Below are 72,089 nucleotides of genomic sequence, written 5' to 3'. Positions count from 1 at the left end.
TGAAGGCAGACACAGTAGAGCTCCTGTCTGTAATCCTAGTGCTCTGTGGAGAGGAGAGACAGAGACACAGACAATCCCCTGAACCTCTTGGCCAACCAATCTACCACGTGCAGCAGAGAAACAACCGAAGTCCTGCTTCAAACAAGGTAGAAGATCAGGGCTGATATCTGACGTTCACTCCAGCTTCACTCACATGCTGTGGCACATACACACACACAAACACACACACACACACACACACACACACACACACACACAAATATGCACATGCACATTGTACACATATACACAAAGATATTTTTTTTTTTTTTTTTTTTTTTTTTTTTTGGTTTTTCGAGACAGGGTTTCTCTGTGTAGCTTTGCGCCTTTCCTGGAGCTCACTTGGTAGCCCAGGCTGGCCTCGAACTCACAGAGATCCGCCTGGCTCTGCCTCCCGAGTGCTGGGATTAAAGGCGTGCGCCACCAACGCCCGGCCAAAGATATTTTTTTAAGCTCAACCACTTTAGGAAACATCTCTCTCTTACTTTTTTTAACCACTACTACTACCCTTTCTGTTATCCCATCTCTAGCAAACCTCACTGTATACCATAAGCACTCAATAAGTGCTTATTAAATTGCATTGGCAGGCAGGGTTCTCATAGAAGATGCATTTCAGAAGGCAGCACTTTTGCCACTATGGAAAAGTAAAAGAGCCTGCTTATAGGAGATGGGATTTTGCCATTGTGCTATGTGGAGTTATAACTTCTTACCCTCTAAAAACTTTAGATGCTGTGGAAATGCTGCATAATTACATCTGGTGTGGAATGTGGTATGATTACTTATAGCAGGGGATATCGAATGTACAGCATTTAGAAGACAATTTAGTCATGGTTCTGGGTCACCAAAGCAAGAATTTGTTTTCTAAATAATTTGTAAATGCTGCATGCCTTTTTAAGCTTTTGAAATACAAACCTTTGTCCTTGAATCACACTGTGGTAGTAATCTCTCTGCAGCTTCTAATAATGCCTGGCATCCATTGCTATGGGCCCTTGTATTTTTCAAAGGCCTTTCACTTTTTTTTATGATGTTTGGTCTTCACATCAACCCTGAGAAGTGCTAAGGTAAGATACTGCTCTCTGCATTTGACAGATAATGATAGGAGGGATGTGAAAGGACCAGGCCTCTTGGCCTCAGCCAAATGCAAAGAAGACACTAACTCCCAGGGACCTACAACTCAGGACATGCTTCTGATATCCATGAAGATTGTGGCATCACTATTTATCATCTTTGTGAGCAATGAGCATATGCAGATGTGTATCAGTTTATATTCACATATATACTTTTCACACCTTCATAATTATTATCTCTGGAGGTATGTATGTACAATAATCATTATTTATGACTCCAGTGATCTTCATCTATGCATGTCAGCTTCCTTCTAACATTAATTACATGTTTTTAAGTCTCTAGATTTACTGTTTGTCATTTTATTAATATTCTCTCTCTCTCTCTCTCTCACACACACACACACACACACACACACACACACACACACACACACAGTGCCTGTGGAGGCCAGAAGAATTCCTTAGAGCTGGTGTTACAGGCTTACCCTGATATTCTTTGCACTTTGTCAACTTCCCCAACCCCCAGTACAGAGCAATCTTGAGTAACCATACACTTCCAGAATGGATCACCAGCTGAGGATGGAGCACAATTCCATTCTGTCCTGTCCTTTGTTTATAGAGTTACTCATCTGTTCTCATGTAGCCATTTCACCTTACAAACATTGACTGAGTGACCTTATGTATATGTTGTATCACTATGAAGACTTCAAGTACAAACAAGATTTGTATCTGCTCTTGATATCCTTTCAAAAACATATCTGTTTGTTGCCTTGTTTTCTATACCAATGATCTCAGGCAACATAAATACCGAGAAAGTCCTGGACGAAGGATTAAAATGCTAAAGATCTAGTTCTGATACTGTGTGAAATGAAAATGTCTCTTCTCCAAATCTCAGATTTTTCTCATCTATAAAATTGGAAAGGATGAAAACATTGTTTGCCTATTGTGAAAATAAGATAATGAAAATGATGATTTATGGAGGCTTGTTTCTTATTTGTTAAAAGAGACTAGCTTGGAGTTGGGAAATTTGGTTTCTCTGCTAAAAATGGTGGTGGGTGGTGGTGGGTGGTGGTGGGTGGTGGTGGGTGGTGGTGGGTGGTGGTGGGTGGTGGTGTTAAGAAGTCATTTAACCTCTCAGGCCTCCATGTCCTTATCTCCAAAATTAAGAAGTAAGGCTACAAATACTTGTGACCTCTTATAGCTCAAAATCCCAGAGTTTGAGAATTTGTGGTTTTAAGGTGGCCTTTCCCTGAAGATCAGTATTTAAGTTCGCTGACATCATACTTATTGTAACAATGCTTTTGTCATGGGCTTTAGAGGATTTATATGTGTGAAACACTAAATACTTCCTGGAAATCACCCTTCCTTGTTTGCAGAAAAAACACTGCTTCAGGTGTTTGACTGTTTTGTCCTTTACATTTTTAAACTCCAACTCAAAGAGGAGAACTATTTTTTATTTGGAGGAGGAATGTTTCACTTTAAAATTTTTTATTGTGTATATTCATTATACACAATATATGGTGCTGTACTACTGTGGTGGTTTGGAAGAGAAGGCCCCCCAAAGGGAGTGGCACTACTGGGAGGTGTGGCCTTGTTGGGGTAGGCGTGGCCTTGTTGGAGAAATCGTGTCACTGTGAAGGCAGGCTTTGAGGTCTCATATATGCTGAAGCCACACCCGTTGAAGAGGGACTAGAGATCTTCAAACATGTTACACAATGTTATTCAACAATAGAATTAGAGTCTAAATCAAGTAGCTGATGTCAGTTTCAATCTTCTTCATTAATAACATCTGCAGTTTCCCAAGATAAGACATAGTATGTAGTCTTGAGACAAGATAAAAGTGCACTTTGGTCTTTAAAACTACAAATTATATTTACTTTTTCCCCTCTTTTACTCCTTATTTTATTATTGTTGGTCTTGTTTTATGTTTCCCTACTTTTCTTGTGGGCAATATCAGTACCACTAAACGTTTGTCACTGGGGTAAAACTAATTTGCAACAACAACAAAAAATGTCTGGAAGTGGCCAAAATTGTGGAGTTGTCTCTTTTGTTAAAGTGGTAGAGTTTTATAACTGCGACTTGAGTGAAGTGCCCAAAAGAAAATAGTGATGCCAGACTTTGAGGTTTTACTCCGGTCTGTGTCTTAGGGCACGGACTCACATAACACTCAGAAGTATTCAAGATATGGGCAAGTTCTACATAACCCCCAAGCCATCTACACGGTGGCTGCAGGATGCTGTGGTCAGCCGGGTGGAAGCTCCATCAGCCACATTCAGAGTAAACAAACAACTCTGGAACTTGCGAAGGAACCATGGGAAACCCTGAGGAGGCCCCTGACTTCGAATGAAAGGAAACCACATGCTGCTGTGCCGCTAACCAAGAACACATTTATATTGTCTAAGTGAGGGTGTGTGCAAACGGAGTCTCAGTGGCTGAGAGCTGACAGTCATGGCGTTCATAATGTAGCTTAAAAAAAACTAATAGTGTCATCGCTCCAGTGGCCTCTGAACAGGACATCCTGGGACCTCACTAACACAGGTGGACATCGTATGAATGGGATCAAAATGACACTCGGGTAGAGGCTCTGTGTGTAGGTCAAACTGGAGTGGGGGAGGGAAGAGGAAGGAAGCAGGGGTGAGGAGAGGAGAAGAGAGACCCAGTTAAAGTTGCAGATATCATTGAAAGTGACACATGGTCCAGAAAGGGCTGCCTAAAGTCTGCTTTCTGGTCATCTTTTTGAGAGAGGGTGACACTGGAAAGTGCCTCCCTGAGTACAGAGAACAGTTACAGAACTTTCCTGACACAATTAGTAGCTGTGGGCTGCAAAGGTTCACGCTGACTAACAACTCCAACGCCATTTGGTAGCTGGTGAGGACTGTCAATGGTGCATTTTCGCTATTTCTAAATCTTTCCGCTTAGGATAAAGCAGCAGATTTTCGGCCGTTCTCTTGTTTTTTGTTTGTTTGTTTGGTTTGGTTTTTTGGTTTTTGTTTTCAAGACAGGGTTTCTCTGTGTAACAGTTCTGACTGTCCTGGAACTCACTCTGTAGCCCAGACTGGCCTCGAACTCACAGAGATCCGCCTGCCTCTGCCTCCCGAGGGCTGGGATTAAAGGCGTGCACCACCACCGCCCGGCTCAGCCCTTCTCTTGTCTCCTGGAGAATTGATAGGAGTGAATGAGATGATGGGCCGTGAGCTCTCCACTTACTGGGAAGGAAGCAGGCACTTGGTGGAGTCTTAGGGTCAGGGCAACACAGCTGACATCTGTATCCATCCTAGGTGGTTCCTCAGGAATCTCCCCAAACTTCTGGTTACCCCAGAAGGGTGTCCAGCCTACAGCCCCGATGGCCACATGCAGCCAAGTATAGCTGTAAGTGAGCCTCAGCATAAAACATTATGAGGGAGGGTGTGTGTGTGTGTGGTGTGTGTGTGTGGTGTGTGTGTGTATGCATGATTACTTTTTGCAGTTCATTTCTTGAGTTGGTTCTTGAGTGTGGACGTTCTTATGGCAATATCATTCACAGTGTTGACAGGTGGGACACACCTACCCCAAACCTTGGTAGTTTTCAATCATTTTCTAAGCCGAAAGCACTATCTTCTAACACTATTTTACTTATACCCTCGGTATTTAAACTAGATACAAGCAAAGCTGTTCCTAACAGGGTGGAAGTTGAAGTCCAGAAGTTTTCTCTCCCACCCTCTACTCCCCAAAGCCCTCTGGAATCCACCACTTCCACTCTGCCCGGGATTCCATGACGCTGTTTGAAAAGTATGGCTTACATTGGTCCCATCTTTATACGAGTGAGGAAAAGGAGGCCCATGCAGACAATGTCTTCCAAGTCCTGGCACCAGCTTGTCTCACCCCTCAGCGGGACTTGTACTCTTCAGCTAACGCAGGCTTCTTCAGTCTTCAGAACAAGCCGTTGTATGTGTGGGTCTGTCTGCTTGGAGCTCTGCCCTGCATACCTCTTGATCTTTGCACACCCGTTCCCGACTGCCTGACTCTTCCACAGCTTCCCAGAGGCCTGCTTTGCTCACTACGTGCCACAGTGATAGGTAAGGAGTAAGTGGTGGGTACCCAGCTCTTTCTCATATGGGTGAATAATGCTTATAGGAGTTTGCCCCACAGCTGCCTTGCCAACCCCTGGGGCTCAGAAATGTTGATGCCCCTTCTTCAAATATGAGTCAGGTCTCTGTTGATTGCTCCTAAGAGAGTTCTGATGGAACCTCCTCATGTCAGGTTGAAGAATTCAGATAATGGGAAGAATGCTCTCAGGAAATACCAAGTGGCAGAAATGTTGGAGACTGCAGATAGCCACCTTCAATGTGGACATTGAGACTTATCTACAAATATCTATCCTTAGGATGACAGGTTTCAGGCATCATCTGACCTCCTACCAGCCTTTGGAAATAAGTAGGGGTTGAATCTGACCACTGTCTAAGTCCAGTAGCCATATTCGACATTCACAATAGATAATCTTTCAAACATTCCACAAGGAGTTATTCACCACATCCATGATAGGAAACCGCAGCCATGAAACAGTCTGTTGGGTACTTCTCTAGCAAGTTTGTGGTAGATAAATCTCTCTCAGAAGCCTCATCAGAGATGAAAAAAAAAACCCACATAAACATGTGTTAATGTTACACTACAAATTTCTGAATATGTAATTGGTTAAAAATGTTAAATGAACATATTCCAAAATTGGATCTCATTATTACTTTGTTGGCAGTAAATTGTTAAGAGAAACTAATTATCTCCTTCGAGAGAACTACCCAGGCACTTCTTTTACAAGCTGTTCAGAATGACTCAGCCAGCTAACTCACCTCTGCTTAATCATCATTTTATTTAACATGAGTCATCTTGGTAAACAGGCTTTTAATGAAGAAGGAAATATACATCCTCATGCCTCTAAGAGAGGGAGAAACCAGGAAGCATTTAACTATCTACATTCTTTCTCTCTACCTATCAATGGCACCACTGACAAAGGGATTCTACCTGGGAGGACAATTTCTCCCACAATAATCCCTTTCAGTTAAATAGGACTTGGTAATTTATAAAGTATGTTTGTCTATGGACTTTCATGTGGCCCTCTCAATGACCTCTGCAGATGAGTATGACAAGAATTAGAGTTGGGGCTGAAGAGGTGGCTTGGTGTTTAAGAGCACTGGCTGCTCTTCCGGAGAGGCTGGGTTTGATTCCCAGCACCCACATGGCAGCTCACAACTGTCTGCAACTCCAGTATGCCCTCTTCTGACCTCCATGGGCACCAGGCATGCACATGGTATACAGGCAAACACTCATAAAGTTAAAAAAAAATCTTTTTTTTAAAACCTTCAATGTTAAAAAAAAAAAAAAGAATTAGATTTAATGTAAGTTCATGAATGGTGATGCAGAGGCCATGGACACACGATGATATTTTCCACCCTCAGGTCAGCCTCAGGGTCATCATCATCAGGTAAGTCATGATGAAGTCTGTCTGATGTCTTAAATCATATCACAGAGGGATCCCGATCCTCTGCAATAGTATTTCTCAAACTAAACAGCTTAAAATTATGAAGAGCCACAGTGTGTACGGTAAGCTACAGTGGGCAAGGTAAAAGGATGGGGGGGTTAGCTACCATCTCCAGATAAGGACTTTGTGTTTCCCTGTGCTGGGTGTGCATTCACTAACACACAGAGTGTGTGTCTTTTAACATACTGAGTGTCCAGCATGTGTTTGTTTTTCTTTAAAGTGTTCTGTTGCTTTTATTTATTTATTTATCTTTAATTTTAAACATCACTATATTATTAGTTCAAGCCTCTCATTTTACAGATTAGAGATAAATAATTTGAAATGTTCATACCCAACTAGGACAGAGACTTGAACGTTCTCTCCATACCCAGTCTGTTTCTGCCCCTAAATTAGCATGAAAGTTATATTTCTCAGTATAATATTTTATGTATATCCACAGTGCTCAAACTTGAATTCATATCAGGATTATCAGGAGGGCTTGTCATGGATTTCTAAGTCCTACCCTCAGAGTGATGACTAGTGGGAGACCAAGAATTTGCTTTCCTAACTAGTTTCTGGTGATTGTGATTAAGAGAGTTAAAGACTATACTCTGAATATTGGTTGTCTATGGAATATCAAGCAATCAAACTGAATTGACCAGAGAGTTGTGCATTTCACTAATTTATTTCATTTGGAGTTAATAATAAAAGGACATCTTTCCTTCAGAATTTGTAACCCGTTACTTTACTGTATCACTACATCATCAATACCCAACTGTCTTGTCAAAGATCCTTCACACTCTATTGGTAGATGACGTTGATGCCCTAGACATATCACCTTGTCCAACTTTGAGTTGGTCTCTGTCTGCAGTGAGCAGTTCTCATGTAAGTGTCTCAATGACGGGAATCTCTTTGTGTGTCTGTGAGTGACTTTCTTCAGGCCACAAACTTTAGGGGAAGCCAAATTTCTCAGAAGCATTGTTCAAAACTATGAAGACAGGAATCTGAGGCTCCTCCAACTTCCTTATCCCACAATGGGGCAATCCTGAAGTTTGTCCAAACGACCCCTCGGAATGTCAGCAATGAGACGGAATTCTCATTTTCTGAAGCTGTCCACACTCACCAGCACACCTGTTCCTGGGATCACATCCCACATAAGCTACCTTTATACCAAGTCTTGGATCAGCGTTTAGGGGAAATAAGATGCAGATGGTCTTCCTCAGAGCTCTTCTCCAAACTCAGGGATGCGGGACCGGTTGCTCAGTTTTCAGTTCTGTGTCCCCGAGTCTCATTCACAAGTGACGAGCATCCATAAGTCACTAAACAGTACAGACTGTTGGTGCCTTCGCAGCACAGAGCTACAGACTGTTGAATCATGCATGAACACGTGGGCACTCACTCGAGACAAAGGCCTAAGCTCACCACTATAAGATCTATGAGGGATGTCACCTTAAAAAAAAAAGAAAGAAACAAAACGAAACCTTCCAGTATGTATGTATTCCGGGGCACTGCTATAGAAGACAGCTGTCAGTTTTGAGATGTAGATAAGCTCTGCAAATATTTGGATTGGAGGAGTGGAGTTTTCAGCAATGACAGCATCAACATTTGTCACACATTTGTCACACTACCGTACAAAACTCCAAGGGGGGAGGAAAAGGACTAAGAAACCAGTCCTCACGATGAAGCCAACTAAGGAAAATAAATGTTTAAAGAATAATCCATGTATCACACTAGACAGTTTTTGGTGGCTTAATCTTTTCAAGAACGTCATTTAAAAAGGGGAGGGGAGGAGGTGGCAGGTGACAGCCGGGCACAGGCTGATAGAATCTCCAGGGAATAAACAGGACAGCTGGGCAGCAACCACCCGCGGGATGGTATTAGCAGGAAAAACACTGGTTTCAGTTACAAAGAAAGAAAGGAAATTTGGGGAAACAGGACAGAAGGATGAGTGGAGACTCCATTCTGAGGATTCAGACCCGGCTGAGGAATGCTCACCTCCTTGTTCAAGTACATCTGTGGAGGGACAGATCCATGGTGAAGATAAGCACCTCAGAAAATTTGTACTGCAACAAATAATTTAAAGGAGAGAGAAAGAGAGATGGGGAGAGAGAAAACCTCATGGGTAGCTATCCTGCAGGGAGTGGGTGGAGATAGCCCCTCTTCTTGAAGGAGGCAAGAAACCATTTTCAGAAGACCCCTGCTGAGTCAGCACTTAGGTGGCTCTCTGACCAGCTACTGAGGCCCCTGGACCACTCTGAGAGCTGGCCCACAGAATACCTTTACATAGATGAGAAACTTTGACTCAGAACTGCACAGTGTTCTGTGAGTAGAAATCTGATCTGAGCCACCCTCTGGAGTAGACATCACAGAGACAGACCTGATACCCAGCCACCTGTGCAAGGGCAGGCACAGAACCCATGCCACTGAAAGGAACTGCAAAGGTAAGCTGGACATTGCAGCCATCCCCATGAGGGACCTACACAGGGAGACCAACACCCGTGCCCCCAAGTCTGCAAGGGACTATGCAGAGGCAGGACAACCTTGCTCCTGAGAATACACAGAAACTAATTTCCTCAGCGTGTCCAGGTAAGGGACCGCATCCAGACTCTATATTCCAAGCCAGTTCCTCACCCTTCCTGGTTGCATTGCCCTTATTTGACATCTAATTTCAACTTAATAGGCCAGCTTTGTCCTATTTACCCCCAATTTCACCCCAGGCCCCCTACAAGTAAGCTTCTAGGGTAGCTCTAGGAGGAGTTAGAGGGAGGAGATGGGGTGAATATGATCAAAATATATTGAATGCACAAAGGTTCTCAAAGAATTAATAAAAATATTGTATTTTTAAATGACAAATTAATCAAATAAGTCTCTAATGCATCAATTTTCCCTGGGTGCATGTGCATCATGACCTTCATACATATGCTCTAAAAAAATGCAGGGCTGTGTGAGCAATAAAAACACATATTAGCAGTTTCTTAAAAGGGAAAAGGAAAACATTGACAGGGGCTGGAGAGGGCTTAGTGATTCAGAGCACCCAATGCTCTTGCAGAGGACCAGGTTTGATTCCCTGGAGCCACATAGCAGCTCACAGCTGTCTAACTCCATCCCCAGGGTCTCCGACTCCCTCTTCTAGCATCCAAGGGCACCGCTCAAATGCACACACATACACACAGGTGAAACACATAAAATTTAAAAAATCTTCAGACCAAAAACACATAGCTAATAAATACAGTACACATTACATATTAGGTTTAAGGCAAACCCAGGTTTACAGTTTTTTGTTTTAATTTGTTTTGTTTTTGTCTTCAAAGTGATGGAGTGACTTTAGATCCCTTTGGAAGTGCATGTATAACATATTCTTAGATGGTGGATGTTTCTTGTAGTTTTTTTTAAAACTCTTTGGAGGCCCCCTATCTAGCTCCCAAATAAATTCACGGAGACTTATTCTTACTTATGAATGCCCAGCCTTAGCTTGGCTTGTTTCTAACAAGTTTTTCTAACTTAAATTATCCCGTTTCTCTTTAACTGTGTTTTGACTCTGTGCTTTTTATGTTTCTTTATTCTATATATCTTTCCTTCTTATTCTGTGGCTGGCTGGGTGACTGGGTGGCTGGGTGGCTGGGTGGCTGGGGTGCCTGGACCCTGGCATCCTTCTCTCCTTTCCTCTCTCTTCTTCTCTTCTGTAGTAGATTTCTCCTCCTATTTATTTTCTCTGCCCACCAGCTCTGCCTGTTTCTCTCTCCTGCCTAGCTATTGGCTGTTCAGCTCTTTATTAGACCAATCAGGTATTTTAGGCAGCAAAGTAATACAGCTTTACAGAGTTAAACAGACACAATATAAAAGAATGCAACACATATTTGCATCATTAAACAAATATTCCACAGCATAAACAAATGTAACACATCTTAAACTAATATTCCACAACAGTTCCTGGCACTTTAACTCCCAGAACTGACTTCCCTCCACCCATTCCACAGATTCACTATCGTAAAAAAAAAATTATGCTCTGGTTTTTCACATTTTTTCTTTGTTGTAATTATCAACAAAAATGACTGATGGTAAATGAGAAATGGTCTTCTCAAGTGCTCAATCAACAATTTTTCTATCTTTCCATTTATAGAAACAGGCACCAAAGTTAGTCATTATTATGTCCCATAATTATTTGCAATACTCCTGTGTGCCCACTCCTGCCCACACGGGATGTGTAGTAGGCCCTCTCTCTCTCTCTGTTTGCATAGAAGGAAGTCCCTGTGAGGACACAGGGTGAAGCCCGTCATCTTCTCTCCAGGGAGAGAGCCCTCAGCAAGCATGAGCCTGAGTGCACCCAAACCCCAGCCTCCAGCACTGTGAAACTTCACCTTTCTATTGTTTAAATGGTCCTGTCTGTGTCGTTTTGTCATGGTAATACTAACACACTAATACACTTCTCCCATTTTCCTTAGTGCAACCCTTTATGTAAAAAAAGATGGTGGAGCAGATAAATCATATGATGGAACTATTCCTGACCTTGCTGGCAATTACATTAAGCTCTGGTGATGCCAGGGCCTCTGGCTACCAAAATGGTTCCAAGCCAAGTTCCCACGTTGGTGGAACACACATTCCAATGGCCAACCCTCCCTCAGAGCAAAGCCCTGGTGATTTGCAGGACCAGGTGGGGGAAGGGTAAATGGTGTGGAGCATTTTTTTCTTCATTCTCTGCTAGCTCATCACAATTGAGGCATTTGTGTAACTGGTCTGTTCTTCCTCTCAGCACACTTTAAGTCTAGAGCAGCAGCTGTGGGAAACTGCCCTGTGCATTGTGGATTACTTAACAGAATCTCTGGTTTCTGTGCAGTACCTACCACTGCCAGTTTTCAATGTCTGCAGATATTGCCGAACAGGCACAAGGGGACAAAAGTCACCCTCGTTGAGAAGCATTGATTTAAGCCTTCAGAGATCGTGCCCCACATTTACACAAGCCAGTCAACCTCTAACAACCATCTGGAGCAGGAAAAAAAATAGATGATGAAAAGTGATGGTGCATTTCCTCTCAAGTGCAGACAGTGGACAGAATTTGTGAAGAAAGGCAGACCTGGAAGACCTGCTAGGAAGAAAGATACTGTTTGGGGGAGACATGAGCACCCAGATGCTATCGTGTACACAACTATTTCCTCCGGAAGATATATGATAAAGTTTTCTGTAGCAAGCTTTCTTGTCGGGCTATCTTTGGATCACCAGCCCCCAGATAACCAGGAAATGTCTTATTAATTATGAAAGCTTGGCCTTAGCTTAGGCTTTTTTCTAACTAGCTCTTATAACTTAACTAACCTGTTTCTATTCAGCTATGTTCTTCCATGTGGGCCAGTTACCTTTCTTCTGTCCTATATGTCCGACTTAGTCTGTGTCCTTTTGGTATCTCCCGAGTGCCTAGATTCATCCCTCTGACTTCCTCTCTCTGTGTGTTGAAAATCCTGCCTATCCTCTCCTGAACAGCTATTGGCCATTCAACTCTTTATGGCACCCATCACAGCAATACATCTTCAAAGAGTGTACAAATATCCCACAACAGTTTCCTTCTCACATATAAGAATCATATGAGTTTTGACACGTGTAAACACCATGAAATCTAACACCACAATAAAGATCTGGAATATCTGTGGACTGGTAAGATGGTTCAGCAGGTAATGCACTTACCTCCAAGCCTAGTGGCCTGAATTCAATCCCCGGGAGAACCAATGACCAAAAGTTGTCCTCTGACCTCCACAGGCACAGCCAACACACACACACACACACACACACACACACACACACACACACACACAAATTAAAGATACGATTTTAAAAGATAAAATATTTGAAAGGAGGCATTTTAATGTAGTTTTAAAGGAAGCATAACTAACTTCAGAGAAGGCCATGTGATGGACATAGGAGTCATTCATGTAGCATCTCATTAACACGCAGTTAATAACATAATAAGTTTGTGGGGTGTGGTGGTACACACCTTTAATAACTGCACTCTGGAGGCAGAGGCAGCTGAATCTTTGTGAGGATGAGGCCATCCTGGCCTACATAGGGCTTCTAGGACTGCCAGGGCTGCAGAGAGAGATCCCCATCTCAAAAAAAAAAAAAGTTAATTTTTTAAAATTCATTCACCAAAGTGGGTCCTGCCCCCTGACCAGTCCAGTGACCCCATATCAAAACTACCACCCAAGTCAGAAGTGTGTTAGCCACATTGTCTCTGGACTCTCCTCCCATCTTGCCTCCCAGCCTCTAGTACCCACCTCTCCCAACCCAGTCTGGCTTCCTTCATCTTTTTTGCTCTTGCTTTGGGCATGCTGGGAAACCCCTGGTGCTCACAGAACAAGGTCTCATCTCCATGACATGCGCTCCACCTGTTCATGGCTGTACAGAGAGACAGCTGAAAGCCATCTCTAATGGCACTGAGCCGAGCCTGCTCGCTGTTACAGATTTCGTTGTCTCTAACTCAAGCACAACATGGTGATTGTTCTTAGACTGGGCGGGGGGGAGTATTAAGCAGGCTGCTGGGGCTCATTCAGGCAGCTGTCCTTGGCTGTCTCTTCTGTTCTACATTAGACCCAAAGAACTTAACCTTGTGTGGTCTTCCTTGACTGCCCTCAGTAGCACAGGCAACGGGCTAGCTGGGGGGGGGTTTGCTCTCTTGTGTTCGGTTGATAGAAATCACCTGCAGGCAGGAGACTCCAAATGCTTTTCTCCAAAAGCTTTTGTTTACTTGAGAATTTGACGGCAGTGTGCGGCGGCGGCGGCAGCAGCAGCAGGCTGTGGGGAGCTGTGGGGAGTGGCGCCCTCTGACGTTACTCTCTGAACTGGCTCAGTTCTCAGGATCCCTGTGTCTGGAAGACGTGACAGGCACGTGTGGAATTTTTCACGTTCCCTTCTCTAGCACCTTATAGCCTTTTATCAGTTCTCCTTTATTGTGATATTATTATATCCTTTACCTGTGATGGCCCTGTAATCTCACTATCCTCTCTGCCCGGGCCACTCTCAAACTGCTCAGCGCCTCTCTCAGCCACCAGGCAGACGACTCTCTGATCTCTCCCACAACCCAATGGCTGCTGCTAGGATGACTCGGGGTTCATTTCCGGATGCAATAGGCCAGCTGGGTTGCCCACTGCTCCTCAGGATGCAGTGGTCTGCTCAGCAGCTGGGTGGAGGTCTTTGCCAGTCTACTTCTGGGCTGGGTTTGGGTTGATAGTGGGACCAGACATGGTGGGACCCATAGGCGGTGCTGGACATGGTGGCACACTCGTTCTCCTATAATCTCAGCACCTGGGAGGTAGAGGCAGAAGGACTAGAGTCCAACGTCACCCCTAGCTCCATAATAAGTTCGAGGACAGCCTGTGTTACTTGAGACCTTGTTTAGCTAGCTGGATGGATGGATGGATGGATGGATGGATAGATAGATAGATGGATAGATAAATGAAGGGAGAAAGGGGACCAGTGAGAGCTGGGAAGAGGAGGGACAAGGAGGGACAGTGAGGGCTGTAGATATGAGGAAGGTACAGTGTGTATGTATATACAGTGTGTGTGTGTGTGTGTGTGTGTGTGTGTGTGTACAAAACATCATAAAGAAACCCATTATTTTAACATGCTAACTAAAAATGAACTAACTTTATACATAAATGTCTTTTTTTTTTAGGCAAGGAAATCTGCAGAGGGGAGGGGAGGGGAGGTACATTCTGAGAACTGTGGTGGGCTTCCTCGTGCCTCACACATATTTTCTCAGCATTCAACACGCAAGCCAAGGGCTGCTTCTAGCAACTACTTGTGACAGTCCTGGATTCAGACCTCCCTGGCCCACGGAGTACAAGAGCATGTTGACCCCTGCAAGCTCTAAGTGTCGAACTGTTAGAGCCCTGAGGCGCAGCCTCCAGCCAATGATGAGTAGGAGCTGAGTACTAAGCTGTGTCCCAGAGTCCCAGGGAAACCAACCCTCTTATTCCATCTCTAGATAACTTGTTCATCCATAAATTCTCAAGTCTCTATCTTTCTCACTTCCCTATCCTCCTGGCTTTTTGAGAGTGCATCCCAGAAAACCTACCTGCACACAAACCCCAACTTGAAGATACATCTCTAGGGGCAGCCAGTCAGTAACTGCAGCCCCAACCAGGGTGAGTTTCCATGGCCCTGAGTGGGCCTGATGCCTGAGAGTTGACCAGTCACATCAGGAACCCTTTGCTACAGGCTCAGTGAGAAGCCATGTAAGATCTTAAGAAATGATGGAGTCTCTGGAGCAGCATGGAGAAAGAACTGAATTCAAGAAAATTAAGTGTGAAATGAAGTCATATCTCTGGTCAGTCAAGTCAGAGGTTGGGACCTGTCCTATGGAGGAGGCAATAAAGGCAAAGGCTCGCTAATAAGGCCTGTTCTCCATATCCCAGTCAGAGTATCTCCAGCTTGCAGCCAGCCACCAGTTAGCTGTTGTTTAACACATGCAATAAAATAGCCCACGCCTCTCAAGTTTGGCAAGGCCAGCGGACTCCTAGCACAGGGCCAGGATGGAGTGTGCATAGTTTTCCCAGAGTCTGGTTTTGTCTGCAGCTTACACCATCTCTGTCTGTAGCTACTGATACTATTTTGGTGCTAGGTAGTGACCCAGACTCAGGTTTACATCACAACTTCTAAGACCTGGAGCTGTGTAAAACAGGAACTTGGTGAGTTGGGGCAGGGAGAGCAGCAGCTTCAGAGAAACTCAGCCTGCCAATAGTCACCCACCACTCTGTAAGCAACCCCTTGGTGAGCTCATTTTATACATGAAGATGAACTGTTCTTTGCACTGTGGACCATGCTGTTATGGGGGATCTCCTCAACATAGCTGCTTGACGATAAAGGCCATCCCCCACTGATAGAGGAGCTGGGCCATAGAAGGACCTTCCAACCCCAGGATACAAATTATTTGTTCTTCCCTACCGTTCAGCAGCTCTTGGATTTGCCTGGGTGGCTTCTCTCCATGTAGCTGCCCTACTGGAGGTCCCACAGCTGAAGTCTGCATAGAGTTGTCTTTTCTGGGCATCCTTTCTTTCTTTCTTTCTTTCTTTCTTTCTTTCTTTCTTTCTTTCTTTCTTTCTTTCTTTCTTTTTTTTAATGGTTTTTCAAGACAGGGTTTCTCTCTGTAGCTTTGCGCCTTTCCTGGAACTCTCTCTGTAGACCAGGCTGGCCTGGAACTCATAGAGATCCGCCTGCCTCTGCCTCCCCAGTGCTGGGATTAAAGGTGTGCACCACCGAAACCACCACCACCACCACCACCACCACCACCATCACTCAGCTGGGCATCCCATTTCAATGGAATCACATATAATACGGCTCTTTGGCTGTGGTCTTCTCAGCTAGAATGTTGGGTAAAAGGTAAAATATGTACTCAAACCCACACAAACTGGAAGGAGCAATCCACAACCCCCCTTTTCCTCTTATTTCAAAATGCAGTGCACCACACTGGGTTTGCTAATCGTGGCAGACCTTCCTAAAAATGCCTTATGTTCCCTTCTGCAAACAAATTCAGTGCTTAGAAGATAAGAGTTATAATTGCTCCTGCCTCATTCTCCAGATGTGAGGTAGCGCTATTAGTACATCCTAATTCTTTTAATATGTGTGCTGATGCTGTATGTGATGAGAGCAGTTTCACAGACTACTTCCCAGCGTGGGGGTGGGCATCTCACCTGAGCCACAGAAGCCTTAAGACATGAGACAAGCTCACAGGTGGAGCCCGAGAGATGAAGTCATGGTTTTGCCAGGCACTGCAACCTTTCAAGGAACAGAGCCTGAGTGAGGCATATTCCGTGGACCAGAAACTGGGTCCAAATGAGAGTCCCTTTGGCAAATGAAGATCGGAACTGTGGTTAATGCAGTTCATCCAGGAATCCAGCCTCATCCTGACCTTCCCACCCTCCTCTACACCAGCCAGGGTTCTGTCATCACATCGAGCTCTGCATGACTGACAGGACCTGGGGTTATGTGTCTCTGCTTGCCTCTCCACCATCCCATCTCACTCCTCACCAGGTCCTGGAATCCTCTTATCTCACCAAAGTGAATGCCTTTAGTTTCACTAGAGGCTCAGCATTCTAGCCTCTGGGTCTTTGTATCATCCACACACTCTGCCTCAGACCCTCCAACCAGCACCCCAAAATGAGTTAATAATTTCCTTGAGGCTTACTCCCAGCTCTTGAGACAGGTTCTCCACAGCAGTCTGCTTGCCTCTCTCCCTTCTAGACTTCTCTAAGTGTACGGAAACTTTATTCTTGTGTTCTCCACCTAGACCCAAAGCTCTCCTCGCCCCCCAGGCAAATGTAGATCTGCCCAATATCTGACCCCATGAGCTACACTAAGCTCGAAGTGCTCCCATACTCCTCATTCACAGAAACTGTGAGGCAGTAAATGAATCACTATGTTCAGAGTGGTTCTCTACAGTAATAAGTAACTAATACACTATTAAAACTAAATGGTTTAAGACAATGACTTATTACACCTCCTTGATCCCATAGTTCCTAACCGGTGAGCTCTTCTTCCTTATGGCATAAATTGAGATCACTTCAGCAACACCTAGCTGATGAGTAGGCTGGAGGGGAGGGTCCAATGTGACTTTACTCATGTGTCTGGCATTCTGTGGGCTAGAAAGTGGCTTCTAACCCACAGAATGATCAGCAAATGATTATGCATAGTGCCTATACTTAGACTCTCTGGCAAGGCTATCCCATAAGAGATGGAACTGTGTGAAAGTTTACTCCCTCCAGAGCAAGTATCCCAAAAGAATCAGAGCAATTTGCATGATCTTCCATGGCCAGGTCTCAGAATTGTTCGAGATTCATTCTGCCGCACACTCTCAGTGGAAGCAACCAGAATCAGGGAGAAGGAATAGAAGAAGGTCCATTTCTTGAGGGGATAGGTCAAAGAATTCGACTCTAGTTTGTAAAAAAATTAACCTTACTGAAGTATAGTTTCCGTACAATAAGACACACACACATCAGTTGGCTTTAACAAAAGCATACACCCTTGTGACAACCACCACAATCAAAATATAAAGAATTGCTTTCATCCTCAAGAGTCCTCACCCTCCCCGCTTCCATGCTCAATCCCCTCACCCACTGTGAGAGTTTGAATGAAAAAATGTCCCTCATAGTCTTGGGCATTTGAATACCTGGCGGTTAATCAGGCTGTTTGGGAGGTTTCCAGGGGGTGACCTTGTTAAAGGAAGTACGTCACTGGAGGTGAGACTTACCATTTCAAGTTGGCTTTCTCTGTGGTTCAAGATGTGAGCCCTTAGCTTCCTGTTCCTGCTGCCACCCCACCATCACGGCCTCTAACCCTCTGGACCTGTAAGCCCAGATAAACTCTTCTTTAAGCTGCCTTGGTCATGGGGTTCCTTCACAGCAACAGAAAGGTAACTAATATCCCACCCATCAGTGCTAGGCAGCCACTGGTGGGCTTTCAGTCATTTCTAGAATTTCATGTGATAGTTTACACCCTACTTGGATTCTTCACTTAGATAAACACTTCTTAGGATTGTTCATGTGATTGCAAGTATTGATAGTTTAGTTTGCTCCGTTTTCGCTGCTGTGTGGTATTCTATTATGTGGATGTTTATATAGTTACCTGCGGATAAGTATCTGAGTTGTTTCCAGATTTAGGTTATTAGAAATGAAGCAAAGAATGCTTATTTTTATTTTTCCTAAGAAAATATGTAGAAGTAAGTGATGTCACCGTTCCATACACTATATGTGTCATTATAAAGGACGACCATATTGCTGCTTTCCAAAATGGTCACAGTGGGGTACTTGTTGGCAAAGTGGTGGATTAGAAGCTAACTCCACATGATGAAGTGGCGCAAATCTTCAATCCCAGCACTCAGGAGGAGGCAGAGGCAAGCGGATCTCTGTGAGTTCGATGCCAGCCTGGTCTACAGAGTGAGTTCCAGGACAGTCAGGGATACACAGAGAAACCCTGTCTTAAAAAACAAACAACAAAAAAGATTCTTGATAAGAAGACAAGTGGACTCTATTCCAAACGAAGAAACAGAGGAAGAGCTTCGGAACTACAGAGATAGTAATACGATCCCTGAGCCTGCTGAGGAAAAGACAGGCAACATTCCGAAAAATAAGTAAGCCTTGCACCAACCCCCCCCCCCCTTACCCCCCCTTACCCCCCCCCCCCCCCCCCCCGCCCAGCATCATGTCTGCCTGCTGCCAGAGTGGAAGATCAAGTCCCAGAAAGTATGTTCAAAAAGACAGCCAGGGGCTGGAGAGATGGCTTGTGGTTAAGAGCGCTGGCTGCCCTTGCCGAGGACCTGAATCAACCTCCAGTTTGTAGCTCCAGTTCCGGGAAATCCAATGCCCTCTTCTGGACAATGTGGGCACCCGGCGCGTGAACGTGGTGCACGGACATGCGGGCAGGCCAAAACATTCCTTCCACATAAAATAAAAATAAATCCTGAGAAGAATGCAGCAGCAAATCCACTCGCGGTTCTTAAAAATTTATGTTGTCAAACGAATGTGTGAATTTTTTTTTTAGATGTTTTAAGATGTTGAATAATTGTTCATACAAAACAGGTTCTCTGTGGTCTTGCCAAAAAAACAGCGTGTCTGGCTTTTTCTCCCACACATCTGTGTCCCACCTCAACTTGTACATCTTTCAACATGGCAAGTCTAGCGGAAAAAAAAAAAAATCAAGGTCAAATGAGGAAACTGGGCAAATGGATTTTATCTGGCTTCTCTGTTTGACCACCAACTGGCAAACGGCGCTGTTAGAAGAACTGAGCGGAGGGTAAATGAGAGGGTGAAGTATGTTTCTGATCACGGGCCCAGGCTCTCCTGCAAGAAGCTGGCCTAAGGTTTACAGGAAACGCTGAGGGAAGGAGGTCAACAGCACTGGAGGAATACAGACTGATTCCAGAAATTCAAAGACTCCATGTTGGAAGCCCTTGGGGTGGGGGGTAGTAGCTCTTTGTCAGCTACATCCGCGCTCTACTTAATAAGTTGACCGTAACTATACCTGTTGTTGTCAGCTTAGGGAAGAGTGACTAACTAAAATACTTACCAGCCTGGCATGGTGGTGAGGCCTTTAACCCTAGCACTCCAGAGGATGAGAGGCAGGCAGATCTCTGCCAACGCCGGGCCAGCCTGCCCTCCATAGTAAGTTCCAGGCAGGCAGAGCTGTATAGTGAGAGCCTATCTCAGGAAAATAAATGAATAAATAAATAAAATGTCTTTATCAGATACGTAAATCTCAGGAAAATGTGTAACACTGTTGGAACAAAAGGGAAGTTTTAATTATTTCAAGCTATTCATTTTTGGATGGCTTTTGGTTTCTTTTGGATGGTTTTGTTTTTACAACAGGATCTTCCTGTGTAGCCCAGGCTGACCTTAAACTCTTCATCCTCCAGACTCAGCCTTTCAGGGTGATGGGATCACAGGTATGTGTTCCCGTGCCTGCCCTGAATAATTTTTTTTACTGATGAGAACAATCCACTTAACCAACAGCTACTTTTCACGAACTCGCTCAGTTCCCATCCTTCAATAGGTCCCTAATTACCCAGCATTAATTTTTTTTAATTATAAGCTATGTTTTAATCTATTTTTTAAGTCAATTAGATCACTTGGAAGAGAGTCGAGGAGCCTGGCTTCCGACTTCCCCAGGCCAAAAAAGATAATTCCTGGAATGTAATGAGAGAAAAATAAAGAGGCAGCTATAGAGACTGGCGTCAGGCTGAGAGAGAGACTGCCTCGCACAAAAGGAACTTACAATGCAGTGCTGCGGGGGATTGGTTTGGTTTGGTTCCTACCTTGAAAACTGCTTTGTGACTAGATCTACATTGCTTTGTGAAAACAGAGAAGGAAGACAGAACCAGAGACTTCAGTACCTCAAGCTACCCTGTGAGCACTTGCTCCAGGTGTCCGCCATTCTAGCCGGAGTTAAACCTAACCTGACAGAAGCAGACAGAAAAGCCCAGGGAGGAGCCCCCAGCTAGCACCTGCATCACTGCAGCGCTGCCCCGTCCCACACCCCCGGACTTGTGGGGAAATCACGGAGGAATCATTCCTCTGCAGCCACTCGCCTGTGCTCTTCCTCATATGGCCGCCAGGGGGCGCGCGCGAACCGCCGCTGGTGCCTAAACTGGGGTGGGAGAGTAAGGGGAGGACGCCAGTTGCTTTGGAAACCGAGAACGCACCAGCTGCGGGGCGGGGTGTGGGGAGGGGGGAGAAGAGGACTGGAGAGTGCTTTGGGCTGTTTGAACTTGAGTGAGAACCACCAGCCGGGGAGCCCGGGATTCGCACCCGAAAGCGTTGGAGAGGAGGTCGGGAGAAAGCTGACATCCTTGCGGGACGTCTGGCTTCTTCCAGTCTGTCCCCAAAGACTCTCTAGCCACCCTCCCCCGCTACACCCGACCCCCACTCCTGTTGGTTTGCAATGACGCGAGATGGGCTTGGGGTCGCGCCCTCTGGTGTTTCCCTCGGGACGTTGTTCCTGGGCGGTTAGGAACTGTTGAGAGCGGTTCTCCTAGGCTAGCTAGCCCCTCTTTCACATTGAAAACAGGGATACCAGCCTGGTTTGGGCCGTCCTAAACTTGAAGGTTTGTAACCTCCAGGGTGTCTTTATGCAGTCGCTAACTCAGTAGATGCTCAGCCCTCTGACACAGAGGTTCCCCCTTTATCCGAGTAGGGGCGGTTTCAGGGATCTGAGGGTGTGACATTGTTCTATTCCAGTATTACTGTTCATCCCTTCTTTGACTAATGTATACTGTCTTGGTTTGGGTATGTAGGTACAGGGCAGGGGCGGGGTGGATGGGGTTAAACAGCATCCCAATTGGTACTATTAGGGATTGGTACCATCCTGAGAATCGGGCAACCCCCTTGATGTCTTAGAATCTTAACCTCGCAGAATAAAGAAGACTGCGGCCATGCTTCCCTTTTGTGTGATAAGTTATCACTCCACAATTTCCTCAAAGCATTTGAGTCTTAATAATTCTGAAAAGAGATGGGGGGGGGGGGGGCGGGGGAGGAAGACATTGGGAGTCAGACAGGGCCAGAAACTGGCCTGAAGTTGAAACACTTAGTGGAGAAACAGGGATCCCACATCACGCCACCTTCTTTCTCCTAGTGTGTTCCCCAGCTGGAGAACACTGAGTAAAGACCTTACACACCCTTGGACCTTTCTCAATGACAGCCCTGATCCAGCACAGCAGGACTGTCCTCCCCGCCCCCACCCTCACCCCACCCCGAGTTCAGTGTGCTTGCATATTAACTCTCACAGGCAATTCATATATTTTAGTTCCTTTCCCTGAGGCTACAACAGCCTTCAAAAGAGAACACATGCTTTCTTCGCTTAATGAATGTCCTGGATTTTTATGTCACTGTTCTAGCTTCATTAGGGGAGCAAAAGGTTTATTTCAGCTTACAGGTTACTGTCCCTCATAGGGGGAGGTCACGGCAAAAACCATGGAGAAAAGTGCTTACTAGCTCACAGGGTTATGCTTAGCTAGTTTTTGTTTGTTTGTTTGGTTTTGGTTTTGTATAGCCCAGAATTACCTGCAAAGAGAATGATACCACCCATAGTGGGCTGGGCCCTCCTACATCAATGAACTAAATAACACTAAATCACTCCACGAGACTCCCTCTTGGGTAACTCTAGGTTGTATCAAGTTGACAGTTAACTCCAAGACAAGCACCTTGTCTCCTCAATCTCTTCTTTACCCCATAACCCCCTTATGATAGGAGCAGAAATGGTGAGGAGATAGGGAAGGATGCCCTGTCCAAGAAAAAAAAAAGAGGAGGAGGAGGAGGAAGAGAGGAGGAGAAAGAGAAGGAGGAGGGGAAGGGATAGGAGGAGGGGAGAGGAGGAGGAAAGGGAAAGATTTATTTCTGTGAAAGCCAAAAAGATTTCGGTAAGTCTGGACATCCACCAGAGTGCATGATGCTTGCTCACAGGTCTCCTTGTGTGAGACTCCAAGCTCTGACCCAGCTTATGCCCTTATGATCACTACCACAAAAGCAGTGCGTGCGTTTCCATCATCCTCATACCTTTCTCTTCCTGGTTATGTTTTTATGTTTATGAAATATTCTTTATTCATTTGATATCCTTTTTCTGTGGTGACATTAAAATCAAGGGACAGGAGGCCCTGGGGGAAAATGTAGTTCTGCTGACTAGAGAAGATAGGATAGTGGGGTTCTCTCCTTTGTTACCAGGAATCCTGAATCAGATCATGCTGAGGTTTGGGATCTAGAAGAATTTGGGAAAATGCATGCTGGGAGGGGAGCTGGGAGATTGCTTGGCACAGGTGAGGCTCTGAACTTGATTGTCTGTGAGGTAAGAAAGGAAAGAATACATACCACATCAGCCACCAAAAGATACGTGATCGTGTTATTCATCTAGATGTTTTACTTGGATCTGAACACATGGTTTTAATGATACTTTCCTAAACTGGATAAACTTGCATTTTCACTATATTTGTAACTATGTACATATAATCTATATGAAAAGAGGTATGGAGAGGTTTTTGTTTTTTGTTTTTTGTTTTTTTAATCCTCAAAGTTCATCCATATGGTAGACGATCATAGGACTTCCTTTTTTTTTTTTTTTTAAAGATTTGTTTATTTATTATGTATACTGTGTTCTGACTACATTCCAGAAGAGGGCAACAGATCAAATTACAGATGGTTGTGAGCCACCATGTGGTTGCTGGGAACCGAACTCTGGAAGAGAAGCCAGTGCTCTTAACTCCAGCCCAGTATGAAGTTTTTTTTAAAGCAATTTTTAGATGATATTACCACTTCTAAGTAATTTGTTGGTTTTTTTTTTAATGCTAGAGTGCATTTATAATTCTGTACAATAAATTCTGATGAGTCAGAATAAACCTTTTGATGTCACTAAGTATTTCTGGCATAAGTGAACATGTGAACTCCAAAAACTTTTGCTAGGTGGGGAGGTGGGGAGGTGGGTAAAATGTTCGCTGTGTGATCATAAGGAGCAGGGTTGAGGTGCCCAGCACCCAGATAAATGTTGGGTAGGCAGGCATGGTGACTTGCCTGTGTTCCCAGTGTCTGGGAGACAGACCCCAGAACACACTGGCTAGCTGACTGGCTGAGTTAGCAAGCTGTAGGCTCAAGTGGGAGACCCTGCCTCAAAATATAAGGCAGAGAGCAACTGGACAAGACACCGCACTGTCAAACTCCAGCCTCCACATGAGTACACATGCACAAACTCCCACACACATGTCTACACACGTGCAAACACATGTGCACGCCATACATGCAAACCCATGCAAAATGCTAATTTTTTTAAAAGATACTTAAACAATCTTTACAAATTTAGAGCCTACACATTGTTAGCAATGAAGGAAGGTCATTGGTAAAGGAAGTAAACAATGCATGTTTGCAGGCCACTCATTCACATCAGTGTTTGTTGAACATCCAGGGTGTAACCAGCTTATAGGTTAGCATATATTTTTGAATTTCCAGAGACATGGGCTTGCTGAAGCAATGCTTTTCAGCATTAAGTGAACTACAGTTATATGAGTATTATGGATATTTTTAAATGTGTGTATTGCCTTGCAACCAAGGTTATAATGAGCTCTGTGCCTTTTTAATTGCCCTTTGTTTAGCAAGGCTCCTGGAAGGAAGCGCTGCCTTGTTGCTACTGTTACTTCTGCTGTTTTTGAGTTTATATAAGTTTGGAGCAAACTGCTGACTGGGCCAGAACTTTCTCTAAAACAGCCCCTCCTCCTTTAATTAAGGAGATTTGAAAGGGGTGTGCCGTGATGAAATGTACATTTCTATAAGATCATTCTCGTTGGCAAATTCATTGTTGGAAGGGAAAGAGCCAAAGCAGGGGACCAGTAACATTTAGCTGTGGAAATGGAAGGGAGAAGAAACCATGTAAGTAAGTCACAACAATGAAAAAGAAAACCTGTTATTTCTGCTTACCTGTCACTTTCCTTGCAAATTGAATATTATGACAATTGTCATATTTAACTCATATCTTTTAATTACATGTTTTTTCTCCCAGTGGACTCTCACTCAGAACTTTTGTCATTGCTAATAATACTAGGATTTTGAAATGAAATCTTTCATTTCAAATCCATGTTGATGGAAAACTAGCCAGGTAAGATCAGGAGCCGTTTCATAGGTCTAGAAAGGTGTTAGGGCAGAATGATGATGAAAGGAAGTGTGTCTCGAGGTGTTCGGCCCCACCCCTGAGACTTTGCAGACAGGAATATGTTCTGTGTCTATGCATGATTTTACAAAGCCAAAGCATTGTGGGATAGCAGTCCGTTAGAAGATTATCATATGTCTGCTTTTACTACGTAAACTTCATTTTCACTGAGAAGCACTTGGGGGAATGTTGTTTCAAACACTTTCTGACAAGAAAAACAACGGTAACAGAGGAAACCCCAGGCTCAGGAGAGCCCAGAGACCCGAGTCTTTATGAGCCAGGCTATTCAAACTCCACCAGATAAGCAAGAGCACACATACTTGAATGCATGAGAGGCGTCCCATCCTGGATGACCGTCATGGAGAGCAGCCCTTGAATAACTCCCGTAGTCTCTCTCAGGTGGCTCCTTGTTTTGCATAAGGTCTGCTGCAGTGTGTCTGTCTCCCTGTAACTCTGAGTTTCTAACTTGCTTCTTCTCTGTTGTACACTTTAGGACCAGGTAGCATCCTATCCACAAAACAGGCACTAAATACATGTCCACAGTTACCGAAAACATTAGCTATTCACTTGTCAGGAATTATACTGGACGAAGCCTTCCTGGGGATAACATTCACTTTGTGACTAGTCCTCCTCCCTTTACTGAGGTAGAAATCCTCAAGAGGTCAGTGACTGTTTACGAATATCTCCACTGTTGGCAGGACATCATCAAATGCAAAAGTGCCTTTTGGAGTACTGTCATTAGCAATCCAATTGTCCTGCTAATTTTCTTGAAAGCCCTCAAAGCAATGACAACATGCAGTATGTTTATGCATGAATCATTCCTGCTTTAGTGGCTTGACATTTTCCTTCATATTTTATTAAAATCCTTTGTGGTAAGCTGAAGTTAAATAACGAATTATGCATTCAGAGAGTTAAAAACATAACAACCATGTAACTGAGGTAATTGAACAAGATGAGGTCGTGTTTTCTCCAGCACCAGATGGGGAATGCTGGAGAGGACCACAGCGCTTGATCTTTTCCATATGACTCACAAAGAAAGAGATTAGTCTTGGCGTTTATCTCAACTTTTAAATAAAATATAGTAGAGTAAGAAAAGAATCAAATAGTAAATTACTATTTTAAAATGAAACATTAGCATGCTTTTTGTGTAAAGATAAAAATTCTTATTCTAAAGTAGAAAATAATATAAAAATTCAGTATGGCATTGGAAACAAAGAGAACAGGTTTTTCTTAGCTCATAATTTTTTTTGTGAACCATGTTGGTATAATTTTTGGTGTGGAGCTTACTGAATTGTTGTAAATGATTGCCGTATTTAAGAAGATGAGTGTTGCTCACACTTGTAATCTCATCACCCAAGAGGCTGATGCAGGAGAATTCCCACAGGTTCCAGACTAGCTAAGTCTATAGAGTGAGACCTTGTCTCAAAAGGAAAAGAAACAAAAAAGGACACTATGTTAATAAATCTTTTTTGCTTGGATGTATACTTATCTAGAAAATTCTCAGATACAAAGGAAGTATTGCTGGAAGTCTGGGTCATGAGCAGCAAGTCTATAGAGAAAAGCATGTTTCCATTTTAGAGAGCGGAGATCTAGATGACCCATAAAGATTTACATAGACTGCCAATTTGTGATCCAAGGCATTGGTGAGCCCTGTGGACTGGAATCTAGAGCACACAGACCCTCTTCTGCTGCCCAGTTAGTTGCCTGCAATTTAAAGAAAGACAATGTATATCTGTAACTGAAGAGACACATATGGCTTATTAAGTTTCCTATATGTGAGACACTATGCAAGTACTTTACATATTTGATTATCTAGCTCCCCACAGCCCTTAAAATAAGGTCGCCATCATTCTCAACTGCTGGAGAGATGAGGAATCGGAAGTGCAGAAATAGCAACTTTCTGAAGATCACACAAAAAGGAGGTGACAGGGTCTAGGGTTAAAACATATGTCTGCCTGATGGTTCCACCTGCCGAGCATTTATTCAACGAGAATTGTTGTGTCTGTTGATGGGAGAGAAAGAGTAATCCCCAAGAGTTATCACAGACTCACTGTAAAGAGTCACTTGACAATTCTCATGGTGTCTCCCACCATAGCAAACTACAAATGCATTGATAACAAGGATGGGCCCTTGATCTTAGGAGAGCAGTGGAAATTAGATAAAAAAAAAAAAATCTTGTAGGGAAATCTATATTCTAAAAAGTGTGCTTTGGTACCTAAGTCAAGCCTGTGAAGTATCCTGCTTCATTCCAACATTGGCCAATAGTGGGTCTTGTTTTCCTTTTTAAAAACATTATCAATAATTTAATTATTTCACATAAAGTGTGAGTGGGGACTGTATCTGACTCTTTTGCCTGCTTTTGGGACCCTTTTCTTCCTCCTGGGTTGCCTTGTCCAGCCTTAATATGAGGGGAGGTGCCTAGTCTTACTGTAACTTGTTATGTCATGTTTGGTTGATATCCCTGGGAAGCCTGCTGTTTTCTGAAGGGAAATGAAGGAGGAGAGGATCTGGAGGAGAGAAGGGACTGGGAGGAGAGGAGAAAGGGGAAATTGTGGTTAGGGTGTAATATATGAGAGAACAAATAAAGAAAAATATGTTATTAATAATTTAATTATTTCACATAAAGGTAATTTATAGCTTATGAAAAGTTAATGAAGCAGCATCATTATAGTTATTTGCATTTGTAACTCTCTTAGGCATTTAAAAAATTTCAAAGTGTGTTTTTATTTGTGATTTGTAGGACGACAACCCTGGCCAAACACAATTCTTTCAAGTCCTTGCATCTTGATTCTTAAAAAAGAACAAAACCTTCTTTTATATATATTTCCCCCAAGACAGGGTTTCTCTGTGTAGCTTTGCACCTTTCCTGGAACTCACTTGGTAGTCCAAGCTGGCCTTGAACTCACAGAGATCCGCCTGGCTCTGCCTCCCGAGTGCTGGGATTAAAGGCGTGCGCCACCACCGCCCAGCTTAAATATATTTTTGTATCCTTTGCATATAGTCCATACAATGTGTTTTGATCATATTTTACTCACAACTTCTCCCTAGTCCACCCCTGCCCCCCCACACCTATCCCCCAATTTCAATGTCCTCTCTTTTTTTTCTTATAATCTACTGAGTCCAATTTGTGTGGTCCATATATGCATGCATGTAGAGCCATCACTGGCACATCCCTGAGAGCCTCCCCTAGCAGGCATTAACTGTCCATAGCTCCTCAGCTGGGGTGAGAGGTCATGAGTATCTACACCACCCATGCTAGAATGCTGGCCAGCTTGACCTTTGCAAGCATCCACGTCTACCGTGGTTCCTGCCTTGGGCCTGCCTTGTCCAGAAGACACTATTTTGTCCCAGTTCCCCTGACCCCAGGCTCTTACACTCTTTGAACCCCTTTGTGGGATTTTTTAAAAAATAGACATTTATTGAGCTGCTGCTAAACACAGTGCACATAGCCAAACACTGTGTAGAAATAAAGAGCTCAAGAGACTCAGGCCTTTGGTCATTAGGAAGAACGATGGGCAACGCTGCTTGAGGGTGCTCCAGCCTCAAGGATGGAGCTAGATCTGGGGACAAGAAGCACCTAGGACAGAGTTGCCATCTTAAGCCCCAGTGGTGGTTTTCAAGGGTTGGCACAAGTAGAGCAACCAAGATGGAGCTGACTCACTTTTCTTATGACTGTTTGCTCTTCAGGTAGATTTCTCAGTGGCCAACCAGAACCATGGACAGCTCGGCAAAAGGAAATAAAAAAGATGCGCAAGATGGACCACCCAAAGATACGAAGCTGCCTACCAGCGAAGCACTTCTGGACTACCAGTAAGTCTATATTCTGAATCTGAAAACTGCCCCATGCCGACAGAGTCATTGTTAAGACTTAAGTAACTGTGCATGGGAGTGATGGAGTCGAGCACTGCCGAGAACATTGAAATGGATTTGAGACATCACACTGCAGATCTGGGGGCAGATGCCAGGCAGGATCTGGGAAACAGCTCTTCTTGGTGTGCTTTTGACTCCCTTCATGGTAGTGTGTTCTTTGCTACATGAACAGCAGCTTGCTGGCTTACCTCAAAATACACTGTGGAATAGTTAGTGTAAACTGAGAGATGGAGAAGGCATTTCTCTTTATTTGCCTTTCTATTTCTTAGATATTCCAGCTTGTCTTATTTCTAAATAACTACACATCAAATCCAAGCAATTTAAAGATGTGTGTGTGTGTGTGTGTGTGTGTGTGTGTGTGTGTGCGCGCGCGCAAGATGACAACCTTGGCTATCTTTCCTCAGTCACTCACTACCCTGTTTTTTTCTTTTGAGGTGGAATCTCTGACCTTGAACTTGGGACAATCTTCCTGCTTCAATGATAATCTTCCCATCTCAGTCTCTTAAGTTCTGGAATTATAGGCATGCTGTGCATATCTGTATGCTGTGAATGTGTTGCTCTGATTGGTTAATAAAGTGCTGATTGGCCAGTAGCCAGACAGGAAGTATAGGCAAGACAAAGAGAGAGGAGAATTCTGGGAACAGAAAGGCTGAGTCAGGAGATGCTGCCAGCCACTGCCATGAGAAGTAAGATGTAAAGTACCAGTAAGCCATTAGCCACATGGCAACTTATAGATTAATAGAAATGGGTTAATTTAAGATGTAAGATCTAGCTAGCAAGAAGCCTGCCAAGGCCATACAGTTTATAAGTAATAAAAGTCTCTGCGTGTTCACTTGGGTCTGAGCGAGACTGGAGAAAACTCCAACTACATAGGCATGTGCCACAACTCCTGGCTTAAGAATTATTTTTAATAATGAGAGCACTTCATAATGTCTCACTCCCAGGAGGTGGAGATGTTTTATTTCAACAAATAGCTTCTTGAGAGCTTGTGACTGTCAAGTTTGGCACTGGATAGGTATTCTAATGTGTAATTTTTAGGGAATTCATGGAAACGTGTTAGTAAATTTCCAAATAAAAATGAAATCATTCATATTTTAATTCAACAACTATTTGTCTATTTCTCATGTACGACAAGTGCTGGGCCCAGAGTACAGCAGTGAGCAGGACCACATGATCCCTGCTGTGATGAAGCATGGCAGAGACATGTAGAGAGGGAGAAAAGGACTTGACCTAGTCAGAGGGTTTGGAAAAACCATGTGAGTTTCTCTCTGGAAGAAGACAGCTGTGGAGAGAATGGAAGAATGTGGCTTATGGAAAAGACACCAGGATGTGAAAAGGCATTCATTTTCAGGAAATGGCAGACTCCAGTGGAGTAAGGGCCAGTGCAAGCAGAACACTGAGATTAGGAAAGGGAACCATTTACTGGAGGGATCTAAGGTTGAAAGTGGGGGACGGGGGGGCTGTGATGCTGGTGACTAAATCTGTACAAAGAAAATTATCTTATCAATAATCAGGGAAAATTCCTCTTCTCCCACAGAAACTCACATCTGTGTTCTCATTCTGTTTAGAGGCCAGAGAGTAAAGGGTCAGAATTCTAATTCTACCCTGGGAAGAGCTGTTACACCCATTCCTTGAGGTACCCTAGGTAATGACAAGGCATCACCGCACGCATTTCTCATTGTAACTGAGCTCTTTCTTCTCCTTTAAGCAGTGTACAAAAGTTGGGCTCTGTGAGCACAGCCTCGTTCTCACATGCTCTGTGGTCTTGGGATGACATCCAGTTATGGCTCTCTCTTGCTGGGTCAACAGAGGCCAGTCTTTCCCCTCTTTCACAGAGGTTTACACAGAGGCCAATGCTAGAAGTGTTTCACGAGCTTGTGATAGACAATACATGACTATTCCCATGCCTGTGTTCTTTGTAATTTGTTAAAAATGAAATAAATAATCCCATGGACTATAACAGCCAAACGCCTGCTGGCTTATGTTCCGCTGATGACCGTTTACTTATTCTGGGTGTTCCCTGTAACAGAACTTTTGTCAGCATCTATGGAAGAACTGCCCGGGCAGCATCTTGTAGTTCTCATCCTGCCCCATGTCATCATAAGGCGGTAAGCACACAGTAGATAGTGATTCATGGTTTCTGAGCAGCTGGACTTCAAAAATGTCATCCAAAGAAAGCGAGCCTATGAGATTTTGTGGTTGTGTGTGTAGAAAGGATTCTTAGTGTCTATGCTAAGTCCATGTAGCTGTCAGCTCTGAGTAACGAGTCTGATTTTCTCCTTTATACCTAGTTTTCCTACATCGGGTATAGATACTGACTGAGAAATGGGTGTGTATATAGTTGTAGATTTAAAAAACAGAAAATACAAATAAAGATTTTGAAACCAAAGATTATTTGAATGGGTGGTTTGTGGGTTTGTTTTTATGTGGAGCAGGTAGTTTAAACACTTAGAGCTGAGATGAAGGCAAACACTGGAAAGTGGTTTCCGCTCGGTTCTTCTTCAACAAATTCTGAACACTTAATCTTCTGTCTCTGCAACACCCAGCACGGCTGGTACTTAGTGTAAACTCAGCGCTTCTTCCTTGAGTAATAACCACTGTTGAGTCTTATTCGGGTGCAAAAATCACACTCATGAAGTTAAAACTAAGATACTGCTTTGCCTATCAATATAGGAATAGAAATGTGAAGTGCTCAACTGAGTGTTGAAATGCCTGCCACGAACCAGGTGATTTCTCACCCATTGGTGAGCATACACAGGAAAAGCAGAGGCTACCTACCACAGCCCTGGATCAGGCAGTCCCATGCACACAGGAACTCTGTCACAAAATGACGATAGGGCCCTAGCTTCCCTGGAATGTGACTTTTTGAAGAGCAGATACTGAAGATGCCAAGAAGTGATGGTTTCTAGTGATAGTTTTTATTTCCTCCCTTACACTTTTTCCTTGGCTTTCTACAATGAAAGTAGCTGAATAGGTTTGGGTATGGTTATATGATTATGAATTTTAAAAATATATAGAAAAGTATAGAACATTTTGAAATTCTGACTTGTTATTTTAATAAAATGATGTTTCAAACTCTTCATTTTGACACACTAATTTTTAAATACACCCTGGATGAAATATAGAATAAAACTACTTGTACTTTAAAAATGTATGTTTCTTAGGACTGGAGAGATGACTATGGAGGTTAAGGACATTTGCTGTTTTCCCAGAGAACTGGGTTTTATTCCTAGCATGCATATGGTGGCTCACAACCATCTGTAACCCCAGTTCCAGGGGAGCAGAGCCCTCCTGACCTCCACAGGCATCAGGTCCACAAGTGGTGCACAGACATGCATGCAGGCAAAATACCCATATGCATAAAGACAAATTAAATAAATCTTTTCTAAGATTTGTTTTCAAGGAAAAAAATTTGTACACCTATAACATTTAACTACATAGGAGGGAAATGGCACATAATACCACTATGCTTTGTAGTCAAACTGAACCTTTTTAAGATCACTTAAAAGCCAGACATGGTGGCGTATGCCTTTAGTCCCAGCACTCTGGAGGAGAGGCAGATGGATCTCTGAGTTCAAGCCAGCCTCGTCTACAGAGCAAGTTCCAGGACAGCCACAGCTACACAAAGAAACCCTGCATTGAAAAAACAAATCACTGTAATATGTATGGGTTTATCATCCCAGGTACTTCGGCCCTCAGCGTGATATATAATATGCTAAGGCATTGGTGGGGGACATATAAGAATGGAAAGAATTAGAAAAACGAAGACAATTCCACCTAGCAGCCAAGAGTGTGCAGTTAACTTTTAATGCTTCCCGGTAAACCCACCTCTTCAGAAAGGCAAGGAAAGTCAAAGTTAGACCTGCAATTGCCATGACCTATACAAGGGGGCCAGGGAAGCAGAAAACAACTTGGAATTCTCTAAGAACTGTGGCTAGTAATCAGTCATCAACATTGCTCACTGCAGGATGAGTGGGACACCAAGCCCTCCACCATTTGCTCCTAAATGCTCAGAGTAAAAACTGTAGGCTTTTTCAGCTCTAACAAATGAAAATACAAGCTGAGTAATTAAATTAGAATTTCAGATGAACAAAGAATGTTTTTGGTCTATGTATATCTTATGCAGGACCTGCCTTGGGGTGGATGTGGTTTCTAGTCTGCCCACTGACTGTTCAGTCATCACCAAGGAAGGTTCTTAGCTGTGGCCGTGGAGTCACTCTATTCAAGTTCATCAAAGACTCAGTCTCAACCAGTGGAGACAGCATACTTAAGATCTGTCTACTCCCATATTACAAAAATTGTGCAAGTAGCATAATATTTTCATTTTTTATCCATAAAAATGAGAGCTAGAAATCTGGGAGTATAGCTCAGTGGTAGAACATTTGTGTAATATGAATGAGGTCCTGGTTTCTGTTGCTAACCTCCCCACACACACACACACACACACACACACACACACATGCACACGAACACATGTACACCAGGAGACAAGAGATGGGGAGAAATGACTTCTTTTATCAGAAGTAAAAGCCTTGCTTAGCCAGAGGCTTTTCCCCCCTCCTGGGTAGAAGGCAGCCCTTCCATTTACTCTCTGTCTCCCAGTCCCACATAGTCCTCATCCCAATGTGTAAACAGTGCTTGTGTGCTTATTTGCTCCATAACTAGTAAGTTGCACTCCCTGAAGACAAGAGTCATGAAGGCCTTGCTCTAAACCATCTCTGTAATTCCCAAAGCAGCGCGGAGCCAAGTGGCAGCCATTGAGTCTGTGGTGGCATGAAGGGGAACAGAGGGGAGCAGAAATGGTGGCAGTTTGAAACCGATGAGCTATGGCGCTCATCTCCTTTGATCTTTCTTTAGACATTCATTTAGCCTGTGTGTGTGTGTGTGTGTGTGTGTGTGTGTGCATGTGCAAGCATGTGATTGTGGTCTCAGGATCAAACTGAGGCTGTCAGTCTTGGCTTGTCAGTGGGCATCTTACCACTGCTAATCTTTTTTATAGAAGAGTAAGCTAAGGCCAAAGCGGTTGTGTGCACTATGCAGACAATGGCGAGGCAGGGCTAAATCGGCATTCTCGGTACTCAAATTGGTGTCTTTTTGTGGAGGGCCGCTGTGTGATTTGCTACCTTTGTTTCTCATTTTCTCATCTTGTGGAGGGAAGGAGCCTTAGTTTCCTCTCTCCTAAGGTATACAAGGTCATAAAAATAAATGAGATTTTGGAGAAAGTGCCGATAGCATGGCAGATTCAACAAGAATTTATGAGCACTCACTGAATGCATCCTTCATGTGTGATTTCTTATTTTATTCCCCATAATAATACATAGAGCTGGGTGTGGCTTTCTTTATCTGACAGCTTGAGATTTTAGTCCTGAGATTTGCTTTGCCTGCGACCAAAGAGGCAAGAAATGGTAAGAAGCAAGATGTAAAGCTGTGTACTTCATTTTTTAACTAAAATGGAGAATTTGGGTGAAGTGATTTCTATAGCCTACTTCAGTCTCAAGCTTAGAGTCCCAAGATGTCCTCTCTTCCAGAAATACAGAATGCACAAGCGTTTCAAATAGCCATTGACTCTGATTTCCTGTACCTGAGCCTTCCTGCTCTGTTTTTCACATGGACAGGTAGTCAACAAATACTTATTGGGTACTAAACAAATGATTTGTGACAGAGAAGTTTTAATCCTTAGAGAAGAACACACAGTAACAAGCATAAATTGGTGGGCATACCCAGGTTACCCTAGTAGTCTAAGATGTGTTTGCCTCGGACAATCTTGTTTGGTCTTTTATTTTTTGTCTGAATGCTTTTAGAATTCTAGAGGCATCTCTGGATGAGAACATCTAGAAAGCATGTTTTCTGTGTGTTCTTTCCTAGGCCTTTTTTAAGCTGGATTATAGAGAATTAAAACATAAATTACATCTATGAAATAAAAACAGGAATGCTTCTTTTAAAAGCTTAATATTCACCCAATGTATATTTTAATGAATTAAACAGGTGAAAAACACTAGCTCTATTTAGATCCCAGTACTCAGGAGCCAGAGGCAAGATCTCTCCGAGTTCAAGGCCAACATGGTCTACACAGCGAGTCCAAGGTCAGTCAGGGCTACATAGTGAGATCCCCATCTCAAAAACAAACAAACAAACAAAAGCCTGACAAAATCTCATAGAGGAGAGTCTTATCCCTAAATCAGTTTTTTAAGGTATTTGGTAATTTAGTTTAAAATTAAAATGTAGCTTCATTACCTTTCCTGAGGGAACTAACCCACACATCTTCGTTTTTTCTCAGTCGTGAGATAAAGGAGAATGCAGTGGAACGAATCATGTTTCAGATCAAGAAGCTGAGGGACAGGAACCAAAGGTACCAAGACAGGGTGAGTGTCATTTTGGACGGTAAGCAGGCACTGAGCATGTATGCCTGAACCATGGTAAGTCATGATGGAATGTCTTGCACGTGAGGCAAGCAGGTACTACTGTTCCCATGGTATCGAGGATGCCAGTGGGAGTCAGTTCAGTCATGTTCCTTAGATCATGAGGACAGACACCCTAGAAATCACATTTACCTTTGGAATCCTTGTTTATCCAAGCTGTAAAACACCACTTCTCTCTTTTCCATCTCTGAGTCTTAGTTTCAGCTTTTCCCAGAGTGTGCACATGTAAATGCATTTAGAACAATAATAATCCCAACTGTTAAAATCACTAATGGGATACTTAAAGATTATTCTGTAAAAGTCAGTTTGAGGGTCACCAGCTCAGTCAGTAGGTAAAAGCACCTGCTACCAAGTTTGTCAATCCAGGTTTGTTCCACAGAAGCCACATGGTGGACAGACAGACTTACAAATGGTCCTCTGATCTCTACATATGCTCCGTGGCATGCATCCGTACACATACATACATACATACATGGCAATTAAACTGTTTAAAAATAAGATTAATATGAATAACAAAAGGATGCCGGCTGTGTCCATAACAACAGAAATAATAATATCTGTAAGAGGAAAATGATAATGAACCCAAGTTGTGCCCCCGGACATCACAGCCACAAGGAGAAACAAGACACACCTCCTTCACTGACTGACTTTGCATGGTCTGGAAATTTCCACAGTTAACTGTTTTATTTGACTTTTTTGTTTAACCGCCACCCACACACATACACACACCCCATACAAAATCTCACTATACCGCCCAGCCTGGCCTTGAACTCATGGTTCTCCTGCCCCAGCCTTCTGAATGTTAGCATCATACATGTGCGCCACACCTGGCTGAAGTCTTGTTTTTAAAGGCCATATCTTTACATTTTAATGGACTCTGGAGTCAGAGTCCTGAGTTTGCATCCTGACTGTATGACCTTCTGGTGGCATCTTTCTGGCAAAATCTGGCATCAGCCTCAGTTTCCCTCTCATAAAATGAGAGCTCCTGTTCAAACCACACTGATCTGTGGAACTTGACAAGCTCCTGGCAGTATGCCCATGACTCTGATGTCGTTACAGTGGTCAGTACTTGTAGCAAGGATTAAAACAGGCGCAGGTGGATAGTGAGCGTGAAAAGACGCCTTGCCAATCTATCTGAGGTCCCACACTGTGTGATCCCATGCATGAAGGAAGATGGGCTGCCTTCAAAGGGGCTAGTTAGTGCACACTCTCCACTGGTCAGTACCTGTCCTCCTATGTCGGGGTGGTCAGGACTGAGACACCGCTTTCCTCCCTTCACCCTCCAAGTATTGGGGTTACAGGCGTGTGCCACCACACCCACCTTTTGCTCTTTGTTTCCTGTCTCAGGTTCTTTTTTACTTTTCTTCTCCCATTGCCGACTTTTGTGTTACACGTTTTCTAGTGTACCCTTTTAACTATTATTTTGTTGTTTTCTTAGTGACTTTCTTGAGGATTCTATTTAGCATCCTAATTCATAGTAATCTAGTTAAAATTAATACCAACTCAATCTCAATAACATACAAAGAGGTTGCTCTATGCTCTCCCTCCCTCTTCAGATGTACTATCATACAAAACACACTTTATAAATTGTGATTGATTGGTTGGTAATGAAATGTAGGTCTATCTTTATTGTAACACTACATAGTTTTTAAAATAAAGTAATTTCAAAAAGTATAATTATGTAACTTTCAGATTTACCTGTGCGGTTGTTTATATTGCCACTCCTGTGTTTTCTCATGAATTCAAGTCATTTCCTGGTACCACTGACTGCAACATAAAAGACTCACATTGGTAATTACAGTAGGGCAGGTTAGTGTGTGGTTCATTATCTCGTTTTTTTGTTTTTGTTTTTGTTTTTTTTTTTGATTCCTTGAAATGCACAGTAAGACAACAATGGCAAGAATAAACTTTAAGTCAGTTAGATATACATCTCAGAAGCGTGGATCAGACACCCACAAAGAATAACATGGTCAGCCAGGTGGTGGTGGCGCACACCTTTAATCCCAGCACTCGGGAGGCAGAGGCAGGCAGATCTCTGTGAGTTCAAGGCCAGCCTGGTCTCCAAAGCGAGTTCCAGGAAAGTGCAAAGCTGCACAGAGACACCCTGTCTCAAAAAAAAAAAATGGCTTTTATTTCCAGCATAAAGTCTGGAATGGTGAATAACCATTGCCCTAGAAGAAGAGAACGAAGTAGGGTCGTTTGTGATGAGAGCAAAGAACAATAGAGTTTCCAGAACAGCAGGACTTTTTTCTGTTTTGTTAATGATATCACTCACGTGCCCAGCACACAGCCTCACACACAGTAGATGGCTAAATTAGGGAGACTTGAGAAGAGCAGGGTTGATGGGAGGTTCAAAAAAATTAGCTCCAAGATTTGGTTTAAATGTCTGTGGAGCCCGTGGGAGGGTGAGGGACTGGAAAATTGGTAGCATGTTCTTAAAGACGCAGCACTCTACTGATGGTTATTGCACTGGTCTATTTTATTTTGAATTTTACATGTCCTGTAAGCTCTTAGAGGCAGCACTGCTTACCTTAGTTAAGTGAATGTGTCTTCCCCCTTCGCAAGCCTCAGTGCATGTCTGTGTTCTGGGTAAACGGTGTAAATAGCTGAGCAGACGTCTTTAACCACCGTTGATGTCTACAACAGAATAGACGCCTCAAAGAAGAACAGAAATGGCACATAAAGAACCTCCTGAAAGAGCTGACCGAGGAGAAGTCAGAAGGAGCCCCGATCGTGACAAGGGAAGACGTTGAGGAAGCAATGAAGGAAAAATGGGAGTTTGAAAGAAACCAGGAGAAAAACTTGAAAGGTGAGTTAGAAGCTTGGGAAATTATCGTGAATGCTGTATTCATTTGTGCCTTTGTCTTTCAGTGTGTTCAAAATGTTGTGACTGTATTTCTGATTATGTCATCTCTACCACAGCCATAGTCCTTCCAGGGATACAGACAGGAGAAGGAAAGAATGACATGCGCAGAGGCCCAGTGAGGAGGAGGACTAGGGCAAAAGAGCCAGGCTGCCCTCCAGCCCCACCGGTGTCCTGAGCTCTGAGCTCTCCCAGGGGGTGTTCTTTTGTCTGAAGTTCTGTTGTTGAAAGGTTTCGTTGACCTCACCTTTGCTTTTGATTTGGGCATGATAAAGTGAATGTAATCATGGACATCCCTTCCCCAGTCTAATGGAATTAAGCCCCCATGTTGGATTGGAGAAAGAGAGCTTAGAATTGGGAAAGGGGAGTTAGGGAAATGATTCTAGGGATGGCAGTAGAAGACACAAGACATACTCTTACCCCTGGAAACATGTGACCCTTCTGGTAACTCACACATGTAATTTTGATATGTGCATTTCTTTTCCCCATTATTTCATTCTACACTTCTTGCTGGCATTTCCAAAACCACTTTGACAATATTCCCTTGAGTTGGCAATGACGTCACAGTGGCTGCCCAAGGTGCTCTGGCTAAGTTCCTTTCTGGCCACGGCTCCAGTTGCGGTGCACCCGTTAGTATGGAGGGGCAAAGCATGGGGTGCCATGCTGTCTGAGGGTTTCTATGGCTGTGATAAAACATGACAGCAAAAAGCAACTTGGAGAGGAAAGCATTTATTACAGCTTACAGCTCTCAGGTCACAGTCCATTACTGGAGGAAGGCAGGGCAGGAACGCAGGGCAGGAACTGAAGTAGAGGCCGTGAAAGAGTGCTTCTCACTGACTTGCCCCGCATGGCTTGCTCAGCCTGCCTTCTCATACCACTCAGGACCACTAACCCAGTGATGACACAATCCACAATGGGCTGGGCCCTTCCTCATCAATCATTAATCAAGAAAATATACCACAGGCTTTCCCACAGGTCAGTCTAGTGGGGGCATTTTCTCAATTGAGGTTCCCGCTTCCAAAATGATTCTAGCTTATATCAAGTTGACATAAAAACAAACAAAAAAAAAAAACAAAAAAAAAACCAGGATGTATACTAAGCGGTGGCCAAGATGCATGACTTCCTAGAAGAGAGGGAAGGCAAGACATGTAAAGCTTCCAGAATAAGGAATGCCACAGAGATGAAGGAAGAGAGAGAAAGGGAGACAGCAAGTGCCTCAGGAAAGAACTTCTGTGATAGCTACATGCATGCCAGGCAGTCCCTTGCAAGAAATTTGTTTTGAGGTAGAACAGCTCTCCATAGCTCATGAAGGAACTTCTTAGAATCAAAGACTCCTAGGCCCCACCCAGGCCTGCTGAATCAGCATCTGCATTTTTTCCAACATAATATTTGCATTGATTATTTGGTAACTTCACATCATGCATTCTGATCACACTCACTTCTCAGTCCTCCCAGGTCTGTCCTCCTACACACACCCTTGTGACTTCCCCTCCCCAAAAAGAAGACAAAAACAAAGCAACAGCAACAATAAAAAAGAAGCCTAGTTCAATTTGTGTTGCCCATATACTGAAGCATAGTCAAACTCCCAGTGGCCAGCCCCTTAAGGAAAACAGAGTCCCTCCTCACCCCCACCCCCACCCCACCAGAAGCCATCAGCTGTGGAGAACTATGGCCATCCCACCCTGAATGCACCCACTCTAGTCTTGTCTTGGGAGCTAAGCAGAACTGGGCCTGGTTAGCACTTGGATGGCAGAATCTGCATTTTTTTTTTTACAAGCTCCAGGGGTCTCTGGTGCACAGGAAGATCTGAGAGGCACTGCTGGAGCAAACTTTGCCTCCCAGCTTTTAGCTAGAACATGTTCAAGTGGCTAAAAGTCCAGCTTGAGCTGGGTGTTCTTCACAGTAGCAAACCACAGAAAGGGCAAATGCTGCCTGGCTGTATCCAGGATCTCTTGTCTATCAGGTCTCGGATTTCCCTTTAAAAAAAAAAAAAAAAATCTCTGTATAAGCTTGTGTGCATATCTGTGTGTTTGTTACTAGAAAAAAAGGGGGGAAAGGAAATCAAAGTAAGCCAGCTGGCATATTCATCAAACTTCGATGACATCTACCGTCCTCCCCTCAAGAGCCAAATGTAGCATAGATTCATGCAGTAGTAGCAGTCTGCCAAATGGTAGGATAGTTGCCTGTCTGGTTTTCATAACCATTTAATGATGTTAACAGGAACCATTTAGGGGATTTATGATCTTATGTATATCTCTGGACTCAGGGCATCCTGTAAATAAACATCTCCTGAGCCAACAAACTAACTGCCAGGTCTAAGAAGGCGGGCTTTGCAGACACGATTAGTATAGTGTAGCCTTCAAGAGACTCTCAAACCAGGCAATGCAAGGAGTGAGCCAAGCCACTGTGAGGTTCTTTATGTGGCTCTGAGAACTGCTTCCTACATGCAGACTTTCCACGATATTATACTTGGGCCTATGAACCGAATAAAACATCATGCTTAGCAAGGCCAAGAAGGTTATGGCTCAGGATCTGCACCTATTTCATCGGGACTTCATCTTTCACTCTGCAGTCTGGCAGTGTGGGAGATGGGAGAAGACATGTTTCTGACTGTCGTATGCTAGCATTTCTCAAAAGAAAAGCCAAAAATTGAAACTGCAATGACTGAATCAAACAATCAACTGATAAAAGTGACTGTCAAAATTGACCATGATGGCGTTCCCATAATCCTAGCCCTGCGTGTGTGTGTATGTATGTGTGTGTGTGTGTGTGTGTGTGTGTGTGTGTGTGTGTGTGTGTAGTGGGGGGGGAGGGTGATTAGAAGTTCAAGGTTATCTCCTGCAAAGGACTTGAAATTATTTTTGCCCAAAGGCATTAATGACTGAAAAAGCCACTTTACATAAGAAATTATAGGGGGGCTGGAGAATTGGCTCAGCAATTAAGAGCACTGCCTGTATTTTAACAGAGGACCCAGATTCAATTCACCACACCCACATGGTGGCCTACAACCATCCATAACTACAGTCCCAGAGGATCTGGTGCCATCTGGCATCCTTGGGTACCAGGTGTGCATGTGATGCACAGACATACATTCAGGCAAAACAGCCATACACCATAAAATAAAATATTAAACTCATTTTCACAAAGCTATCATAAGACATGAAGACTTGAACCAACAGGGACCCGTATGAAATGATCATAGATTGAAGTTTGTAGGTTCCTAGGCATATATAATCCTTCATTTACAAAGTCCTAAACCATATATCTACTACAGAGTTGAAAGTTTCATTTTACTTAGATTTGTCATGAGGGCTATCTAATCATTTTAATCATTTTGATTTCCCAAAATTGCACATAGAGTATTTATGAGTTAATTGCATTTTAACATCAGGCCTTAACTTTGTGAAAACAGACTGTACTATAGAACGGTTCCAAGGATGGCAGAAATGACATGTGCCTTGTTTTTCTTTCCAACAGAAATGCACTTACAAATAAATGATGCTGAGAAGCTGTTTCTTGAGAAACTCAGTGAAAAGGAGTATTGGGAAGAGTACAAGAATTCAGGGAGTGCACAGCATGCTCAACTCATTCTTTCCTTACAAAATGACATCGAAACAGTCAAAGAAAATGCCGAGAAAATGTCAGGTCAGTTGCCGCAGAGTTCATTCAAATTCAATAAAATAATGAGCAGTGTAGATGTAATTCTGAATGGTTTTATTAGATAAGAAACACAGAACCAAATGCAGAGTTAAAAGCCCCAGAGGTCAGAGAGCAGTAGCTAAGAGCTAAGACTAAAACCACCTCAGTTTGGCTGTTGAAAGACCAGACCTGCCATCTCCTTCCCATCAGCCCAAGATCCCAGAGTTCTGCTGTGGCTGCCTTGGTCTGTTAAGAAAATGGCCCCAGTTTCACAGAGTTCCACCCCTAGACAAAGAACTTCAGACAACCATTGACTGTTGGGAGAAGGAAAATGAGCATCTCCCACGAATGAGGCCCCTTTACTGGTTGCTCAATGTACAATGGTCAGCCTTGAGATACCATATACCTACCAACAACAAAAATGTATTCAGGAGGCTGTGTGTGTGTGTGTGTGTGTGTGTGTGTGTGTGTGTGTGTGTGTGTGTTCAACAAATAAAATCAAAGAAAAAGAGGCTATCACATTGAGGGGGTATGGGAGGATTTGAGGAGGATAACTGAAAGGAGATTGAAGAAAGAAAGGAAAAGGAGAAGAGATAAAATTCTATTTCAATTTAAAACATTAAAAATAAAAGTATCTGAGGCTAAAAAGATTGTCTAAGTTTCAAAAATAAAATTTGCTAGAAAACCTTTTCCCAGAAAATAAATACTTCACATACAACAACAACAACAAAGCAAAGTTTGCCCCTTGAATGCCCCTAAATGGCAGTTAGGGTCTACAGCAGCCTTAGTACTTTTGTTTAATCAGAGAATAAGTTTGTGGTGACATTTTATTTGTGTCCACTAATAAAATTTATCTGAGGATCAGAGGGAAAAGGCCAGCCATTATAAATAAACACAGAAGTCAGGCAATGGTAGCACATGCCCTTAATCCTACCCCTTAGGAGGCAGGGATCTGTCTGGATCTCTATGAGTTCAATGCCACACTGGGAACAGAGCCAGGTGTGTTGGTACACACCTTAAATTCCAACACTAGTTAACCATGGATGTCTGGAGGTCTGTACAGACAGACAGGAAGTGGCAGAGCTGGGCAGGAAGAGGAAGTGATGTAGCTGGACAGAGTGAGCAAATCATATGGCAGAACAGCAAGGCATACAGGCGTGGGTAGACAGGAAGTAGCTCGTCTTTGGAAGCTGAGGTATCGGTGAGTTAAGGCTGAAGTTGGTTTGTCCTATTCCTCTGATTTCTCTCAGGCTTTAACCCAAATTTCTGGCTCCGTGTTTTTCATTTAATAAGACCAGTTAGAAATTTGTCTACATAAATTAAATAAGGCTTGGTGGATCTGTCCAAAAATCTAGCAGACATGATTTCCAATGTTATCCATATGGGAAAATACACGTTGACTTTCAACATCTTGCATATGGTCCACATAAACACAGCTGATGGGATGCTACAATGAACAACTAAATTTGACTACTGTCACATTAAAGTCCTTTGGAGAAGTACAGGTGCCTCGGTGCTGACTGTTATCACCTTGGCTAGACTCTGCTCAAATATTTCCTCTTATCTGGAATAGAGGATCTGACTTTATCACATACATCACCCCCTGAAATAACCGCTTTCTTCCTTGAAGTCTGGCTGGCACTTCCTTGAAGTGCATGGCTAAAGGCAGACATCTTTGTCGGGCTTACCCAGCAGTTTTCCCAGTGTCTTCAGCAGAGTCTTGATTACGGAGCTTGATAACTGTTGGAGGGGCAGACCAGCCTTTGTTATGCAGTTTCGTTTCTCTCCACTCTCTGAGGCAGACTTAGACCCTTGTGCTTCATTTTCGTTTCGAAGGAGCTTCAGTTATAAGATCCCTCGAAACCTTCTGAGGCTTAAACTTTTCATCTTTGCTCTAAATAGGACTGGAGAAAAAATGGCCCAGTGGGTAGAAGCCACACAAACCTGGGACCTGAGTTCGATCCCTGGAACCCACTTAAAAACCTGGATGCTGGGGCATGCACTTTTAATCCTAGCATTCTTACTGAGAGAGGAGAGGCTGAGACAGGAGGATTGCCTTCTATGCACAGTGGCAGAAACAAGAGACCCTGCTTCAAAAGCAAGGTGGAAGGATACTGACTCCCAGAGCTATGCTCTGACCTCCACACACATGCTGACATGTATACCTAGTCACCTGACTCTCCAGAGCTATGCTCTGACCTCCACACACATGCTGACATGTATACCTAGTCACCTGACTCTCCAGAGCTATGCTCTGACCTCCACACACATGCTGACATGTATGCCTAGTCACCTGACTCTCCAGAGCTATGCTCTGACCTCCACACACATGCTGACATGTATACCTAGTCACCTGACTCCTCAGAGCTGTCCTCTGACCTCCACACACATGCTGACAGGTATACCTATTCACAAACAAATCTTTTTTTAAAAAAAGGAAAGAAAATGGAGGATAGGGAATTCAGCACCTAATCTCTGTCTCCCTGCTTGTCAGATGCTCAGCACTGTTGTTGGTTGGTTTTTTCTTTTAGGAGAGCCTGCCACTCAGCTCCCAAATAAATCACACACAGAAGCTTATTCTTACTTATAAACATTAGCTTGGCTTGTTCCTTGCCAGCTTTCCTTAACTTTAAATTATACTGTCAACTTTTGCCTTTGGGCTTTTCCTGTTCTCTTACTTCTATAAATCTTACACTTACTCTGTGGCTGGCTGTGTAGCTGGGCAGCTAGCCCCCAGAGTCCTCCTCCTCTGGCTACTAGATCTCTCTTTCTCCTCCCAGATTTCTCCTCCTGTTTATTCTCTCTGCCTGCCAGCCCCACCTCGCCTTTCTCCTGCCTCCCTATTGGCTGCTTAGCTCTTTATTAGACCATCAGGTATTTTAGACAGGCAAAGTATCACAGCTTCACAGAGTTAAACAAATGCAACATAAACAAAAGTAACACACCTTAAAATAATAATATTCTCCAACACAGCACAGTCTCAGGTCTGCCTCCTCCAACCCTCCTCCCCCTCTCCTCACTGTGTCTTCCTCACACAATATTGCCAAGAATATTGGTAATCTACTTAGTTAGAGTCAGATGTACACCATGAGTTTCAAATAGATAATTAAGTCTGTATATGCCCGCTGTGAAATTTAAATCACCCGATCCTGGTGATCCAAAGGATGGATGATATACAAGCATTGTTTCAAATTCTCCCTCTGCAGAGAGAATCCTTTGATATAAACATCCTTGGAGACCTTAGGTAATTCAGACTAAGGTGTTAACAAATTATTGGAGCATCTCTTCTGATTAGAGGAAGTAAATACATTCTTGAGAATTTGGGGTGGGTGAGAGGTGTGTCAAGAGGGAGGAGGGCCATGAACAGTAAAATTTATAAACATCAGTTTTCCCATCGATCAGCCCCACTAAGGCTTGCCATTTCTTTTTAAAGAACAGTATAAAATCACTCTGGAAGACACTAGAAAGAGGATAATCAGAGAAACCCTGATACAACTAGACCTAAGGAAGGAATGGGCCACTCAGGTAGGTGCCAAGTCTCTTAAGACAAAGCAGAACTTCCCCTTATTCATGCAGTTTATCATGGAGAGCCGTCAAAGGGAATGCTTGTTTGTTGAGGCCCATGGTGGTGCATGTCTGTTTGTTTGAGGCCCATGGTGGTACATGTCTGTTTATCTGAGGCCCATGGTGGTACATGTCTGTTTGTTTGAGGCCCATGGTGGTACATGCCTGTTTGTTTGAGGCCCATGGTGGTACATGCCTGTAAACCCAACACTCTGAAGGCTGAGGCAGGAGGTCCATGCTCTAAATAGCCAAACCCTGTCTCAGAAAGAAAGAATGGGGGTTAGGATGTAGCTTAGTGATGGAGCGCTTGCCTAGCATGTGCACAACCCTGGGTTTGACTCACAACACTACAAACATAAAAACACCATCACCTCCACCAAACAAAACAAAAGCCTTGGTTTCCAAAGTTGGGCAGTTTACTGTGCTGTCCCAGCACTCATGAGCTGTAGAACAGGATTCATTACTCCATTTTCCCAGACTTCTGTTTTCTAATGCATAGAGCAGAGACTATTATATTTATTTACCTTAAATATAGAGTGTAAAAATTAAACCAGCTTATTTAAGTAGTATCTTGTCTCCCAAGGAGCAAGTGAATTACTATTCAGTTATGTTAAAGGTATCATATAGCTATAGTGAAATATTAAGAATAAGTGTTTTGAATGAAATATAGTTTGTCTAAAAGCGATTCTTTACATATCTAAACCTGGGAGAGTACACTCTACATTGCTGTGTTTTAAAGATTTTGACAACTAAGCCAGGTGTGGTGGCACGTCTTTAACCCCAGTACTTGGGAGGCAGAAACAGGTGAATCTCTGTGAATTTGAGGTCAGCTTGGGTCTACATGGACAACTAGGGCTACAGAAAGAGACCGTGTCTCAAGAAAGAAAAAAGTTGGGCTACAAATCATATTTCAAGATGAAATTCCCAGTCATCTCTGTTTTCTCATGACTTTGTTTGACATGGAAAGTCTAACTCTTCCCCCAACACACATGCGCACAGTGCTTCTCCTGTATTCTGACTCCTTCCCAGGTCGGTAAAGGGAATTCCTGTTTAAAGCCCACCCATCCTTCGGAACCCTAAGCTCCTGATGTTCCCCAAAGTCCCGTCAGCAGTTCAGCTGCGATGCTCATGGAATCCCCATGGGTTCCATTGCTCTTAAGATCTGCCTGGCATCTACAGATCTGCAAAGACAGAAATATTGGGGGACCGGTCAATGGTTTGTCTGTCCACGCAGTTGGGTGGCTTTGTGACTGAGTCTGATGAGATGGTGAAATCCACCTTGCAGTGATCCGACCACAGCATAAATAACTTAAAATGCCTATGTGGCTATCACATGACAAGATAAAACAAAGCTGACTTGTAATGTCAAGTGTTCATCTCGAGGACTGTCCCAACCTTTCATCTGACATTTAAACCTCTCAGCAATCCTTAAAGCTCTAGAGGTTTGCTAATGGGACAGCGTCAGAGAGAACAGTGACCCGCACAGAATGCATGGAAGGATCCGGATTCGGTTCAGAGCTCTTTTCAGATCATGGCTCAGTGTCAGGCTTTTGTAGCTTCCTGTGTTCTGTGCTGTGCAACCTAACTACACATGCAATTCATGGATCACCCCATGGTGCCCGGGTCCCACCCACAGAGATGCTAATGTAATTGCTCTGGGATATTGTCCTGGCTTATGGATTTTCCAGCTTTCATTGGATTCTGATACAGAACAAAAGTTAAAACCACTGGCCCACTGTTAGTGAATTAAGCAACAAGCCAGCTAATCTCAGTTAGGACCTCCTTCAGATTTTGTTCAGATGGTATTTTATGGGGGAACAAAACCCAGAAGGGGCTGGAGAGAGGGATCCACTGCTCAAAGCACTTGTTGCTCTTACAGGGGAGATGGGTTTGATTCCCAGCACCCACATCCCAGCTCACAACCATCCATAACCCCAATTCCAAGGGATCCTATGCCCTCTTCTGACCTCCTTAGGTACCAGGCACACACATGGTACACAAATACATGTAGACATAACTCTGTACACAAAAAAATAATCTAAAAAAATTAATGATAGTTTATGATGGTAGAAATGTGAGTTATTAGTTATAGCTGGAATATAAACATTCCTAGGAAATGCATGCCATCTCTGAATTTAATAAACATGAATCTTTTTCTTTTTATCTAAATTTTTTTTCATTGAAAGTCTCCTACTTTCAAAGACTTAACAAATCAACTTATCTTTAACATACTATCAAATTATTCCTCTCCATGTTTACAGTCCAGGACATCTCTTTCTTATTTATGTGTGTGCACAGATGTACACACACACACACACACACACACACACACACACACACACACACACGGAGGCCAAAGTCCAGCCTTGGATATTGTTCCTCAGGAGCTGTCTACCCAGCTTCCGCTGGCCTGGAGCTCACTGATTAGGTTGGGCCGTGTGGCTAGTGAGCCCCAGCATCCTTCACCTGTCCGCCTTCCCAGCCCTGGGACTGCAAGCACACCACCATGCCCAAGTTTTGCTTTTTAGGTTATGTGTGCATGAATGCATATGTGCCATGGCACACACAGAGAGGTTGGAAGGCCACTTTGGGGGTTTGGTTCTTTCCCACTGTTGGTTCTGGGCATGGAACTCAGGTTGTAAAGCTGATGCAGTGTGTGCTTTTACCCATGAAGCCATCTCGCACCAACAGCTGGCTTGTTTGTGTGAATGCTGGGAATTGAACTCAGATCCTCATGCTCCTACGGCAAGCGTTTGCCACACACGCATTTCTCCAGCCCCTACTTCTCTTGGTTCACTTTTGCTCCGTCCTCTTAGTTTTTCTACTTTTAAGAGGTTTCATCTAGGGTTAGAGAGTTGGCTCAGTGGTTGGGTGTACTTGCTGCTCTCTCAGAGGACCCAGGTTCAATTCCCAGCAGCCTCATGACATCTGTGACTTTTACTCCCAGGGTATCTGGTGCCCTCTTCTGACCTCTCTGGGCACCAGGCAGGCATATGGTACACATGCATGCATGAAGGCAAAAACACTCAAACACATAAAATCATAAAATAAATAAATCTTTAAAAAATTAAAAATCAATGTATTAAAAAGAGGTATTGTCCTTTAGTAAATGAATGTTGGATTTGAGACATGATATTCATATGAAACTATCTCACAAAGAAATAGAGTGCCATCGCTAGAAAAGTCTCGTGGGTAAGTTGTAAATATCAGGCTGGGGATATGGTTCAAAACAAAATGAAAACAAAGGAGGAGATGAACCATGTCCCACCAGTGCTGACACTGTGTCACCTTATGACAACTCTTCCTTCATACAAAACTTTTCTTGTAGAATGCCGTGAGGTTCATTGACAAGGGCAACTACCGAGAGATCTGGGAGAATGACTGGCTAAAAAAAGAAGTAAGTAGAATGTGTCAAAATAATTCTCCCTGGTTTTTTTTCTTGAACTGGCAATGACCTATAATTATAAAGTTGAAGTCATAGGACAAGTATGAGGTTTTTACTGATATAAAGGAATGTCCAAGTAAAATCTAATTCTATCATATTGTTACTCAACAAATGCCAGAAATAATCTCAGTAATAACCAGAAATAATTTGGAGGCTTAATCCACACTGTACACCCAAATGCACCAAATTGCACTATGTCCTACAACCAACCTAGTGTTTCTCATGAGCCTGCCTCCTGCTGGGTGGTTGGCAAGGCGTCGCCCCTAGGTCACACATCATCCTTTGGAAGTGTGTTCAGCCTTTTAGACCTCTTTTCCTCCTCCTTACCTGATACACAGGGCAGAATGGCTTACATTACCTTTTGCAAGCAGGTGGCCAGCTTGCACTCAGATCCGAGGAGTTCCCTTTGAATCCTGGCTTCCTCTGCCCTTCAGCTCTGAGAAGTGCTCTGGTCTTCTCCCTATACTGGTGACTACTGAAGTGATCGCTCTAATCTGTAGGATATTGTATTGTGGTCCAAAGCAAACGCACAGTACAGCCATTTGCCTGTGATCAAGAGGAACTTGTGGCACCTGTGTCTCTCCCCACCCTGATCCCCTCACATCTGTTCAAGAATTCATGGGAACTGCCAGGGCTGTATGGCAGTTTGCTGGGTGTGGTCATGTAAGGACTTCTATAGCACACTCTATACGGTCACTGTTTTGATCTGCATAGTCTTTGTTATTTGGAACTGTCCTGTTTTCCTCACATTGTAGATACAGGTCACTCTGTTCTGATCTCTAGTACAGCCATACTTTCACTGCCTGGAAAACTAACTCTTCCTTTAGGTGCAGACTTTGATAACCAATTTCTTTGTGAATCATTTCATAATGTTCTCAGGCATCTTGAGAACTCCAGTTTTCCCAATGTTTTCTTGCATTGCTGAATCCTTGCTAAAATACATTGAAACTCTGCTTGTGATCTGTGTCCTTAATACACACAGCAGGCTATATCTTTTTAACTGAATGTCTACAGTACCTGAAGAATAATCTTTGCTTATCAAAAACAGCTATTAAATGAATGAATGTTAAGGAATGTCTACAATTATAGATATACTTACTCATTGAGGGGATGGATCATATATATACTCACATATACTTTTAGTTTAGATGCAATTATACAAAATTGTGAATTATATTGTAGCTCAAGGTGCATCTTGTTTCTCTAAGGGCCCTCTGAAATAAAATTATAGAGATACAATAAAGAACCCATCTGAATGGATAAAGAAAATGTGGCACATATACACAATGGTGTACTACTCAGCAGTAAAAAACAATGACATCATGAAATTTGCAGGCAAATGGATGGAACTAGAAAATATCATCTTGAGTGAGATAATCCAGACTCAGAAGGACAAACATAGTATGTACTCACTCATAAGTGGATACTAGATGTGAGGGAAGGGATGGCCAGACTGCAACCCACAACTCCAGAGAGGCTAGCTAACAGGAAAAGACTCTAAGAGGGACACAAGGATGACCCCATGAAGGAGAAGTGGATGAGATCTACAAGAGTGAACTGGGTGGGGGTGGGGTGGCAGAGGGCAAGGAGTGGGGGATGAGAACATAGGGAAATGGGAGGGTCAAGCTGAAACAGGGACAGAGTGGGAGAGCAGGGAGGAAGATACCATGATAGATGAGGACATCATGGGACTAGGAAGAGGCAGGGTGCTGGGGAGGCTCTCAGGAATCTTCAAGGATGACCCCACCTTCATCTGCTGGCAGTGGTCCAGAGGATGCCTGGACTGGTCTACTCTGGTGAATGGTCTAGCGAATAACCTAGCTATCATCATAGAGCCTTTGTCCAGTGACTGATGGATACAGATGCAGAGATCCACAGCCAGGCACCAGGCTGAGCTCCTGGAATCCAATTGATGAGAAAGAGGAGGGATTCTGCAGGCGAGGGACGTCAAGATCATGATGGGAAAACGTGCAGAGATGACCGGCCACACTGGTGGAAGCCCATGAACTGTGGACTGGTGGCTGTGGAGCCCCATGGGACTGAACTAGGCCCTCTGGATATGGAAAATGGTTGTTTGTCTCAAACTGTTTGGGGGGCACCCAGGCAGGGGATCGGGATCTGTCCCTGGTGCATGGGCAGGCTTCTGGAACCCTGTGCCTATGGTGTGACGCCTTGCGCAGCCTTGGTGCAGTGGGAAGAAGCTTGGACCTGCCTAGGCTCAGTGTGCTGGGCTCTGCTGACTCCCCATGGGAGACCTCGATTTGGGGGATGTGGGGATGTGGAGTGGCTTGAGAAAGAGGGCTGGGGAGTGGGAGGAGGGAGGAGGGGGATCTGTGGGTGGTATGTGGAGTGAGTAATGGCTCAGAGGTTAAAAGAACTGGTTGCTCTCCCACAGGTCCTGAGTTCAATTCCCAGCAACCACATGGTGGCTCACAACCATCTATAATGAGATCTGGTGCCCTTTTCTGGCGTGCAGGCATATATGTAGGCACACTGTATACATAATAAATAAATCTTTAAAAAAAAAGAAAGAAAAGAAAAAAAGAAAAATAAAAAAAAAAGAAGAAGAAGAACCCATCTGAAAGGACAACTGGTGTAGTGAACTAGCAGGTGAGGTTTCAACAATTTTCTGTCAGACCAGAAAAAAAAAAAAAAAAAAAAAAAAAGGTGTGAAAGCAAGCTGTTGGGTGAAAGTAGCAGGTAACATTTGGTCCAGATGTTGTAAGTGTGCTCTGTGGAAAGTGCAAAACTCTGTTTGGGAAGCCTGAGGGAGCCTCTTCTCAGAGCCTGTGTGTGCTGTAGGTGGCAGGGATAGGAGGAGGAGGAGGAGGAGCAGAAAACGAGAACTTGCCAGCATCCCTGGATCATCTCCTTCATACCGAACAAAGCACTTCTCTTCTGGCCTAGGATTGTGCAGGCTCTCCCACGAGAACACTGAAGTCATCTGATACAGTTTCTAGCATAGATGTGAGGCCTTTATATGCAAAAATTATGTTTCCAATTGTGACATTCATGGGGACACAGTCAAAATATCCTACTTCTGATTCCTCAATCCAAAACAGTCCTCCTGCCCTGACATGCCACTTTTACCGACTTTAATCTACTCTCTCACTGTGAGGAGAAACTTAGGATAAAAACGATCCTAGTTATGCAGTGGTGGAGAAAATACCACCATTCCTTAGACCAGTGGTTCTCAACCTTCCTCACGCTGTGACACTTTAATACAGTCCAGGTTCTGGATGGTACTCAGGTGGGCGGACCCGCCTGAGATGGATAAAGAAGTAGTGTCTCCATTCCTACGACCATCGGGAATCGGTGTTTTCAGATGGTCTTAGGCAACTCCTGTAGGGGTCACAATCCACAGGTTGAGAACCGCTGCCTTAGACCCTTCTTAATATGACCGAAGGATCACTAAGGACAATTGGACAAATGGGAGAAAAACCAGGCGAACTAAGGAGAGCAGAAGCAAGCGCTGGTGCTAAAGCCGTCCCTAAAAGATGCCTGAGGGAATTTCAGAAAAAATGCAAAGCGACTTTTATTAATATCAAAAAAATTGAGAATCGGTTTATTTATGAAACAGGATCCTTCAAGACCAAAATAATCAGATATAAAACAGTATGCCGAGTGCACTCTCTCAGGACAGGGAGAGACACATCACTAATGGAAGAGGCATGGTATCCAAGAAACATGAATTCTAGAAAGATAAAGCAGAGGGAAGCATCAGCGAAGCTGGAGAAGAAAGTCCCTGGCGGCTGGAAATGGCCACCAAAAGGAGGCCGAATGGATGAGCGGTAACCAGCTCTGGTGTCAGTAATGAAGTTCAGGTGGCGGGTGCTTTTGAACTGGAAATTCTATCCTCCACTCAGCTGGGTTAAAGGAAACAAAACCAAACGCTGTTCCCAGAATTTCAAGGGCTGTGATATTTACGTCTCAATCATCCTGAGGAATTTACTGAACAGTACACTTAACAGCACAAACTAGTATACCAAGAAAGAGAGACACAGGAAACGCTGGCTTCCCCTAAGCTCCAGGGAAGAAATGCCCGAGGATAATTGTGTTGCAGGCTTAAAAGGCATCCAGATTAGAAGTGATGTCATTTCCAGGCTCCAAACCCACGCGCTCATCAGCCAGCTGCAGCTCCGCGTAAACTCACCACAGGCATCTCCGACTCCTGAACTGACAACATCTGCCTCTTTCCCTGAAACTGCTTCTGGTCCCAGGCTGTCAGTCCCACGTCAGGACTTTGGAAGTTCCAAAGAAATGCCTTTTTCCGTATCCACATCCAGAAGGCCTCTGCGTCCCGTAAATCCGAGCCAACCACTTCTCCCTGGCTTCTCCGCCACTGCCCTACCCCCGGCCCTCCTTAACCACATCCCGTCTGTGAGTGGCGCCTTACCTGGTTTTGCTTCCCTTAAGCCAGACCCTTCCCCTTTCTCCTCCACACAAACTCAGAGACTTCCTTCTAAAATGTAAACTGGACTCTGTCATTCTGCTGTGGGTTCAGAGGGGCAAGGGGACGTGACAGATGGTCTCTGGAGACATAGGCGGGGCACATATTGTGTATCATGTTGCAGGTTTGGAGTCATGATGGCTAATACAGTCCACCTGACACGATCTAGCAGACGTAAGCCTGGGCATCTATGAGAACTTTCTAGATTGGGCTTCATAAATGAGGTAGGAAGATCCACCTTAAATGTGGGCAGCACCTTCATTGGCTGGGGTCTATACTGAATTAAAAAAAAAAGAGTGAGTGAGCTGAGCACACCAGTGTTCATTGTTCTCTCCTTCCTGACGACAGATACAATGTCACCAGCTGCTTCCTGCAGCTGCTACCATGCCGTCCTGGCCAGGACACCTTCAAGCCATTCGTGTCTTCAAACAATGAGCCAGACATCAGCCCTTCCTATTTAAAGTTGCTTTTGCTGGGTCTCACAGCAACAACACAAGTAACTGTTAACATTACCAGCTGCCTAGTGGTCATAGAGCCATTAAACGTTTCATTAACAGGCCTGAGTGTTTCTGAATTCTGACCAATACTTTAGGTGTCTCTAGTTCAATCACTCTCCCACTCCTAAAAAATTCCCTTTACATTTAGACAAACAGCCAGCCATCCCATGTTTAAATGCTATAGATGAAACAAAATTCACTATTTAGAAAGGAGATTGGTTATTTTTATTTTTATATGTAGGCGAGTGTTTTGCCTGCATACATGTATGTGCACTATGCGTGTGCCTGATGCTTAAAGCTAGGCCAGAAGAGGGCAGCAGATCCCCTGGGACTGGAGTTTGCGAGTAGTCCCAAGCCTTCATGTGGGCGCTTGGAACTGAACTTGGGTCCCCTGGAAGAGCAAGTGCTCTAAACCACTAACCCATCTCTCCTGTGCTCTCCCAAACTCACCACCGTTTGAGAGAACTTAGTTTAAACCGTGTGAGGGGCTTGCTGTCGGGTTAGGCACTGTGGTTGTCCGAGGCACATCTTCCTCATTGCCTCATGTGGGTCTTTAGTTCTGAGCCTCCATTTTCAGTCCCCTGTAAATATGTGTTCGTGACGATCCGAAAGACACTCAAGCCGACATTCCTACTGTGGAATGTTCAATTCCTCATCAAATTCCTTCCTTGTTTCTCAGTGTCCAGAAACACTAACAGCAAAGTTACTTCTAAGGTTTTCCTCTTTTCGCTTCCCTTGCTCCCCATCTGACCGAGTAGTTAATGGTTCTAGAAAGCTAGCAGACAAATCATATACTGTTTCTGTGATATTGTCAACTGGCTTAGTTGTGTGCAGGAGGGGCACTAAGGGATTGGATCGAGAGCCCTGTGCACACCGGGCAAGGATTCAACCACTTAGCTTCACCTCAGCCCTTTTCCTTTTCCTTTTAGAGTTGTGTTTTTTTTTTTCCAGTGTTGGAGATTGAACCCAGAGCCTTGTACATGCTAGGTAAGCACTCCCACCAAACTGTGCCCCAGCCCTTTTTATGTATAAGACAAGGTTTCTCTGCGTTGCCCAGGCTACCCTTGAACTCATTCTGTAGTCCACAGATAGCTTAAATTTGCAATTCCCTGTCTCAGCCTCTTGAGTAGCTAGGAGCTGTGCTACCAGGGTCACCCTGACAACAACTGGCAAATTACCTTTGTAAAGGCATGTTAACGTGAGTTCATGCTATTACTCCCAAATAGTTACAATGGATTTCCTGTTTGAAACATGTAGTGTAATTCTAAATGGTCTTATTAAATAAGAAACACGGAGCCAAATAGTTAAAAGCCCAAGAGGTCAGAGCACTAGCAAATAGCCTTTAGCTTACCAGCCGCTGCTGCCCTTCCCCTGAGAAAAGAGACCTACTTCCTGTGTGTCTGTATTTTTTATTGACTTTCTGTTCTGCCTTCTCATTGGTTCTAAACCCAACCACATGACTTCTTTGTCACTGCCTGTCTACACAGACCTCCAGGTCTCTATGGTTGGTACTTGGATTAAAGGTGTGTGTCACCAAGCTGGCTATGTCCTTGAACACACAGACTCTGCCAGCAATGTGATCAGATTAAAGGCGTGTGCTACCACTGCCAGACTTCTGCTAAATGGCTGGCTATAAGCTCTGACCCCCAGGCAACTCTGTTTATTAACATACAAATAAAATCATATTTCAGCACAAATAAAATATCACCATAGAAACAAGACTTTGAGATGGAGGTAGGAGGACCAGAAGTTAAAGGTCATTCTTGGCTTATAGCAAATTCAAGGCTAGTTTAGGCCACCTGAGATTTTATCTCAAAAAAAAAAAAAAAAAAAAAAAAAGATAAATAAAGCAAGGTTTCAATAATTTAAAACTCAAGTCAGTTAATAATTATAGTGTTAGGGAATATTTATTATACTTTTGTTAAATTGATATTATAATAACCATTCAACTCTTAATTTTATGAGATGTCACAGATCTTAGGTTTAAGGGAAATGACTTTTTAAAAAGTCTATATTTGGCTGATAACAAAGGCTGTATTGGTGGCCTGACTCTTTCTAATGAAGCTTCAAATTGTATTTGATTTCATTTCATTTTTTTATTTCTTATAATTCACTGGCAATCAAAGGGAAAATGTCAAGTTTAATTGAATCATAAAGCTTAGAAATAAAGGGCAAAGCATTTTAAGAAAATTCAATAGGTTTAATTCCTCTATTACAACAAATATTAATTTTGGCATGATTAAATTTGCTCAAAAATTAATGAAAACTATTCCTTACTATAAGTTCATCACTGCATTCAAGAGTTACCCAGAAACAGAACAATTAAGCTGATTCATTTCTTTGGGGAAGGCATATAATGGCTTGAAAAGCACTGCTAAGGATGGGACCTCTGAGAACTCTCCACTACATTCTCTTTCAGTAAAAAACCCAGAGCATAGATATGTGGGAAGGGTGCAGGACATCTTGGTGCATTAGTTTTGTTGTGTGTTTTCACTCAGTGTGCTTACTAGGAAAATGAAGACAAGTGAAATTTCCAAATGACTTACATCACCTTAACACAGAGAAACAAGACAAGGGGAGCCAGAGGCTCATAATCTCAAAGAGGCATAGAGCTCACATGGACATTGCAGAAGAAAAGATCAAGTGCATACTTTTGAATCAGGCCCCTAGATCCCTGGCTGAAATAGTTTGAATTGTCCTGATCTCTACATTTCTTAGGTATTTGGGGAAACTTTTCTTCCCTTTCATGTTCCTTACCCCAGAAATCTGAGTATGTATATGATCATTTCTTTGCCTGGTATTTCAAAAGCCCAGGGGAGTCAGCAATAGCTGTGAACATCACTGAGCACTCTGAAGAGGAAAGTGATGTCATAAGCTGTCCTAAAGCCCTGCAAAGCTCTCCTGGCCCGAAGGAGTTTTAGCTTCTGCATTCTTTGTTTTCACTTCCTTGAAGCTTTCTACTTCCTCCCATTCTTCTGTTATTCCCACCTGCCTACCACTCTTGATTTTATACTTAGTTCTAATTCTAGTGCCTTGATTGCTTCCATGAACATCTGCTGGTGTTGACGCCTGTATAATATAACTCACACTTCTAGGGGTGGCAGAGAAATCACTTCAGGGCTCAATCTAGTAACTTCTATGTGTTCTTCCCTCTGATGAGCTTTCTTTTCTCATTTTTTTTTTTTTGTATGTGATAAAGGGTTGTTTTGCGCTAATGACTGATCATGTGATCAATCAGCAAGGCAACACCGAGGCACTATGTGGACAGGAGACAGGGGCTTCATTGTCTTAGTTTCTTGCTCCTTGGTCTTTCAATGTTGCTCTTCTTGGCCTGGAAGCCCTTCCTCAGTCTTAGGCCTGCTGTTTGGTCCACGGGAGCTTCTTGTGGGCCTGGCCTGTCTTAAGCCTGCAGATGTGCTCCGTGGAAGTATTCTTGTTTTGAACATATTCCTCTCCACCTTCAGATACAGGCTGTGACATGTGAGGCAGCCATTGTTAGACTCACAATGTCTCCTAAGCAGTCCAAGCAGGATCCTCAGCCTCCTCCCCTTCTTTGATGACATTCAGGCCCTGCATGCCCTTCCACTTACCTATGCCCATATGCCTGCCCACCCCATAGGTCAAGGTGCTATTTGGCCACCCAATCCAGAAGAGGACAATCAGAGGCTTACAGATGATCAGCCCATCTTTCACCAGCTTCTGGATCTACCGAATGAATGGTGGTGTCATTGGTGATTTCATTGGTTTCACCGAGGTCCATCCAGACCCTTACATCACAGTGTAGGAAACAAAGGAACGCCTCTTCTAAAGCCAGAGCATGCTCATGGCAGCCAGCCTTCTTTCGACAGACGGTCCCAAACACGCCTTTAAAAGATTGATAGGAACTCCATCAACCAAACTGGCAAATTCTGTTCATATTTGACTCAATTTTTTTCTTAAAATTAAACACGAACTAAGTTCATGGCAGTTACTTGCCATCACCTTGAGGATAAAAAAGAGATTCTTGGGCAGTATTTGTCTCTTTCTTAGTTGGTCAGTCAGTCCCCAACCCCTCCCCACTCCCACCTAAATGTGCAAAGGTTCCTACTTCCCAGGAGACATTGCTTGTATCTGCACGAAGCCCTACTCCATTCTCAAGTTGTGGGTCAGATGTCGTTTCTCCTGCCAGTTTTTCATTATCCCAACATCTGCATCTTCCTCATCCCAGAGCAGCTGGCTGCCCAGCGGCCACTGAGGTTTGTATCACCTTATCTTTGGACCGTACCATTGCCCACAAGGCTACAAGAGCCTATTGCTGAATTATTTTTGTATCTTGATCATTTGTTATATGTTTTCTGGCACACAGTAAGGGTTTAGTACAACAGAATAAATGAATTGGCAAATATTTCATATGTATGGCATTTCTCAGAACTGACACCAGGCTCAAAGAGAACATAATCCTAATATAGAGGCTGGTATAAAGGGCTTTTAGGCATTAAAAAAAAATACCACCATATATATCAATTATTCCAGTGTGTCTTCATTGTCTTATTTATAATCACCTTTAGAGAGAGCCCCGTTCACTGGCCAATATATCATTGCTAAATGAATTGCGTTTTCCAATCTCTGCCTCTAGCTCATGTTCAGCCATGCTTCCGAAGGGTAGAAAAGGACAAGTTCTGCTCTGTAATAACTACCTACCAGGCCTGTTTATGACCTAGAAAACAGCCCCACTAGTCCTTCTTAACCACAGAAGGACCAGGAGTACCCAGCAATAAATAATAAATGGTAGCTCTTCCCCCAGGCAAGTGTCCTTACAGAAGACTTGACTAAATGAAGCCAGTAAGTACTGATACCCACCCCGCTCTTCTGCAAACAGATTTCGACTCACAGGAAGGAAGTTGAAAGACTGGAAAATTGTGTTCAACAACTAGAAGAGGAAAATTTGTTGCTTATTGACCAGCTCTTTAACTGTAGACTTTTGGATCTCAAAATACCCAGGTGAGATGCTCCCTGGTGCCATAGCAGTTAGCATCTGGTGCTCTCCGAATAGCTGGGTCAAAGTCATTAACGTTTCTAGAAAGTGTTTTGTAAACATTATACCTGTAAAAAGTTGGTTGGGGTTTTTGTTTTGTTTTAAGATGATTTAGCCAGGTGTCACCTGTAATCCCAGTACCCAGGAGGCTAACACAAGAGGATTGCCATAAATTCAAGGCCAGCATAGGCTACATAATTCTAGGCCAACCTGGGCTACAGAGAAAAAGAAAGATTTTGTTCTCCAGTGCTTCCACTAGATGACAGCAGGCAAAAAGAAGGGAACTGTGGCTGGAGAGATGGCCCAGAGGTTAAGAGTACTGGCTGCTCTTCCAGAGGATGTGGGTTCAAGTCCACTCACATAGTGGCTCACAACCATCTGCACCTCCAGTGCCAGGGGATCCAATGCCCTGTTCTGGTGTCTGAAGCTACTGAATACACATGGTGCACATATATGGAGGCAAAACACTCTTACACTTATTTATAAAAAATAAAGAATTCAAAAACATTAACAGTAGTATGTGCTGCAACTCCAAATGTATGGAAACTCTGCATACATGTGCTTTAAATAACTTGTATGCATTTCCTCTCCTACTCTCCCCCTTCCCCACCATCCCCCTCCTCCCATGGAACCCAGGGCCTTATATATGCTAGGCAAGACCTCTAATACTGAGCTACACCCCAGCATTTCTTACTGACTTCCTTACTGAAAATCCAGTTACCTAATTGATATCATTCTCACTTCCCTTTTGGGACTTCCCCTCCTTTCAGACTCCTCCCACAGTGAACTTCCGGTTCTGCAAGACTGTTCAGATTTCATCTCCTTGGGAACTCTTCCTTGTCTCCAAGGCTAACTCAGGGGTGCTTCTTTCTGACTCCCAGAATTCTCACAGTACTCATTACACATCTCACTAGAAACTATCACTTTAGAATTCTGGAGTAGTTTGTCTTATGCTCCTGCAGCGTGTGAAGCAGGGAGGTCCCTTTTCTGCTTTGTCTCCACACTCTGGAGAGAGACAGGTGCTGGTGAGCATGCGGCGTGGCACTCATTGGCTGACAATCCGCCATTTGTTCTTTCAGGAAACTGTATCTGACTCAAGCCGTGGGGCAGCAAGTGCCACCTGAAGATGTGTCTTTGAAGTTGCCAGAGATAGACATAGGTACAGTTTCCGTGCGATGAGATTTTCCTCACCTTAAAACACAGCAACCTGAGCATCCTTTGCAGGCAGGCACCCCACATGCAGGAGCTCTGCCCAGAGTAGATCCACCTCTGCTCCTCTCCATCCCTCCTTCCACAACACTCGTCCTGCTCTAGTCTCCTGTCCACCAACTCTTCACTTCTCTTTCTCACCTCTTTTCTCTATTCCGTCCCTCCCTCCCTCCCTCCCTCCCTCTCTCTCTCTACCTCTCTCTCTTCCCCCCTCTCTCTCCCTCCTCTTCCCTCCCCCTCCCTCCCTCTGTCCTCTCTGTCCTCCCTTCCCCTTTCTCCCACACTCTGTCTTCTTTCTAAGGTATCTCCAAATAGCACAGTCTGGCCTTAAACTCACAGTCCTCCTGCTTCAGCCTCCCAAGGGCTGGCATTACAAACATGCATTACTGTGCCTGAGTTTTAATCCCATTTTCTACCAAGTTCAATGCATTTTATAATGAATTAAGTGGATACTCATAGAGAGGGATGGGGTGGTGCCTACGCCAATATAGTTTGGGTACCACTTTGACCAACCAAAATGCTAGTATAGCCATTAGTTCCCAGGTGGCTGTGGGTAATGTCTTGGCTATCAGAAGGATATAGGATAGTTTCCTAAAATGGGGCCACCTCTTACTTCTATATATTTATATTACTTCTATATTATTTTATTTATTAATTTGCCATTTTGGGTTTGGTGGTGGCAGCACTGGAGATGGGGCCCTGGGCCTCAGGGAGGCTTGGCTGTCCTATCGTGGTGTTGATGGAGCTAAGCCACGCCTTCCGCCCTAAGCTTCACATTTCTAAGTTCAGAGTTCCTTCAAATCAACAACTGTGACCAATGATGGCATGGTATTTGTAATCTGCTCAGAACGTTGTTACCTAACTATTTATTGGCTCTAGTCCCAGAGGAGAATCTGAAATCGCCCGCTGAGGCAGAGGGTGGAGACGCATTGAACCTCTCCCCCGGAAGCAGCCATGAGGCCAGCAGTCCAGAAGTCCACTTCACAGAGATAGAAAGAGAGGACAGCTCGTCCACAGAGATGGAGTGCTCTATCGACCAACACTTGTTGCATGAGGATGAACAGGACTTCAAGGTGAGGGTCAGAGGAACAAAGTGCTCACTAGGATGTCCGTGACTCTAGGGCCGGCAGACAGAGACCTACAACGTAAACACTGAAAATTTGCTTTGTGAGACTTGTAAAAGTGGTCCGCCATTGACCTCTCCAGGGACACTCTTTTTACTCCTACTTTAAGCCAGTTAGCTTAAAAAGTTCATTTACAGACCTCCATTACCATGAGAAAGTGTAAGTTAGCTGATGCTCCATCCATAATTAACCATCCCTCAACCTAGTAGTTTAAAACAATACTTTGGAGGGTGGGAGGCATGTTTCAAGACAGAGTTTCTCTGTGTAACCGCCCTGGCTGTCCTGGAATTTACTTTGTAGACTAGGCTGGCCTCGAACTCAGAGATCTGCCTACCTCTCCTGAGTGCTGGGATTAATTAAAGGTGTGCACTACCACCACCCAGCTAAAACAATACTTTCTATTCCCTTTCAGGCCTCCATTAGCTGGGAATTGAGCAATGGCTCCACTGGGTTCTCACATGGGCAGTCACAGTCATGTGCTAGCTAGAGCCACCCTCCTCTGAAGCCTGGATTGGGGCAGAAGGCCCACCTCATAAGAGACACATCTATGTCAAGCAAGATGATGGTGACTGCATCAGGGCCTCAGTTTCTCTTCAGATGAGCCTCTCTCCCCCAAGGGTGCCCTGAATGTCCCTCTGTTAAAGTACGGCGTCTGACGACTTAGAGGAAGCGATCCCAGTGACAAAAGAGAACATGTCTTGTGTTTGGAGGCCATACACTAGCACTTCCTTCCACCACACTCTGCTAGGTGATCTCACCAAGGGGAAGAATATAGCTCCTACATCTTGCTGGAGGATTGTGTAAAAGCAAAAACAAAAGACTCCAACAAATCTCTGGGATAGGATACGTATCCGGCCATCTTCGTAAAATATATACCACTAGTGGATGCCTGGAATAGCAAACCGATAATTGAGCAAAATCTCATTTGTACATTTCTACTTTTTCTTTTTCTGGGACTGCCAAAACCTTCAAAGTTCTAAAACTTAAAGTCTGGTAGGAGAATGAAGGGTGTGAAAAAAGCAGAAGAAATGGAATAAGTCGCCATATTAATTAACTAATAGTTTATTCTAACTACCATCAAATGATTATTTGTTTATTTAAGATAAAGTCTCTCTATGAAGCCCAGGCTAGTCTCAAATTTGAGAGATTCCTGCCAGGCTGTCCTCATACTCATAGCTATGTGTCTGCCTTTGCCTCCTGAGAGATGGGAATTTCCTTTTTTTTAATTTTACTGAATTTCCTGTTCTGGTAAGTTTAAAATTCAGTCAATATAGGTAAAGAACAACTCCATCCTTTTTTTTTTTTTTTTTTTTTTTTTTTTTTTTTTTTTTGCAGTATTGAGGACTGAACCCAAGGCCCCTCCCATACTAGACAAGCATGTTCTAGTGTTTTTGCCATTTAAATGCCCAAACACCACCACTCATGTCCTGGTGATGCTTGGCAATTGTGGACAACAGACTACAGGCTGTATGCCCCTGGTTTGATGAAATGTATTCTGTGAGCTTTGATGGAGTAGCTGTGGTGTCCATGGCATTAAAACATCCATCAGTTTTGTTGTAGGTTGAAAGCTGCATACAATGACAAGCATTTTGAAAACATTGCCTCCTCTTTTCACTCTTAAGTTCCCACAAATACTAACCATCCAGCAACATTCCAGGTATGCCTGGGAATTTCACGAGAATGGAGACATAAAGACTCAAAGATGCAATTGCTTCTGGGATTGCAGAGGAAAAAAAATCAACAATTACCACATAAGGGGAGCTACACTATTTATGCTGTCCCTCACCAGTCATGTTTATCACTGCACCCCAGCGCTCTATGGGTACAGGGAACATTCTAGAAAGATTTGCTGATGTGCGTGTTGAAGGAACACAGCATGTGAACTATGGCTTGGGAATCTTCCCAGGTAGAGCCTGAGCTGTTTGGGACTGGCTGGAGGATTCTATAGAAAGTAGTTTTCCAGTTCTTCTTGTTAACTGATATCTTACCTATACTTCAGCACAATGGGTTAAGTTTTACCTAGACCCTAGCCAAAGCACCTGTGGAAAGACTGAAATTCCTAGACAAGGTCCTCCCTGTTACATTATCTAGTCCAGGTAGCACTTGCAGGATTCCCCATCCCCATTTTTTAATAATACAGAAAAGTCTGCTGTGGCTGTGCCCTGGCAAGTGAAGGTATATATATATATATATATATATATATATATATATATATATATATATATATATATATATGTGTGTGTGTGTGTGTGTGTGTGTGTGTGTGTGTGTGTGTGTGTGTGTTATGCATATATAATTATATATATTCACCAACAAAGCAGCCTGGAGGTGACACATTTCCACTAGCGAGCATCCAACCCACCCCAGCTCCCTTTGAGAGCCCCAGCCTTCCCTCCTGCTCACTGGGAGATTGTTCTACCGTGACTCACAGGGGTTATACACTTCAAAAGTACATTTTTTAAATTTTTGCGGTGGCTTTCATGTTCCACGTATGATACAGTGTTCACACAACCAGTAGAGCAACCCCGGGGAAGAACCTCTCTTTTATCAGGCTCACCTGCCAGTTACGTCTCCTCTTGTGTCTTCACACAGGAATATGTAAACTTGGGCCCCCTGGCTTTGAAGCTCATGAGCGTGGAGGGCAGGAAAATGCCCATTCATTTTCAAGAAAAGCAGTCTCCAGTCAAATCTTACGAAGACATCCAGAGCCCTGAGAGACATATCACACATAAGATGATGAAGATGTTTCTCTAGGCCTGAAAGCTGCATGGTGGAAAAACCACCTTCCCGTGGAAACCACCTTCCGGTGGAAACCACCTTCCCGTGGAAAGCACCTTCCCGTGGAAACTCCTTGTGAATTAAAGTGCCCAAGTTGCTCACTTGACTCACACCTGTGCTTCTCATGGTCATAATTACCTTTAAAAGTCAGGTTCCAGGGATTGAGCTATTGATTTATTTGCCCGGCATGACTGACAGGAAAGACAACTGCTTTCTGTATTTAAGTATTTAGAAGACAGTGGTTTCAAACCCTTCTCATTTGAAAATTCACAGATTGCTGAAAGGCCGGGTGGTGGCGGCATATGGTTTCAATCCCAGCACCCAGGAGGCAGAACTAGACGGATCTCTGTGAGTTTGAGGACAGCCTGGTCAACAGAGTCAGATCCAGGACAGGCACCAAAGCTACACAGAGAAACCCTGTCTCAAAAAAACAAAAACAAAAACAAAAACCCGAAAATTCACAGATTCACCCATGGTCCTGAAATGGAGTAGTTGTTAGAAACGTTTCTAAGAAAATTTTAGAGTGTATATATATCATGGTCTACTCCCCCCCGTCCCCCGTGCTGAATGATAGTCACAGTAATTTAATCCTATTCTTTAATCCTATTTATAATATGAGATAGTTACTCTCTCTGTTGAAATAACATATCCTGACTATAGAAACTTGAAGGAGAAAGGGCTTATTTTGGTGCATATTTTGATGGTAAAGTCCTCATGCCAATGGGGTGGGAGTTAGGGGTGGGGTTAGGGTTAGGGGCTGGGGGTATGTGAGCCCAGATTGCAGGAGCTAGAGCTTGAGGAAGCTGGTAGCACCATATTTGCAGTCAGCAGAAAATTAATGCTAAACCAGATTCCTGGATTCTAAAGAGTCCAGCACCCAAGCCTTCCCACCACACCAATCCAGTCAGGACAATCCCTCACCGGATGCCCAGGGGCTGATGTGGTCTAACCACTCTTCCCGGGCCTGTCTAGGGGCTTCTCTCTTAGGGAATTCCAGATCCTCAGGTCGACCACAGTAACCATCACATAAGAGAATAGCAACCAAATTATCTTCATTCACTGAAGAGAGAAATTCCGCTAGCAGGAAGCTCTCCCGGTCTGGAGCCATCTGTCTGTCTACCCAGACCCACGCAAAGCGGTCAGCACTTCGCAATACGGGCTCTGTAAGCCCTTCCCAATCTGGGCACTGCGATTGTATGGGTGTAATCAGCATTCCTTTGGCTCTGTGACCAGATAAGACCACTGTATCATGTTCCTGCAGTCTTCATGGCAAAGGTAAACCCCCTGCATCGTAGTGAGAGGGAGAGGTGTTAGTGGCCTTTTTAAAGTGGCGACAAATGTACAGCACGGTCTTGAGTCTGGCGGAGTGATTTCTAACTCTATCCTCGGTCATTGCGGAAGCTAAAAGTACTGGTCATTTCTCCTAACATCCTCAGAAGAGGGTAGTGCCCCCACTAACAAGTATGTGAAATACGTTAGTTCCCATCGTGTTCAGTGCTTCCTGCCCCTCCTAGTCGCTCCCAAACCTTTCACGTTTGCCCTGGAAACGGCAGCAGGTAAAAGCCAGGACTGGCTTCCTTTCCTCTGTTCTTGGTGGGCTCGCGTTCTCACTGGTGCCTTGTTCCTGCAGAGATGGGATTTCTGTGGCCCTCTCAGGCCGATGCGTTTATTCTTCTGTTCCTCGTGTTGTGTAGGGCCCACACACTTTCATCAACTGCATGTGTTTGCCACGTTACCATTCTTCTACTTTCACATCAAAACACTCCTTTTGGAATCTACATACACAGCACCATCTCTCACCATCATCGGATATATTTTTGCTGAGTCATTATTTTCCATGGTCCCTCATTGGCACCTGTGTGCACATGTTTTAACTATATATGTGTGTGTATGTGTGTATATATATATATGTGTGTGTGTGTGTGTGTGTGTGTGTGTGTGTGTGTACATATATATAATAACCTTTGGTGCCCAGTCCACACGCTTTCAACTCTCCAAGCCCCATCAAATCCGTCTTATTAAAATCCCTCTTAGTCATGCATGAGCAAATATGTAGGATATATGAGTCTTCTATTGGACCACCCCCAAACAACTCTCATTCTGCTCTCTGTACCCTAAAAGCTGACATTAACGTACTGCAGAAGTGATTGCCCCAGACTCCCAACTTCCAATACATTTTAAATGTGTTTTTTTTTTTTTCAACTGAGACGGTGTTTTACTAGTAAGGCTCATCTCCAAGCCCTTGATTCTCCTGCCTCAGCCTACTCCTGAGTGCCGAGACAAGGTATTTGCCATCACAACCAGTCCCCTGGAGGCATCCCTCCCCTAATCCTCATGGGAAGAATTCTGTTAGTAGATAAAAGCCGAGTGGGAGGGATTAACTCCCCCAGCTCCAGCTGCATTCCTGCCAGGTCATGTCAGCCTTCTTTATGCCAAAGGTCACAGCTCCATTTGGAAGGCTCACGCATGTACATAAATCAAAACAATATATTTTTAAACTTTCGCAGATGAAATAAATTTTCAGACAATAAATCACTTAAGTAATTTGTGGATGGAACATCTGGATTGCCTGGCCCTACAGACAGCACAGGAGTTACCTAGGCTATTAACCACCTCCATTCCCAGTCTTCTGAGCAGAAAACAGGTTATACAGCTTTTCCTTTGAAAAGACAACCCACGCGTTTATCCTCCCTGGTTTTCCTAGTGTTGTCTGTGAGTGCAAGTACTTTGGTATTCCCAACAATGTGGTAAATATTTAAAACAAAGCTTAAATCTATAATAATACTAACATTTTGTGGAGTCTAAGGCAAGAATGCAAAACATGTTAACAGTACAAAGGGCAAGTCAAACTATGGAAAATGGTAAGGAGTTTGTGGTAAACTGTAATGTGAAGATGTATAATGTAATTTTTAGGGCCACCAATAAAAGAAAATAGTAAAAACATATAAGATGAGGTTAAATTAAACATTAAAAAGTACATTTTTTTAAAAAAGTTCAAATAGAGAGACAAAAATGAGAGAACATGAATAAGGAAAATCAAGATGGCATATTTAAAATCAGTAATAGTAATTACAGTATGACTGTACTACTCCAATTGAAAGATGACAGTGTATATATATTTTTAAAGTATATATTCGTATTTGTCTCTGTATGTTTGCATGTGTGTCTGTGTGTGTGCACGTGTGTGCATGAGCGTATGCACATGCGGGTGAAAGCACCTATGCAGCCAGAAGGGAGCACCATTGTGAGTCATGCGACATGGGTGCAGCAAGTACTCCTAACCACTGATCCATCCTCCAGCCTCAAACATGTCTGTTTTAAAAAGTAATCTCTTTCAAGGCATGGTCTCCCTCACTCCTTATAAAAAGCCAGAAGACTGCAGTAGTAGTAGCATGAGGAGAAAAAGCATGGGGCCTGGAGTTGGTATGCGCAGGTCCAGGTTCTCACTATGCCATATGCCATGCTCTGTAGGCAGGACAAAGGTCTGAAACCTCAATTACGAATAACAGTAAGCTCTAGTGTCACGTAATAAGCAACACTTGGCACTGTGCTGCACAAGGTTTATTAGGGACGTAAAGTATTTGTCATAATTATATAATGATATAAGGAGGGCTTATAAGGACATACAAGGTTTATGATATATTTGACAAGTATTTGTAAAATGACTACACTATTCTGTATAAACACCAGTTTCTCTGAGTTAAAGGCCACCTGAAATGGGGATTCTCACAAGATGACCCATTTTCAAGAATCACATTAAAAACAATGGGGATGCCAGGTGTGGTGGCACATGCCTTTAGTCCCAGCACTCGGGAGGCAGAGGTAGGTGGATCTCTGTGAGTTCAAGAGACCCTTTCTCAAAACAAGCAAAACAAAAAACAAAAACTGGTGGGGGTGAAATTGGATCTGGATGCAAAGGATATCTGCACTTTGAACCACTCATCCAAATGTGTAGTACTTGCCCATTGTGATTTGGGGAACAGTAGGAAAGCTTCTTCCCTTTCATTCATGCCTAAAGCCATTTTGAAAACAAAAGAGAACTCTATAAGGTGTCTTGGTTAGGGTTACTATTTCTGTGATAAAATGCCACGACCAAAAGCAAGCTGAGGAGGAGGAAATGGTGTTTTTGGCTTACACTTCCACATCCTAGTCTGTAGGTGGATTTTTCTGTTCCACCTAGCCAGCTCCCAAATAACCACACAGACACGTCTTATTAATTATAAATGCTCAGCTGATAGCTTAGGCCTTCTACTAACTAGCTCTTGCATCTTAAATTAACCTATATATTTTTTTTTGTGATATATATTTTTTATTTTACAATACCATTCAGTTCTACATATCAGCCATGGGTTCCCCTATTCTCCCCCCTCCCACGCCCTCCCCTTACCCCCAGCCCACCCTCCATTCCCATCTCCTCCAGGACAAGTCCTCCCCCGAGGACTGTGATCGACTTGGTAGACTCAGTCCAGGGAGGTCCAGTCCCTTCCTCCCAGACTGCGCCAAGTGTCCTTGCATAAGTTCCTGGTTTCAAACAGCCAACTCATGGAATGAGCACAGGACTTGGTCCCACTGCCTAAATGCCTCCCAAACTGATCAAGCCAATCAACTGTCTCACCTATTCAGAGGGCCTGATCCAGCTGGGAGCCCCTCAGTCTTTGGTTCATAGTTCATGTGTTTCCATTCATTTGGCTATTTTTTTTTCAATAATTGAGTAAAACTGAAATTTATTATATGCCACAGTCGTCCTACGGACCTCCATGCTATATATATATAGCCTCTATGGTTCTATGGGTTGTGGTCTGATTGTTCATTTTATATCTAGAATCCACCAATGAGTGAGTACATACCATAACTGTCTTTCTGGGTTTGGGTTACCTCACTCAGGATGATATTTTCTAGTTCCATCCATTTGCCTGCAAATTTCATGCTTTCATTGTTTTTCTCTGCTGAGTAGTACTCCATTGTGTATATGTACCACATTTTTTTCATCCATTCTTCCGTTGATGGGCATCTAGGTTGTTTCCAGGTTCTGGCTATTACAAATAGTGCTGCTATGAACATAGCTGAGCATGTATCTTTATGGTATGTATCAGCATTCTTTGGGTATATGCCCAAGAGTGGGATGGCTGGGTCTTGAGGTAGTTCGATTCCTAATTTTCTGAGAAACCGCCATACTGATTTCCATAGTGGTTGTACAAGTTTACATTCCCACCAACAGTGGAGGAGTGTTCCCTTTGCTCCACATCCTCTCCAACATTGGTTGTCATTGGTGTTTTTGATCTTAGCCATTCTAACAGGTGTAAGGTGGTATCTCAGAGTCGTTTTGATTTGCATTTCTCTGATGATTAAGGATGTTGAGCATTTCTTTAAATGTCTTTCAGCCATTTGTAGTTCTTGTTTTGTGAATTCTCTGTTTAGCTCTTTAGCCCATTTTTTAATTGGACTGTTCAGTGCTTTGATGTCTAGTTTCTTGAGTTCTTTATATATTGTGGAGATCAATCCTCTGTCAGATGTGGGGTTGGTGAAGATCTTTTCCCAATCTGTTGGCTGTCTTTTTGTCTTATTGACTGTGTCTTTTGCCCTGCAAAAGCTTCTCAGTTTTGAGAGGTCCCATTTATTAATGGTTGTGCTCAGGGTCTGTGCTGTCGGTGTTTTATTTAGGAAATGGTCTCCAGTGCCAATGCGTTCAAGAGTGCTTCCTATCTTCTTTTCTATTAAGTTTAGTGTAACTGGATTTATGTTTAGGTCTTTGATCCACTTGGACTTGAGTTTTGTGCATGGTGACAGATATGGATCTATTTGTAATCTTTTACATATTGACATCCAGTTATGCCAGCACCATTTGTTGAAGATACTTTCTTTGTTCCATTGTATAGTTTTGGCTCCTTTGTCAAAAACCAGGTGTTCATATGTGCATGGATTAATGTCAGGGTCTTCAATTCGATTCCATTGGTCCGTATGTCGGTTTTTATACCAGTACCAAGCTGTTTTTATTACTATAGCTCTATAGTAGAGTTTGAGGTCCGGGATGGTGATGCCTCCAAGGGTTGCTTTATCGTATAGGATTCTTTTAGCTATCCTGGGTCTTTTGTTTTTCCATATAAAGTTGAGTATTTTTCTTTCCAAGTCTGTGAAGAATTGTGTTGGGATTTTGATGGGGATTGCATTGAATCTGTAGATTGCTTTTGGTAAGATTGCCATTTTTACTATGTTAATCCTACCTATCCATGAGCATGGGAGATCCTTCCATTTTCTGATATCTTCTTCAATTTCTTTCTTTAGAGATTTAAAGTTCTTATCAAAAAGGTCTTTCACTTGTTTAGTTAGTGTTATCCCAAGGTATTTTATATTATATGTGGCTATTGTAAAGGGTGATGTTTCTCTGACTTCTTTCTCAGCCCTTTTATCATTTGTGTATAGGAGGGCTACTGATTTTTTTGAGTTGATCTTGTATCCTGCCACTTTACTGAAGGAGTTTATCAGCTGTAGAAGTTCCCTGGTAGAGTTTTTGGGGTCACTTATGTATACTATCATATCATCTGCAAATAGTGAAAGTTTGACTTCTTCCTTGCCAATTTGTATCCCTTTGATCTCCTTTTGTTGTCTTATTGCTCTAGCTAGAACTTCTAGTACTATATTGGATAAATATGGGGAGAGTGGACAGCCTTGTCTTGTTCCTGAATTTAGTGGTATCGCTTTGAGTTTCTCTCCATTTAATTTGATGTTTGCTGTTGGCTTGCTATAAATTGCTTTTATTATGTTTAGAAATGTTCCTTGTATTCCTATTCTTTCTAAGACCTTTATCATGAAGGGGTGTTGGATTTTGTCAAAGGCTTTTTCAGCATCTAGGGAGATGATCATGTGGTTTTTTTCTTTCAGTTTGTTTATATGGTGTATTACATTGACTGATTTCCGTATGTTGAACCATCCTTGCATCCCTGGGATGAATCCTACTTGGTCGTGATGGATGATTGTTTTGATGTATTCTTGGATTCGGTTTGCCAATATTTTGTTGAGTATTTTTGCATCAATGTTCATGAGGGAGATTGGTCTGTAGTTCTCTTTCTTTGTTGCATCTTTGTGTGGTTTGGGTATCAGGGTAATTGTAGCCTCATAAAAAGAGTTTGGTAGTGTTCCTTCTGTTTCTATTGTGTGGAACACTTTGAAGAGGATTGGTATTAGTTCTTCTTTGAAAGTCAGGTAGAATTCTGCACTGAAACCATCTGGTCCTGGGCTTTTTTTAGTTGGGAGACTTTTGATGACTGTTTCTATTTCTTTAGGGGTTATTGGTCTATTTAAATGGTTTATCTGGTCTTGATTTAATTTTGGTATTTGGTATTTATCCAGAAAATTGTCCATTTCTTCCTGGTTTTCCATTTTTGTGGAGTACAGGTTTTTGAAGTATGATCTGATGATTCTCTGGATTTCCTCATTGTCTGTTGTTATGTCTCCCTTTTCATTTCTGATTTTGTGAATTTGGGTGTTCTCTCTTTGCCTTTTGGTTAATTTGGCTAGTGGTTTGTCTATCTTGTTGATTTTTTCAAAGAACCAACTCTTTGTTTCATTGATTTTTTGTATTGTTCTCTTGTTTTCTATTTCGTTGATTTCAGCCCTCAATTTGATTATTTCCTGGCGTCTATTTCTCCTGGGTGAGTTTGTTTCTTTTTGTTCTAGAGCTTTCAGTTGTGCTGTTAATTCATTGGTATGGGATTGCTCCATCTTCTTTATGTGTGCATTTAGAGCTATGAATTTTCCTCTTAGCACTGCTTTCATAGTGTCCCATAAGTTTGGGTATGTTGTACTTTCATTTTCATTGAATTCTAGGAACTCTTTAATTTCTGTCTTTATTTCTTCCTTGACCCATTGATGTTTCAGGTGGGTATTATTCAGTTTCCATGAGTTTGTGGGTTTTCTATAATTTTTGTTGTTATTGAGTTCTAACTTTAAGGCTTGGTGGTCTGATAAAATACAGGAGGTTATTCCAATTTTTTTGTATCTGTTGAGATTTGTTTTGTGTCCAAGCATGTGGTCAATTTTTGAGAAGGTTCCATGGGGTGCTGAGAAGAAGGTATATTCTTTTGTGTTAGGATGGAATATTCTGTATATATCTATTAGGTCCATTTGAGTCATAACATCTGTTAGGTCCTTTATTTCTTTGTTAAGTTTCAGTCTGGTAGATCTATCTTTTGGTGAGAGTGGTGTGTTAAAATCTCCCACTACTAATGTGTGGGGTTTGATGTGCGTTTTAAACTTTAGTAGTGTTTCTTTTATGAATGTGGGTGCTTTTGTATTTGGAGCATAAATGTTTAGAATCGAGACTTCATCTTGGTGGATTTTTCCTGTGATGAATATGTAATGTCCATCCTGGTCTCTTTTGATTGATTTTAGTTTGAAGTCTATTTTATTAGATATTAGGATAGCTACACCAGCTTGTTTCTTAGGTCCATTTGCTTGGAAAACCTTT

The 72,089-nt window shown here is 43.3% G+C and overlaps 1 protein-coding gene across 2 annotated transcripts; it reads left to right on the top strand.

The window, feature by feature from the left end:
* The first annotated feature begins 20,751 nt into the window (after positions 1–20,751).
* On the top strand, positions 20,752–63,729 carry Ccdc83 (coiled-coil domain containing 83). 2 transcript variants are annotated; one of them, XM_076547021.1, is made up of 11 exons: positions 20,752–21,175; positions 28,441–28,563; positions 34,901–34,985; positions 37,689–37,851; positions 41,383–41,550; positions 44,978–45,069; positions 48,437–48,505; positions 58,359–58,480; positions 59,594–59,673; positions 60,603–60,796; positions 63,440–63,729. In XM_076547021.1, the coding sequence occupies exons 2-11, from the start codon at positions 28,469–28,471 to the stop codon at positions 63,599–63,601; spliced, it is 1,230 nt and encodes a 409-aa protein (XP_076403136.1). In that variant the 5' UTR covers positions 20,752–21,175; positions 28,441–28,468; the 3' UTR covers positions 63,602–63,729. The 2 variants fall into 2 exon arrangements, with proteins under 2 accessions (XP_076403136.1, XP_076403140.1); XM_076547025.1 differs by having other exon boundaries at positions 20,760–20,899.
* The last annotated feature ends 8,360 nt before the right edge of the window (positions 63,730–72,089 follow it).

Source organism: Peromyscus maniculatus, chromosome 1 (assembly GCF_049852395.1).
Source record: "Peromyscus maniculatus bairdii isolate BWxNUB_F1_BW_parent chromosome 1, HU_Pman_BW_mat_3.1, whole genome shotgun sequence".
Taxonomy (NCBI): Eukaryota; Metazoa; Chordata; class Mammalia; order Rodentia; family Cricetidae; genus Peromyscus; species Peromyscus maniculatus.
Note: the sequence above shows the minus strand (reverse complement) of the source record. Positions and strands in the feature narration are given on the sequence as shown.

Coding starts and splice junctions, on each gene's coding strand:
- Ccdc83 (XM_076547021.1), top strand. CDS start 28,469: ATGGACAGCTCGGCAAAAGGAAATAAAAAAGATGCGCAAGATGGACCA. Junction 34,986..37,688: donor ACCAAAGGTACCAAGACAGG/GTGAGTGTCATT, acceptor TGTCTACAACAG/AATAGACGCCTCAAAGAAGA. Junction 59,674..60,602: donor GTTGCCAGAGATAGACATAG/GTACAGTTTCCG, acceptor TATTGGCTCTAG/TCCCAGAGGAGAATCTGAAA.